Raw genomic sequence first — 55,448 nt, 5'->3', positions numbered from 1 at the left:
TATCAGACCAACACGGCTACCTACCTGAATGTTAGTTGACAAGTGACTAATAAGTTTAATATGTAAATAAATAATCCACACCAGTAATGACAATACGGGGGGGGGGGGAGACACAGTAGAAAAAAATGATTACAGATAAAATAGTTAAAACTAGATAATCTAGGGTTGCCATTTTTCAACAAGTGAAGATCTGGAAACAAAAGTTGTTGAGCTTTTCTTGAAAATCTCAAAGGAAAAAAAAATGAAGTTTTTGAGCTATTTTTAATTAAATTCTCAAAAATCTACACTTCTGACATGGGAAAATCTTCGCGGTGAACTTTAGACAATTAGCTGTACGCCAGAGGGCACTATTAGACCACAGTCAACATTGAAGGCAAGCCTTGATAGCTCAGCTGTTTTCACAGATCAAACTAGATGGACTGAAACTTAATTCCATTTCCCTTTAACGTAAGTGTATTGAGGCCCTGATTCCAAACAAACCAAGGACACTTCCAGGCTATCTATCTCTCTATGTCTATGTCTCTCTCTCTCTCGATATATCTATGTCTGTCTATCTATCTAATCGTAATTAAGTGGCATATAAATTGTAAAAATAAGTGAAATATAGAGGGAATTTAGTGCCTTGACTGTCTGTTGACCTCACAGATGTTTTCCCCTGTAGGAAGAGCACCCACAATCATGCCCTTTATCAGGACAAAAAAATGCATGGCTACGGTAGCTTGCACTGCCAGCATGATGCTTTAGCATTACTTTTATCCTTCTGTCTCTGATCAGATATTTGTGCTTTCTATCCCTTTTAAGCATTCTGCATTTATAGACAGAGGCCGATTTTTATGCCATAAGCAATGTTTAATGTTTTAATGCATTAAACAATTTTCTATTTACTTAAAGGATGAAGAATTTTGTGTTGAACAGGCTTATTCACAGTACTGCTTGGGATTCCTCTTACCATAAAGACCTTATTGTTTAACAATGTGACTTGTAGAAGAATACTAAAGGAGCTGTTTTTTGCACCTCTGAGTTGCTAATAGATATGGATAAATATATGACTTAGTGTGTAGCTCTTTATTACTACTGCAAAGAAAACAATGAAAATATATTTATTTCTTTAGAGACACCTTTTAATTGCCCACAGGAAAACTTCATATTTTGCTTTTTTTTTTTCCTGCATTGCACATTTTGCCAAGGCCTTTGACTAAAAAACCCTTAAACATTTCTAACTGGCATCAGATACACAGCCAGAAGCAAAACATCCTTTGCACAAAAGATATTTGGTGTACGTGCATGGAGCTCCTTGGATCTTTGCCCATGTTTCTAGCCATGAGATACAGTATCTTGGAAATATTTATTACCAAGTACCGCTGCTGGTGTCCACTTGGTTCTGCAAAGAACAGGGGTCCTCAGTTTTTGTCTGGCCTTAGCAATGTCAAAGCATGTAGTCGTCTCTGACCCTGATCAGGAAAAGGAAGGCTCTTGTCTGACATCTTGCTAAGCTCTGGGGGTAATAAGCAGCACAGGGAGGGAGGGTCTGCCTGCCTTCAAGGCTCAGCACAATCAAAGGGACTAGCTCCCACCTTTCTTCCAAGTTGTAGATGCAGGATAGGAATGTGTCCCTATGTTTCACCTAAGCTTTAGAATGCTTGTTGTTGTTTAGTCGTTTAGTCGCATCCAACTCTTCGTGACCCCATGGACCAGAGCACGCCAGGCACTCCTGTGTTCCACTGCCTCCCGCAGTTTGGTCAAACTCATGTTCGTAGCTTCGAGAACACTGTCCAACCATCTCGTCCTCTGTCGTCCCCTTCTCCTAGTGCCCTCAATCTTTCCCAACATCAGGGTCTTATTCCATCACAATTTTCAAGTGCATCTAACCAACACTAGGACAAGACCATCCTTAATCAGCTTTTCATGCCAGAAGCAAACTGGCAAGTCAAGTGTTGGAAGAACATTGTGGGGCAGAATCTTTTAAAAAGGGCAGTCTGACCCCAAGCACATGGTTCTTTGTGAAGCACAGGCAATTGCCAACCCAGGTTTCCAGTAGAGCACCACCATCATTCCTTTCCTGGTGCACTTTGGCCATTTCTTCCAATCCCGTAGTCCTCAACATGCACTGCAACAGAGCCCTCTTACCTATACCTCAGGTGCTGCAACCTTACATACATGGAGCACCTGAGTAGAAGCAGAAAGGACTACACCAGGCATGGCCAAACTTGGCCCTCCCGATATTTTGGGACTGTTTCATTAGGGCAGTGGTTTTCAACCAGTGTGCCATGGCACCCTGTGGTGCCTTGAATGATGGTCAGGGGTGCTGTGGAGAACACTGGCCTCTGTCCTCCTTTCCTTCCCTCCCTCCTTGGATGCCCTCTTACATTTCTGCCTCCCAAAGGCTTGCACAGCTGTTTGTTGCAGCAGCCCTGGCTACAGGCTCCCCAGGAGAATGGTGCCTCTGGGGCTGGCCAGGGAGTGCTTCCCAGGCCCCTGTGGGGCAGTGTAAGAAGGCACCTCCCTTTGGGGCAGGGGGCAGCTTAGAGACCAGGGGTGGCAGCGGCAGCTGCCCAGAGAACTCCTAAGGAGAGGGGGCTGAGGGAACACTCCGCGATGGTGTTCGAAAAGGTGTGAGGGGCTACCAGCTCTGCACGTGACATAACTGGGCTCCTGAGCCCCACAGTGGTGCCACAGAAAGAATGCAGTTGGTCAAGGGAGCCGTGGACCCAAAAAGTTGAAAACCTCTAATTAGGGGAATGAGATCTATACAGCCATTGACTTAAAAACCTTAAAAGCAGTCTGTTTGAGAAGGGATTTGAAAACGCAGTCACTACCAAGCAGTCATTCTAAGGAGTTTAAGTTTTAAATGACAGCAATGATTCAATTGTTTAAAGGTGGCAGTTAGAAGAAAATAATAGGCAGCAACGTATCAGAATTTGAGGGTAGAACAAGGGAGAGAAGGTAATGGAAAAGCGACAGCATTTTGTTTTTTCATTTAGTAATGATGTTGATGGATGATGACGACTGGTATTGATGTACTGGAAAAATAAAAAAGTGGCGCCCTATAATTGAAGATATGTACATACTACACATGAACAAGTTGTGTACAAACATAGACTTGCAATAGACAAATTTAAAGATATTTGGAATTTTTTTTTTATAAATACCATATTAGATGAAGGTGTGGTTAACTAAAAGTCCCCCCCCTACTTTTTATAACGTACACAATGTCTTTTTTGTGTTTTGTTTTCTACTTGGGTACTATTTCTTGTTTATTCTTTTTCGTGTCTTTATCTTACTCTGTGCACTTGTAATTTTGTACTTTTTATTTTTCAATAAATATAATTTTTTTAAAAAAATGTTTGTTAAATTTGTAGTGTCCTTCATCTGCAGAAGAAGTCATAGCATGTTTATTAAATTATGCATCATGTGTAGAAGTATTTTTCTTCTTTTTTCATACCACTGGGTGGCTCACCCAATGTCAGTGATTGGCATTAGTTTCACAACTTTTAAGAAGTACTTCAACCAAACCAAATTTTATAGGTACAAGATACTGTACTATGATGGCCTCCAGCTTAGATACCTTTAAAAGGAAGTCAGACCAATTCATGGTGTGTAGTCTATTCACCACAACAATTTTATAGAACTGGAGTAGCCAACATTATGTCCTCCAGATGCTGAGCACAGCTGCCATGTAAGCTCATAGGCCATGCAGACTGGAAGGAATGGCTTGTAACCTGATATAGCAGAAGACTGTTGCTTCTAGAAAGCCTAAAAGCAGAGCATGGAATTGTGTGGTTGGCCACTGTGAAAAACAGGATGCTGGATCTGATCAGGCAGGGCAGAAATATCAGGTACATGTGAGAGTGGAGAAAGAAATATGTTCTGGTAAGAGAGAGGTAGGGCTGGTTGTCATCAACATATAAATGGCATTAAAAACATGGGATCTGATAAGGTCGCCCAGCTACAGTATGTAGCGAGAGAATAACAGAAGGCTGAAAACAGATACTTAACAAGGAGGCCAGTGGAGAAAGGAAAAGGAGAGGAAGAGGTGTTGACAAGCAAAAGCAAGACTGTGCAAAACAAGAAAGCACTTAAATTATGCAAGCAAATTTGCATAATTTAGACAAATTACATCATTCAACTGGTTGGTCACAGAATTTGTTAACCTTTGAGCAACATATTGATTTTTCCACTAGCTCCATAGAGAGAACTGAAAGTAGATTAGCTAAATGCAACCAAGGCCATGTACCATGACGATGCTACATAAAAGATTCCCCAGCATAATCAAGCAAATTTTAGGACCCCGAATGACGACCAGTTACAGTTCATCCCTTAGTACTGTAGGGTGGGAAGGAGATCAAAAAATGAAATGTTCCAACAGATTTTTATCAATATACAAATGGGAACCTCAATATCAATCTGTAAAAGTCCTACAATTTCCTAAATTGCCCCCCCTCTTTTTCCATGAATGTTTGAACAGCATTGAAACCTTCAGTTTTGAAACATGACATCTATAATGGATTTAAATGGTACATGCAACTATTTGGGGAACATGACTGTTTGGGGAAACAGTCTACAGAATAATGTGGTGGTCTGAGGTTGAGTCAGCTACAGTGTGCAAAACAAGACTTGAATACAGAATCAAGAGGTTTAGTAAAGTTTATTCCTAAAACTCAAATTTCCTTCCAAGCCAACAAGACACAACCAACTCAGATGTCATGTTTTGCATCCACAAAATGGGTTTCAAACAATTTATGTGCAGTCACACGTGAAAAAAGCAGGTCAATTGTAAAATTTGTTCAAAAACTATCATGTGAACTAATTTTATTTAGGAATCCAGCAGCCTAGACTCCTTTGCACAAGGTTGTCTTTGAATAAGCTGCTTACATGACACATTCTGATGGAACAATGATAGGAACGAAGGGTTACTATGGTAAATAAAGGTTACTTACAAGTAAATTATAGGAGAATGCTACAAAAAGAAAGACATAGAAGCTTTAGGGGGACCAGTAAAAGGTGTCTGTTTCCTTTTATTAAGGAAAGAGAAAAAGGGGAGAGGACAGTAAATTAATAGTTAGAACCATGCTGAAATACATCACTAGTTCCATTCTGGTTACACAGAAAGGCTACACACCCTTGGCCAAAATATTTAACACAAATCGCAAAGCCAAGAAAATGACACATCTCACTTGATTCCCCAGTGGCATCTGTTAGTAAGGGCTAGAGCTCACCCTCAAGCCTACAGAGACCAGCATTTGTATTCATGGGCAGGATCTAAAAACTGATCATGAGCAGTCTTAAGTAGTTTCAAAGAATACGCTTCCAGAAAAGTTGTTTACAGGTAAATATCATAACTAGTGGTTTTAGCCATTACATTCTTTGTTGGTTTCATTGGTATTTGTAAATTTGCAGTATGTTATCAGACATTAAGTAGTGACAAGTGAGGTGGAGGACAGAAAAAGAATACAAATTACAGCACAAGTAAATGTTTATGTCTTTCAAGATGGCTTCACATGCACGCCTGCATACCTGGGCAATGTTGTAAAAGCAATCTCCCAAAATAATTTGTTAAACCCAATTATACATACTGCCCTTAAAGATATTTTGGCTCCTTTATATTATCTGAAATGAAGGTGTTCCTACAGTGTAAAAATGTCAAAGTTACGAGAGAGAGAGAGAGAGAGAGAGAGAGAGAGAGAGAGAGAGAGAGAGAGAGAGAGAGAGAGATGGATATGGCAAAGCTTTGTTTCCATCTTGTCACATTCCATTTACTTTCTTTGAGGTGATTTTTTTTCATACAGTAATGACCCAAGAAGTTCATCATTTCATCGTCAGATAATAAGGTAGACACCACAGCGCTAGGGAGCAACAATGGTTGGTTAGCCATTGATCTACAGGTGACATTTACAGAGCTGCTGTATTTTTAAATATCCACCAACACAAATCTATATTAGTGTCAATATTAAGGTTTTGTCTGCATCTCATCTAATGTATGCCATCAAGGGCAAATTATTTCATAACAAAGATTGGAATAACCAGTCAGACTTCAAATCAATTAAACAACTTTACTAAATGAAAAATCCTACATTTAATATGTGTTTTAAAACAAAATGGAATTAGAAAAGAGACTTAAATCCATGTAAGAACTTTTCACTTTGCCAGAAATCCCTTGCATAATACGTGTCAGTTCATTAAATGCAAGTTGCTAGAATTCTCGATTTAACATTTGCAAAGACAATATTAAAGAGTTCTACATTGTTGCACATTTAGAATAATTTAAATTGGAAGCTTCCCTACTAAGTAATCTTATAAATTTGACTGCGTTCAATAAAAAACAGTGTATTAATATCCAATCAAGTCTCTGCCTTTCAATTTTTATCCATTTACAATCTTTGCACATTTGACAGTGTTCAATAAAAAAAATGTATTAATTTCCAATCAAGTCGCTGCCTTTCAATTTTTATCCATTTACAATCTTTGCACATTTCTTTACACTTTGCCATTTGTCAATATGAACCCTTTAAGGAAAACAGGAAAAGAAATACTGCATCAACTCTTGATCATGTACAGAAATTATTGCTACTATAGTACACTACAAAGCAGAAGTTTCTACAATAGTATATGAACCTTGATCATGAAAATCCAGAGGATATAAATCTTTAGTGACATAAGCCTTACAATCATGTAGAACATTCACATGGCAATATTAGACAGTCCAACCACCACTAGCCATAGTTAACCTACTGCTCAATGATCAACAGCCATTTAAATATACCCTCCTGGAAGGTGGGGCAGAGTGCACAGTTGGGCGGGGAAGAGGAGAGGAAAAACAGAGCTAGCTTTTCCAGGCTTATCAGAGAAGGATCTTCATGTTTGGTTAGCTATGCAGAATGCACTTTAATGCAAATATGACATTATCAGGAAGCTAAGCATGCCAAAAGGTGTTTCATGCTAATAAAATCTAATGCAAGGTACCACATAATCAAGTTTTCGACTAATAAGTAATACCATTCTTGCCCTATTTAAGTTAAATGAAGTGTCATTGTGAGTGTAATGTTAGTTTAAAATGGTGCAGTGAACAAATCCATTCTGTGGCAATCTAAGATAAAAAGTAATAAGTTTTTTGTCATGAGAAATACTGACTGCTGGGTTGTCTGGATAAGGAGCACTACCGAAGTCATGAGCTTGAGATTGGTTTGTGTCTTTAAACTCCTATTATAGGGGCACACATTTAGTTAGCAAGAATACTGGGAAGAGGGAGAACAGCAGCTGCCCCAAAAATCCCTTCCACAAATCATTTTCAGCCAGGGAACATGACTAGATACTTTGCCATCATTCTAGCTACAAAATAAGAGAAATAAAGGCAATCAAGCAACAGTAAGACCACATTACACAAATGAAACATCATGCTCTCATCTGATTTAACTATTACATCAAGCTTAAATTGGGATGTTGGTCAACTTTAAAACTGTGATGTGAATATGCAACCAAAATAATTTGTTTAGATCTGATTTTACTCTATGTTGGTTATTAGAGCTTGGAGTATACTTGTTACAATACAGTGTTGCACATCTGTCAACTAGAAAATATTAAAGATCCTTTACCCGTCTCTTTAAGTTAAAGATGTGACATCATAAAGGGTGTCAAATGGCTGGATGGTTTTACAGTGCACACTTATTATATACTGTATATATGGAGTTTTGTCCTTAATAGATCTGATGGTTTTTCTATGATATTCCTTTCTTCACCTTTTCTTCGGAGGATTAGCTGTGCGAGGTGGGGTGACTGGACGTCCAGAGTTCAGTCCACCATACTGGTACTTTGCTTTCTTCTCAGATGGTTTCAGAATCTTAAGTGGATGAATTAAGAAGATGAATAAACTTCTCTTCAAACCAATACAACATATCCATTAAACCAGCCTTACAATGAATGCATAACTTGCTGTCTACATATGAAGTGGCTTCCTATTTACAACAACTGTTGAATGTGCATTTGCAAAGTACAAAAAGAATTATTTAGCAGCTAGGGCTACCCATTCTGTGGACTCATCTAACCAGATAGGGATGATAGTAAACAGTCAGAGCATAATACTTTGCATACAGATGGTCCCATATTTACCGTATTTACTCAAATGTAATGCACATCTTATGGGACGAGGGTGGCGCTGTGGGTTAAACCACAGAGCCTAGGGCTTGCCGATCAGAAGGTCGGCGGTTCGAATCCCCGTGACAGGGTGAGCTCCCATTGCTCGGTCCCTCCTCTTGCCAACCTAGCAGTTCGAAAGCATGTCAAAGTGCAAGTAGATAAATAGGTACCGCACCAGCAGGAAGGTAAACGGTGTTCCCGTGCGCTGCTCTGGTTCGCCAGAAGCGGCTTAGTCATGCTGGCCACATGACCTGGAAGCTGTACGCCGGCTCCCTTGGCCAATAACATGAGATGAGCGTCGCAACCCGAGTCGGTCACGACTGGACCTAATGGTCAGGGGTCCCTTTACCTTTAATGTGCACCTTCCTTGGCCAAATAGTATCGCAAAAATTAGGGTGCACATTAGATTCGATGGCGCATTAGATTAACAGTAATCCCCATCAACTTCCAGTTAAAAGATCTAGGGAAGACTTTAACCAGCTGCGATAGAAAATACTGGGCTAGTTGAACCAATGGTTTGACTCTGTATAAGGCAGTCTCAGAGAACCAGACACCCCATGTCAGTTCAGAGCAATCCATGATATATATTGTTTCTCAAGAGACTCCATCAACAGAGTGGCTTGATCCCATTTTATTCAGGCAAATATTCACCTTAGGCTTAGTAATACTTTGGTAATGAGGTATTAGAAAATTAGTTTTGAACTAAAGGAAGATTGTAACATTTGCTGAGAATACTAGCCTTCAACCAGAGAGATACAAGCAACCATGCACCTTAAAAGTTTAATAATAATAAATAAATAATTTTCTTATTCATACCCCACTTAATTGGCTGGGTTGCCCCAGCTAACTCTAATTTTATTCAAGCTATACTGTACAATGCTCATAACTTTTTGACCTGTCTTCTCAATATAGAGGTTCTAATCCATGTTTACCATACCTGAAAAGAGCACATCAAAGTTTCATCCACACTCATCATGCCACCAGCATTGTCAAATTCTCCACAGTAATTAGGAGCAGAAAATAGGGTAACCAGCTGTCGTTTAGCAAAGAATTCATAGCCATCTTCAACTACCTGTCAGTGAGAAAAACACATAACCAATATTGATGTAACTTAAAATATTTCTGTAATTTGAGCCAAAATGCTTATCCCATAACCTGCACTCTAAGAGTTTTCAGAGAACATGTGCCAAATGAATGCAACACAACTTAAGATTCCGTGCAGGATCCATTATCATGCAAGTTGACTTCTCCAAACACAATGGGAATTCCCTTTCTTCTCAGCTCCCCACTGCCTCCCCAAAAGCAATTTTAGAGGCATATGGAGGGCTCCCAAGAGGAGCAGCAAGGTAAATTGCACCAGTAGAAGCCTTATCTATGGTGGGAAGGAAGCTAATTTGAAGTAGGTAAAAAAGGTAATTTGAAGTACAGAAACAAGAAGGTACAGAATACAAATAAGTTTAAGTGAATTATTCTTTGTGCTGTAGACTAGTTACACAAAGACCTCCAGCTTTTCTGCAACATTTCTGAAACAAAGGACTCAAAATACAGAAATATGTGTGCAGAGAGGATGTGACAGCTAGGGCAGATTTGTGTTCAATATTATTTAAGATTATATATTAAATTTGTATACTGCCCTATACCTGTAGATTTCAGGGCGGTTCTACAGACTATAAATAGCTAAATTTGCAGCCTGATCTGCACTAGCTCACCTACTTGTCAACATATTTGTATGTGTAAATGACAGAGCCCTGGAAACTAGAAGGTAAAGATCCCAAATTAGAAAGCAGCAAATTCATACCTGATGAGCTCGACAAATCAAATCCAAATCATGACGATTCAAGAACTTGCTGACCACATCAGCTCCAAAAGTGAAGGAGACACCACGATCATTTTCACCCCAGCCCTGCACATCCTTGTCTGGATCAGACCACAGCAGGTCACAGAGCAAGCCTTGAAAGTAAGAGCACAAGTCTCAGAAACAGGACCCTAATGTGTACTTTTTTGGTACAAAATATTTACCTTTCATGATTGAGATTTTGGTGGGCGTACTTTGTACACATGGGGCTATACAAGTATAACAGTTATAGATTTGCAATGCACTCCTACTGGAGACAACAGTGCAAACTTTTTCTATGGTCAGTGGTCTGATGTGCACATCACATTAAACCATAGCTTGTTTTAAACTATGGCTTTATATGATGTGCAAACTGAGGCAGTATCTTTAACTTTCTTCCAGCAAGAAAAATCCAAGTTGTTTGGATTGAATGAAAACAAATTAATGAATGTCCATATATCCAAAAACTCCTGAAATCATAGCTCAGGCATGCCTCATGTTGATGGATTCAGTATGAGCCTCGCTCTCCAAAAAATCCTGTTTAATGCTGGAGTAGCATTACAGCTGCAACAGAAGGCCACGGTTTTCTTATATGCCAAATTTTCAGCCGCCTTGCATAAGTACTCAGGTTGAACTTCAAATCAGGAAACCCTCTGTTTGAATCTCTGCTTCTATAATGTACTATACAGATACAAGTTTATTTTTACTTTACTAAGTTTAGTTTCCAAGTTCCCAGAACCACTGTCTTACAACCAAATTGTTTCAAGTCACACTCTAGAATGTAATATGGATTTAAAAAGAGAGAACTTAAAAGTTCTAATTAACAAGCTACCTTCTTCAGCATCCAAAAATCAATTTAATATTGGTTTGGGTGAACAATGGAACAATAGTGCAACTAAGCCTGGATCTAATCCCTTATGTTCAGAACCAGGTAACTTCCACATGGCCCTTTTCAATCTGTACCTCAAATGAAGAAAACAAGGACTTTTAGCTTCCAAGCAACACAAGTATAATAGGGCTCCTCAAAACGCTTCAGATGGGAAGATTCACTACTTCTTTGAACACACTATTGATACATGCCATAATATAATTTTAAAATAATTTACAATGAGCAGCAATTTGTGCAGGTGGGCCTTACCTGTGTCAGGAACATCTGTGGGTCTCATAATTCTTCGAATCTGTTCCATTGATTGCAGATCTGGTGACAGTCCTGACAACATAAATGAGAAAACTCATTTTCATTGTTCATAGAAGATGGTCAATGAAAAGAATTTAGACAATACTAGACTCCTATATTTTCCAACATAATGCTGTCCAATTGGTAGCTATATCCATTTCACTTTTTTTTATAGTCATACCCAACCTCATGCCTCAACAGCTATTACACTGAGACAGGACCATCTCTAAGGTTTTGCAAATGGATATAACACTACTTTTTTATCAATTGGGCATGCAATTGTGTTCTAAACATTTAAGAATAAACTGCACGAAAACACCCATTCTTTATTAGCAGCATAAAGAGCTCTCCATTTCACTACTGTGGGGTTTGTTTTTATAAAATTGTTCAAGGTGTACAAGATGCCTAAGGAACGTTTTTTCTTCATAATGAAGAAACTTTTATTTTAAATAACGTGATCCTTACTTGGAATAATTTCATTGTTAAACAAATGCAAAATAATTTACTTCTGAGGACAAGACAACTATTTCATTTAAAAGAATCTAAACTAGCAGGCATACTGAGACACCTCCCTCAATGATGACATCTACTTGGATATTTCCCTCAGTCAATATAGGTTTTTAAAAATATTTTTATTCTATACCAAGCTGTAGAAGTTTACTACATCTAAACCAACTATTTTTAAGGGGTCGTTCTCCAGCTTAAGCCATGATGGAGAAAATATCTGAGCCAAGTAAATATTTACAAACCACACTTTCATAGGCAGTGTGCAAACATACACAACACTACAATAACAGCAAAAACATCAACATATCAACGAAAACTGGCTGGTAGCAAAAGTCATGTTACGAAGGCCTGTCTGAACAACAGTGTTTTCAAAAGATATGTGAAAGCAAGCAGGGGTGACTCCTTCTGAACTTCTATTGGCAAGGAGTTACACAGGCCAGGGCCTGATACACTAATAACTATTTTAACCTGCCCTGGGACCTGCTGGTGAAGGACAAATAATTACTACTAATAATAATGATAATATCAAAGGCCACTAAGAGATAAAGCAGCAGGAGTGCGCTTGCACTTCCACTGCTCCTCTCGCCATAAAGCTCATCATGATGTTCAATACTAATTTGTTTCTGAATCTAGACTAGTATCGATACAGATAAATCAGTGGGATTTATAATAACCCTTCCCACAGGCTCAATTTCACCTGCTGTAATGGGCAAGGATCCAGAGGGCACATGGTCAGGCACATCCCTGCAAGCAGTCTATCAGTATCATCATAACACAAACTAAAAAGGCTAATTTCTTTTAAGACTTTAAGCTAGTACAACTATTTTAAAAAGGTACAGAACAGAAACAACCATGTGATATATGTGTTTTGCAAATGTATTATGAAGCAAACCAAGTATTTGTGAGGCGCTTCAATAATGGCTGAGTGTTCTGATTTATCCACATTGTGATTATTTCTAAGATGGGAGTCCTGATAATTTCTTATGAATTTGGCTTCTTCAACACTTCAGCAATTTATTCCGAGAATATCGCAATTTATCCCATCTTGATCAGCACTCTTTTCAGGAAGAAAGGGCTGGGAATCTTTTTCTGGCCAGAGGGCTAGTTCTTTACGTTCCCCATGCCTGGTGGGCCAAAGTTGATAGGTGGGCAAGGCCACCCACCTATCTATCACCTGATGTCATAGTGACATCAGGTGAAGATTCCCTTTAAAGCCCCGATTCTTGGGATTTAAAGGAAGCGATCCACGGGTGAGGGGGCTGAAGGTGCACAATGATCTGCCCATCACAGCTGATGGGTGGGTGGAAGCATGCCATGCTAGGTCCAAAGAACAACTGGGACCTTTAAGCTCCTGATTTGTTCCTTTGGAGTCCCACCCTTACCCAATGCTCATGTAGGTTTGGCTTTCTGAAAATGGCCTGGTGGGCCTGACCAGAGACAGAGACCAAATGGTCAAACTCTGAATGAAATATTGGGGTTATGATTTACTCTCCAAAGTTCGTTTCTCTTTGAGCCGGCTGGCTTCCTAATTGTTCACAGCAATATATTATTGGCTCAAAGAGATGCACCTTTCCACCTAGCAGAATAGAAGCATGATCTCTTGAGGATATGGTTCTATTTTTGTGGTTAACAGACTGAAACAGGGATACCGTTTCTCTTTCAGAGATGGCTGTTGCATTCTATCCAATGGTTGAGAATCCTCTGAGGACCCATGAAGATGACCAGAGGCACTACCCATAGTAGGCTCTAATACGGTTGAGTTGGGCTAGTAAATGCACTTCCATCTTGAAGGACAGGACCACTTAGTGATGTGGTCATTGCAAATCCCTGGAATTAAGTAACTTAAAATTCCGGCTCAGCAGGAAGTTTTGCTTCCTTGAGGCTTCTCACATCCTTCATCAATTCCTCTGTAGGCTATTTTCCTATGCTGATGTCCTTAATGATAGCCAAGAGGTACGGATGTATGCTCTGTTGCCTTGAAAATGCTATCTAAGATCGCCACAATCTTTGTAATGAGCCTGAAGGCCAAATGATAAAGGATCAGTATTTAAAATTGCACACTAAAATCAGTCAAAAGACCCAGAAGTGAACATACCAATCACTTCAAATCTATAACCTCTGCCTTCTTCAGGACAATAAAAAATTAATCAAACTGCTATACCCTGCTGGCAAGCTGTATATGCTCATTCATCAAGATTTTCTCTGGCTAGATTCTTGGAAACCAATGGTATTCTAGAACAGGGGTGGCCAACTCCCAAGAGACTGTGATCTACTTACAGAGTTAAAAACTGGCAGTGATCTACACCCTTTTTTGGGGGTTAGGTCAAAGTTGTTGAGCTTTTTTAGGGAGGGGGAAAGCCCCATTTTGGGGGGATGCAGGGCAAAAAATGAGCTTTTTTTTAGGGGAGCCAAAGTTGTTGAGCTTCTGGGGGGAAAGTGATCTACCACAGATGTCCAGTGATATACTGGTAGATCAGGATCTACCTGTTGAAAGTGCCTGTTCTAGAAGATGGTTTTATAATGCATTTCAAATCCACTTTGTTTGATATTAGTTAAGAGGTATGGGGCAAGAAAACTCATTGGTTGGACTTTTGTCCAAACTTTGAAGAAATAAGTAATTTAACTGTTATGAAAGATGTGTTCTATTTACCTCCATGGCAGCAGAAAATCTTCTCATCTACAATGGCTGCAATAGGCAGGCAATTAAAACAGTCTGTAAATGTCTTCCAGAGCTTGATATTAAACCGCCGTTTACCTGATGGGATTAGAAGAGCAGCAATTTATTTATCATATTACATACGGTAGTCTGACCATTCAAAAAGAGTGCCATCTTTATTTAAGTACGGTAACTGCTGAATGCAAAAGTAATTCAGCGGTTATTTCACAAGTTTAAAGAGAAACATAAAATAGTATTAATTCAATATTGTTAGGTGAATTTTTCTACAAGTTTCAAAGCATGTCATAAAAAGGGTAACTACTAGAAACATTTATATAAAGCTTTACTTACATTCATCATAGAATCCATAGATGCGATTAATACTAGCACACTCATGGTTTCCCCTCAGGAGGAAAAAATTCTCTGGATATTTGATTTTATATGCAAGTAATAAGCAGATGGTTTCCAAGGATTGTTTGCCTCTATCCACATAATCCCCCAGAAATAGATAGTTGGCTTCAGGTGGAAATCCCCCATACTCAAACAATCGAAGCAAATCTGTATATTGACCGTGGATGTCACCTATGAAAATTAAGAGTGCAGATATATTTATAAAACAATTATTAGAAGAAGAAAAGCATCTTGAACAGCTGGTAGTAAGAACCAAAACAGATACTCTACTTTGGTGGTAAAATACTAAGGGGGTTGTTTCCTCCTCAATTCCACTTCGTTATGTCCATTAATTTCAATAGGCCTACTCTGTATGTGACTAACATTTGATACAATCTAAGTTTATTAAAATATTTCTCTTCCACCCTCTATTATATGTTCTTAGGACACAGTATATATTACATACCGTAAACCTTTTAATATAATATATCATAAAATCACCATCAACAATGAAGTAAACCACCAGGCAGATCCCACTGCAAGCTAAAATTAGTATGAGCCAAAAACCTATGTAAACTGGTCATCAAAAAGAGCCCACCACTATTACCTCCCAAGCCTCTGAGGGGAAGCTGTTCAATAACTAGGGTGCTGCAGTGAAAAGGGCCCTCTCCAACATCCCCTCACCAGCTTCCAAAGGGAAGACAGAGAGGATGAACACCAACACACACTTCTAGGCAGATTTTAATGATCAGTCAGGACAAAATGGGAAAAACATTCTCTCACATACCCTCGCCCCAAGCTTTTAGAGCTTTGCAAGATATTATTAACACTCTGAAATCCAATCAGATATGTACAGGAAGCCAGTTCAGATCCTGTAGGATCAGTGTGATACAGTTATTACAGATGTACCATTTTAACAGGCTTGCTGCCACATTTTTTGGGCGATCGCAAGCACTCTCTTAGTTTACTTTCCACCTTGAAAGTGAAAGCTTTAATACTGTTGCACTCTTTAAGAAGTTTAGCGGTTGTATCCAAGGATAGCCTACTCAGAGTAGGCCCATTGAAATTAATGGACTAATTTAGGACCATCAATTCCAATAGGTCTATTCTAAGTAGAAGTTAGTTGGATACAACCTGAAATATTTAAATAAATCACAGATACCTTCTTGGCCTCAAGGAATGCTACATTTTTCATATGCTTGTTGTAGACACTTTTTATAATAGTACCTCTCACACATTCTTATACCACTACTAACAGTCAAGGAATTGTACTGCCTTCCTACTATCTTGTAATCTCCATGTGGACAGCTGATTTTGCTTCTACAGTACAGTAGAAGTTTGACTACTACTTACGAATAACTCTACTTACGAATGTTTCTACTTACGAATGGAGCTCTGTCCGCCATCTTGGATGCGGTTTAGATAGGATTTTTTCTACTTACGAATTTTTAGTTAGGTTTTTTTCCCCAATGCATTCCTATGGGATTCTACTTAAAAAAAATTTCGACTTACGAATGTGCGTTCGGAACGCGTTAAATTCGTAAGTAGAGGTACCACTGTACATCTTTGCATACTAACTACTAGTTATTATCATGCTGCATACAAAAAGTTATTGCAACATTGCAGGCTTTAATTACCCAGATTTTGCAAAGAATAGGGCTTGATTATTATTTAAAATCATTTTCATACCACTATATATATATATATATATTAATTGCTAAGTGCTCTACAACTTAAAAGCATCAACCAAAACATTACAAAATAAAATATTACAAATTAAGATCTAATACCAAGTACACATTCCAAACAGCATAATTAACAGAACAAAATGTTCTCTTAAACATAAAAGCATTACATATTTAAAATTTTTAAATACAAAAATAGATTTATACTCCACCAAACAGCATCATAAGCAACTAAAATAAATGAAATATGAGCAGCATGCATGTGCCTTAAAAATAAATGGCAATGCCTTTTTCTAGGACTTATCTCTACAGTAAACATATCACTGGTCTGAAATGCATTTAGGAGCCAGGAATTATACATATTCTTTAAAAAGTGTTTTAGTAGTTTAACTGTAATGTTTCAATTATGTTGTGTTATTATTTTGATGACCTCTTTTGAGGAGGAAAGGCAGGATAAAAAAATCAAATAATAGTAAAAAATACTTCAATTACAAATTGGTTTGTGAGTGTTTCTAAGTGCATTCAAATGATAGGTTAAAACAGATGTTTTTAACCTATCATTTGAATGCACTTGGAAACACTCAAATGCTTTAAAACCTGCTAATAAAATACTATTTAAACTAAACTAAACCCAGATGCAACTGCATTTGCTTTTGCTTTTCTAGTCTGTACTGTCTCTCTGAAATCTTCTAGCCTCTCAAAGAGCTGAAGCTCAGCTAGTAATGGCAGAAGTCTTCCTGTTGAATGCTGATTCAGGCAAACAAAGGCATTCAGAGTGCAACTGCAGTGGCATGTTGCCATACCTCCCAAACCCTAAAGTTGTTTAGCAAGCATTCTTGAACTTCAGATCAAAAGGCAAGACACTCCCTTTTTGGGTCTTACCCAAAAAAGAATGCACAAGTAGGCTGAAAAATAACTGTGAAAATATGAAATGTTTTAGCACTTAGTCTTGTCTCCTAAATTACTTCAATAATATATGAACTAAATTAAACCCAAGATTAGTATTTACTATATATTAAATACAGGGTTTCTTTGTACAGCAGGTTTTGAATTAGCTTAAAACTTGGCAGGAGTATTTAAGGATATAAATCACTCAATGTAGTAAAAGTGTACCAAATTACCACATTTTAGTAGGGGAAGCAGGCTATCTTTTCATGTTAAATGGTTTTGCTTCTCTTTACTGTTTACATATTTTGAATACATAGCAACATTCGGTAAATATTATTTTGCAGGTTAAAAGCTTTCCTTCTTTAGTATACAACATTAATCACCACATACCACAGATCTTCAGCGGCGCCTCTAGCTCCAGAAGTATGGGCTGGCTAAGAAAGATTTCTCGTGATTTTATACACAAGCCCCGAACTTCAGCCTCTGTCATCTGCACAATCTTTCCTGGACGACATCCTCGCACTGTAAGACAAATGATAAATTCAGGTCTCTGAAAAGTTGTCAAGGAAAACAGTGTGTTTTAAATAGTAAGCCATAGCCTTCCTCAGCATTGATAAAGCATATTAAACCGGTTCCGGTTTCCGCCGGCAGGAATGGCGGACCTGTTTTCCATCCCTCTGACCTTCGTAAGGAATTTGGCGGTTGCTAGGGGAGTAAATGGCAACCCCCTACCCTCTCCGGGGGTTACGGAGAGGGGCCGCTGGCCCGCGATGCCCCCAGACCCACTCCGACTGTTTATGGAGTGGGGGGAGCTTGGGCTGAAAAGCACTTACGAGGGCCAGGACTCCCGGACGCTAATCTGCATGGCGGGGATTTCCATGGTTAAAGAAGATAATTAGGCTTAAATCTATGGACATACTTCAGAAGGAGGGGAAGAAGCGCTGTTTACTGCTGAGAAACTTATGCTGCTGAGGGAGAGGAGTCAAAGGCTGTATATCATCTGGAAGAAGGATTGATGGGGACGGAGCGATAAGGGAATTGAGTTTTCTTTTATTTTTCTTCATATGAGTTACTTCGTACCTTCCCAGACGCGATGTCCTGGCTTGTTTGGAGTGAAAGAGAAGCAAAAGACTGTGTGAGTTGAACTTTATAAACTGTTGTTACTGAGCATATTTTTTAAAGATGTGGAGTTGCCGATGAGAAAAGCCCCCCCCCCTAGTCGGACGGAAGGAGTCCTGGACGCGTTCGGAGGATTTATGAGCTGTGACGCACTTTGAATTGGAGCAGCGACCTGAAGCTAAGTTCAGCTATAGGGCAAGGAGATCCATTAATTTACCAAGAGTTTATGGTTTGATGTTTGGGTCTTCTGCCTGGAAAAGCTGTAAATTTTATAAAGATCGTTAATCTTCATGGCTATGAGAGAAAACGAAAGTGATTTGAGCTTTTTAAGATGGCGCTGCTTCGACGCAACAGGGAGCTCCAGACTAAGAAGATTTATGGGGAGGCTGGACTGATTAACCCACACAGGAGAAAGAACATTTGTGAAACCTTGTTTGATATTTATCTCAGCAGCGGGGAAACAATCGGTTGAAAGTGGAAAACATCTATGTGACTGTAAGGGGAAGATCTGGATTATTATGAACTTGGAGGACGATTTGAACTTTAGAAAAAAGACGGCAGTGGACGGTTGCGAGGAATCCCCAATTTCTTGAAGCATGGGAACCCAAATAAAAAATTCTCTAGACGATTTGGCATAACATTCGGTTTGATTGATATATATATATGTATAATTTGAAATAATGAATGTGATATAATTGGTTTTAATTGGAAAATTAATAAAATATATTAAAAAAAAAAGATAAAGCATATTAAACCAAAATGTGTTTAAGCATATGGCTGGCATTTGTCTTGTCTTGGGAGGCAATGAAGGAGTGTGCCTTTTGGGGTGAAGTCAAACTGTTCAAAGGTTACAGTGCCTGTTGTAGCTCTAAAGATTGATATGGGAGAGACATTTCTTGTTGTAGCTGGGGCAGATGAAGGCGTCCGGTTGTGCTATCTCAGATGTACCTTGCCATTTCTTCTCTCTGCACCGTTCCCAGGTTAACATTTATCCAGATATTAAGCTTATAGTAAAATGATTTGTCTGAATTGGGCCATATCCATTGATCGATAGAGTCATATTAAAGTAGGCATTAACATTTAATGCACACTATGGTTCATCATTCTGTTATTATCAGCAGAGGGTATAAAAATGTGCTCAATGTACAAGCTATATACCATCAACAACTTACTGGGTGTCCAAATAAAAGAGAATAAGCTTTAAGAGTACAGATCTGTCTTATGACCTTATTGGTTTGAAAACTGCTATACAGTACAGTACTAGTGAGCTTCCCCGATTTCATTTTGGCGACCCCATCAGAATACTGCAAGCAAAGATTGAGAGCAATGGAACAGAAACATCCTTGCCTGCTTCTCCATTCCAAGCTTGACTAGGATTGCTTGATGACCCAAGAACCAGGGGGGAAGTTCTGTTTGAGCCACCTTTATCTCACATGGAGAAAGGGGCCAACTGCTGATACTACCCTCTTTGTTGGCCCAAGTGCTTTAGGGGGTCCATAATTTTGTGTCAAGTTAGTGCTGCAGGTACTTACTTGACAAAAAAAATCATCTTCTTCATGGAGCAAGGAGGCTAAGGAGTTTCCCACCAGAAACTCATAAATGTGGAAGGGATTTGCTTGTTGAGGAAATACCAGGACCAACATCTGAAGGAGTCTGAAAGAATCCTGTTCATCACTTTGTGGGGGCTCCTCAACCCTCAGATGTCAATGAGCATGTGGATAGGGGTGATACAGTAGACATTGTAGATACAGTAGACATAGTATTCTTAGAACTTCACCAAAGAATCCTGAGTAGGCTCCCCAGGTAGTCCAGTCAAGTGTCCATTAACAGGTAACTGTGCCAGACAGGATAAAAACAACACACTCAGATTTCTGTTGTAGACCGCCTTTTCTGTGATATAGGTATGATGTATCTGGGGGTGGTATTGGGCTACACCCCTTCTGTGATGTATCTATGATGTTTCTGGGGGCGGTCTTGGACTCCAGGGCGGGCAATTTAAAATTGTCTATATAAGGGCTTGCGCACATGGCTCGGGGTCCTCCTCCTCTCTCCTGTGTGTGGGGGAGCACCCTGTTGCAACAGTTAATAAAGATCAGGCTTACTAGCTGCTTTGTTCCTCAATATTCTCTGGTTGGTCTCTGTTATTTTCTCCTACTGATAGAGAACCTACAAAAGGACTCTATATGGGCTCTTGGGTACCCCATAAGGGGAAAGGAGCAGTTTTTTTTTTTTACTTATATCAATTAATTAAAGCATTCCTAATTGATCAAAGAGTTTTTCCCCCCCCATTTCTCCAAGTGGAAAAAAAACCTCTTAGGTAACTTGCAGCTACTGTAGCTTGCAGCATTATCTCTAACATTACCAGTATACTTAAAACAGAAACACTTAGACTTTTAACTTTAATACTAAATTTAAGTTCTACATAATATATTCTTAAAGAAACTTTAAGCATTGGACATATTTCTGTTTTTTGCAACAGGAGTAAAAAAATTATATTGTACTCTGGCTTCAAGACTTTTCAGAAATTGTATATCTATCCTTTAAACTCACGGGTTTACTAGGGCACTCTGGAACACACTCACTTTGAAATATCATTGAAATCAGAAAAAAATACTTATGAAGTGTATTTTTGGACTAATGGTTGCAAGTGTAAACATTTCTCTTTTGTTGGCAGTGTAGTGTCAGTTCCAAAGACCAGCTTTCCAGCTCAGGACTTCAGACAGCTTGAAAAAAGAACTGGTAAGTCCTATGTGTATTATTCAGGAGGGAAAGAATACCCAAGTGCTTCTCCCAATGTGCTAAAAGTGATCTGATAGCAGACGACTCTCTGGACAAGACCTAAGAGCCACTAGTCATCATCCTATAGTGTTAAAAGTTTGACTTGGGGGCTGCCACCCCCAAATCAGAGTATTTAATAGCTGTAATCCAGAAGAGTTGGGGGGAAGGCACTGGAGATTGAGGAAGGGGGGATTATCTCCCCCCCCTTTCATTCCTACTAAAACATCCCTGTATAGTGCATGTTGTTGTTGTTGTTGTTGTTGTTGTTGTTGTTGTTTAAACCTCATGGCATACATCCACCCTCAACCATAGGTTCAGTCCCTTCCCTTGAATACTAACTAAGAGTTGTTAGGAGACAATTCTTATATTCTATCCTAAGTTTTCTCCTGACTAACCTTCTTTCCCCTTCCTGGATATGCTGGAAGAAATCTACAGGTCCCTGTCAGACTATTTTGTTCTTTGTTTGTTTTTCAAGTATGTGCAAAGTTATATTCTTCTACATACAGTGATACCTCAACTTACGAATGACTCGACAACCAAATTTTCAACTTACAAGTGGAGCAAATGGCCTCACGCTTACAAATTTCTCGACATCCGAACGGAAACCACGGTGGTTTTAGATAGGGTTTTCCCGACTTACGAATTTTTAGATGGGGTTGCTTCAACTTACGAATTTTTCCATTTCCAATGCATTCCTATGGCGCTTTTCAACTTATGAATTTTTCGACCTACAAAGGTGCCTTCGGAACGGATTAAATTCATAAGTCGAGGCACCACTGTATTTAACATCCTATCTGAAGCCCAGGCAGCCTATCGAGAGAATCACTCAACCACAGACCACTGCCTAATGCTGTCTTTCCTAGCCGAAAAATATACCAGGCCGCTTCAGGGCAAGCTCTTTGTGGCATTTATGGATCTGAAGTCAGCATTTGATTCTGTCCCCAGATCCCATTTGTGGACCAAATTAGATCTGATAATACAGGACAAACGTCTCCTTTTTCTTATAAAAGCCCTATATAACGGAACCAAACTGCAGGTTCGATGCGGTCAGCAGGGACAGCTATCAAATAATATCGAAATGAGTAGGGGGGTTTGACAGGGTTGTGTCCTGGCCCCAACATTGTTTTGCTTATTCCTAAATGATCTAGAAGAGTGCCTAATGGACGCAGATGGTCACCTTCCAAAAATAGGTATAAGAAGGACCCCCTTGCGGCTTTATGCTGATGACGCGGCCATAATTTCACGCACCAGACCGGGTTTGAAACACCTGTTGATGAAATTTTCTGATTATTGTCTTGGAAATGGCTTAACAATAAATTATGAAAAATCAAAAATCCTAGTATTTGAAAGCTTTTTCCGGTTAAACTGGTCGCTGGATGGCCATGAACTTGAACAAATTAAACATTTCAGCTATTTGGGACTTACATTCCACCATACAAGATCATGGAAGTACCACTGGCAAACCTCCCTTCAAAAGGCGGAGATTACAAAACTAGCCATATTTTGGTTCTTCCATACAAAGGGCGGCAAGTATGTACCAGCAGCTCTAAAAGTATTAAATGCAAAAACTGTCCCCCAAATCCTGTACGCAGCAAACGTCTAGCAGAATGGGGACCTGCCTAAGCTAGATGGCTTCCAAGCACAATTTATTCGATCCTTGCTTCAGGTGCCCAATTGTGTTCGAAATTCCATACTCCTGCTAGAAACAGGTGAATGCCCAATTTCAACAAAGGCATGGTGGGCTGCACTAAAACATTGGCTCAGGATTGCAGTATTTGAACTTGGGGAGGGACTGTATAAATACCTGAACAATGAGGAATACATCAGCCAATGGCAGAAAACCATGGCGAGAAAAGCCACTGCTTTAGGTCTGTCACCCACCCAACTCTATTGCCTGGGATATGAAGGTGCCCTAAAGACCTTAAAGCAAATACTTTGGGATAATTCACACAGTGATCTACGACATCAATCACTTGCGATCTGCAGTCCATTGGCAATAGGAGTACAATATGGGCATGTCTTTAAGCCAGCAACCTATATTCAAAACTTGACAGTGCCAAACTACCAAAGGCTGTTCACAAAAGCAAGACTGAATGTTTTCCCCTCTGCAGTGCTGGAGGGCAGGATGAGAGGAGTACCCTACCAGGAAAGACTGTGCTCGTGCACCCATGGTGTAGATTCTATAAAACACATTGTGCTGCACTGTGGGAAGTTTGAGCAAGCTAGGGCTGAAGTGATTTCACCCCTGATAGCCTTGCTCCCAGGAAAATCAGAGGATTTCTATATCAGGTTCCTATTGGAAGACCGGTCAAATGCCAGAACACTAGCAGTGGCAAAGTTTTTATCGGTGGTCACAAGAACTAATGTTTCCTACTCCGAATTTGAGTAAGATGTCTGAGTGGTTTGAGGGCGGGGTGTCCAACTGTGTATCGCTTGGTAACGAATTGATGGGTCTATGGACCTTAATAAAGATTGTTGTTGTATTTAACACCTATGTAGAAACTGCTACTTTTGGATGGCTCTTTTTCACTTCCAAACTGATAGTGAATTGGCCACCTATTGGAGAGAATTACTGCCATCAAGCAAAAGCGGACAGCTGGTTTACTTGCATATATGTGTGAAGCAGGGATCATCACTAGAAAAAAATGAAATGGAGCCACATGGACACATTCTGTGTACCATTATTTCACTTGCCAGCGTCAGGAAAGAAATCTGTGGGAGGGATGGAGGGAGGAATGAAAATAATAAGTTCCTCTTTGTATATATCTATTTGCCTCTGCAAGACCAAGCTGGAAAGTAAAATGTAGCTAGCCATTTGGGACATGGGCAGCAGATACATTGCCTACAATTAAAACAAGTCCCTGCTCCTCCCCCCACCTCCACAAAAGCTCCATGTTTGGAGGTGGCGAGGAGGCATGGGTCATGTCCATTAGGCCCATGCTGGGCAGGGAGCAGCTGGATATACTTACTCCAGGCCTTGGAGGGCCAAGCTGGCTAGGGGTCCCTGCCATGGGCCTGCCAGACGTATGCTGTTCAAGCTCCCAACCCTGGGCCTCAGACTAACTCTGCACGAACCTGAAACCCATAGTTGTGCTGGCTTCTCTCTCTCTCTCTCTCTCTCTCTCATTTTACCACAGGGGGAAAGAGAGACAAATATCCATATATATCAACACAAAACAAAAAGAAAAATAATACATCAAAAAGTTATCTCAAAACTTTGAAATAAAAATGGTCTTTTTCTATAGACCAGACTTCCCGTCTATTCCTTACTTCAGTTTCACATTTGTTTACTGCCATAACATAACAAGTTATTATTAAAATTTTAATAAACTTTAATCTTAGGTTTTACAACATACTTGGAACTGCTACTGAAATTATTTGAATGCTGCGACAGACTTTAAGCTACTATTGTTATTTTTAAAACAGATTTTAAAGACTTCCCATTTTGAAATAAATACCTGTTTTGGTTTATTTTTTATTTTCTCTGACAAGCTATCTAATTCCAAATTAGATTAGAATTAGTTGTGCTGGGTTCCAAGGTTCTCAAATGCCAAGCCCAACTGTAAGGATGTTAACAACTACTGCAGCTTCAAATCTGAAGAGGAGAGGGAGAATTATCTAACACGTTGGGAGCAAGAACCCAGTCCTATACTATAACTGCATCTAAGCATAGCAAATGTTCAAAGGATAGCACTGCAGGGGATGAATAGGGTCCTGGCTACCACAAATGTTCATTTGGCTAGCCAAAAACACAGGAAACCACCCATAGCATATTCTGAGGAGACAGAGGCAAGATAAGGGAAAAAAACTGTGTAGTAAAGGAAGCTTGTCACATTAATTTCAAAAACTACCATCAAACCAGAAATGTTAGGTCACCTAACCTTCAATATCCTAGCATGCTATCTTTGGCATGGCCCAGTGAGATGGCATCTCAAATTAAAAATCACTGATTGGGAAGACCAATGACCTCCCCCTCCACACACAAAACCTTATATACGTGAAGCCTGTCCCCATCTTAAATGGATAGCTCACTTAACCGATATACTGTAATCTCAATTGTTAAAATAATCTAATTGTCTATCACAAAGGCAGTTTTAAAATTCTATTTCTGTTTGCATCATAAGCACTTCAAAGCTGGCACAATTCAAGATTCCTGTCCTTATCATCTGAAATACAGCAGTAGTTCAGTCATATGAAGCGATCTTAAGTGATAAATTTTTGATAACTGCTTCACATATTTGACAACACTGGCAAGCAACACCACTACCAGACTGTCGTGCATGAGATTACAATTTTTCTGAAATAACTACCTCATTTCGTCTTCTGAATACTTTCTTTATTTGCCAACAGTTCTCACCTAGTCAAGAAATAACCCAAACTATAACAATGATGCTAAAAGTTCTAATAAAACATACTCCACATGAAGTCATTTGGTTGATAGAAATAAAGAAGATCAGAAACAAAAGAGAAAGGGTGAATCAGCTCAAAAAACACAAGGGTGAATAAACACAAAAACAAAACTACAACCACACCTACTCCCCCTGCCCACCAAAAGGGAATGAATTGGGAGCAAAATATAGAAATCACAACACATGCAAGGACAATACATTGGGCTATTACAATTAAAAGTGATGAACAGAATATAAATCCCATATAAGATGCTATAAAGATGCCAAAGAACACACACACACACACACACTGCTACTACTACTACTACTACTACTACTACTACTACTACTACTACAGCAGTGAGAATATCAAGATGCAACAAGATACAAAAACCAAGAGCTTATTCAGGCACACACAGTCTCTCAAAATACAAAACACCATAAGGAAATGGGTGCTCAAACAAGAGTAGAAACCAATATAAAAAAAAACTACGAAGAAGCCAATCCCCAAATGGCAACCAAGATAAAATTAAGGGCAAACCAAGGGTAAGAACAGTAATACATAGTGGAAAGCAAACTAAAGCTACTAAATTATCACATGAAGAAAAAGCTAGTATTTACTGAAAAGCTGTGTGAACATAGGCCCTCCTGTGCTCAATATTTTTAATATAAAAATCCAATACTAGGCAAAGACAACACAAGTCAAGCATGTTGGTGGGAGGCATACAGTAGTCGTTCTTTTTCTTGGCAGTGAGATAAATCATGATTTCCTCCCCACTAAGAACCACAAAGAAAACAAAAAACCTATTAAGACTATTTATTATTTTAAAGTGCTAAACATCCATTCATTAGAACAAGCTAACAAAACATTTACAGAAAAGAGGAAGCTCTGTCCTAAAATTGATTCACTTTAATTCACTTCACCAGTTTCAAATTCTTCTTTTACATAGTATGAAGAGTCACATATGTAGATTAATCTATGGAAAACAAAATAGGGTGGCTTACTCTTTAAGTTAAAAAAGTATTGGGCCTCAAGTACAAAAAGAGTTTATCAAAAAAGTAAATACTTCTGCTGTATCCCAGAAACTTACTTATTTTTGTAAAAGCTCGACACAGTAAACTAGCTGGGTTTTATAATGTCATGGCTTTTCTTCTGTCTATAAAGACTAAAGCGGAAATGTGGTGCACTTTTTGCACCTGGCAAAAGTCATGAACATGCCTTCCCAAAAGAATGTAGGCATTCCATCAGCACAAGGATTTCCAACAACAGAACTTCCTCCCTTCTCCTCACTGCAAATATGCTTCAGAGGGGTGACGTAAACCAGAGTACAGATTTTTTTTGATTTTTTTTTTGCTGGGGTGGTGGTGTTGCATTGAGCAAGGATAAATCCTTGCACTGATGGAACAAGTTGAATGCTGTTCTGTAAAACTCACTATCTACAGCAGAACATGGATGGGAAAGCATATCTCATTCATAGTAACACTGTGACATCCCAATCCCTATCAAGCTCCAACTAATCACGTGTAACTATATGTGTTCATTGCTGAACAGGGCAAAAATCTTGCCACCTGGCAATGTCAGTTAATGAAATTTCCAGTGCGGCAAGGAGCTTCAGCCTGGTTGCCTGGACAACTACAATATATTCCCTCATCCCAACCCCCTAAAGCAGCAGCAGCTGACTAGGGAATAATGGATGTGATAAGCATGAAAAATTACACAAAAGAATGGAAGGTAAGGGTTTACATAGCCATATGCACAGAACCTGAAATTGCAGCTTTTGTAGAAAAAAAAACCTGAGACTTTTCTTAAGGAGCATTACTATAGTGTGTTGTTCAGTAGTCTCCCCCTTTTCAACTATATATTTATAATTAATCAGAAAAAACATTGAGATGACTGTTAGCAAAAGCTCTGGTGGCTGTAGCTACAAAACAGTAAATAAACTGTTCTTTCAGGCTGTGAGTCTGATATGAAATTCAATCCATCTAAATACGGACCCACAAGCAGGGGCCTCTTAAGAAATTCTTACTGCTTCCAAGCAGTGAAGTAGGGCAGAAAATTTTCTCTAGAAAATTGTCAGTTTTGTAAATTTTTTAGTAACAATGAATTCCCATGAATCACAGATCAGCACTGGGGAGAAAAGAAAAAGAGCCGCATGGACCCAGGTTCAGTCTACCATTATTTCACAATAAACAGATGCCACTTGAAACAAATTCGACTGCTTTAAACGGAAATATTTCATGGCAGGGGGAATAACATATTATGTGGTTTAAATGTTAACTTCAAAATCAAAGAGTCAACTGGAAAACCGTTGTTGTAATACAGTATTTTAATGCAAATATTTTAAGATATGTCAAATCAATAGCTTATGTTTCCTTACACTGTTTGTATTTTAGGGAAGAATGAAGACACTGAAAATGCAAGTATGACATTTTGAGCACACTCATTACACACATATGGATAGACACCCTCCAAAACTTGATTACAACCATGCAACTATCCATTTTGACTAGCACTACAGTAATTTATTATAGGCATTTTTAGAAACTATTATGTTCTCAATGGGAAAAATGTACCAACAGAAAAATTTCTATCACTAGCCAATGGTAACCTGGCTAGCACACTGTAGATCTATATGTCAGTGGTTCCCAACAAGTGGTCCGGGGACCCCCAGGGGTCCGCGAGCTATGCCAGAGGGGTCCTCAAGATGCTATTAGATGCCAAGCCTCTGGCCCGCCGGAACCGGCAGAACTACCGCCGCCGGTGCGCGGGCGCCAAGCGAGCCCGGTGGATCAACCGGGGAGCCGCTGAAGACCCCCCGGCGACCCCACCGGACCGAGGCTGAGTGCGCCCGGCCGGAGACTCGGCGGAACCCCTGGGCCTAGAGGCCCGAAACCGCCTTCCAGGCCGCGGACCCCGCGGCGACCGCGTGGGCGTCGGAAACGTCCGGCGAAGCAAGCGAGGAGCCGCTGAGGGCCCCTGCAGGCCTGCCGGGCCGAAGCCGAGGGCGCCCAGCCGGCGGCCGAGCGGAGCTCCATGGCCCGAGACCTCCCACCGCGCAACGATCCTGGGGGGCCTGTCTCGCGACTGCAGTCGCCATCACCCCTAGCTGCCCAAGAGGGGGAAGGAGCCCCCCCAAGCGAAGCCCCCCGATCCCGCAGCTCCTGCGCGCCACACGGGGAGCCTCGTGGGGACCCGAAGAACAAAGGCCGCACCAAACCTGCTGGCGCTGCTACCGCCGCAAATACAGCCACCCCCAGAGGAGGAGAAAAGAAGAGGGGACGACAGGGAAGAGAGGGCCCCACCACCACCTTCAACCCAGGTGAAAGGGTAGAAACCTCCCCCCCCTCCAGAGGGAAACCCCTCGACCCCCAGACGGCCATCACACTGCCACCACCACAGCCACCACCACACCAACGCCCCCCCCCAAGAAGGATAAAGAAAAGAGGAAAACAACTGAAAAATAAATAAAACCACTTTTTAATTTTAGGATTAGGAATTAATGGGGGTCCTTGTCATAATAGCGGCTCGATGAGGGGTCCTCGAGAAAATTTTGTTGGGAATCCCTGTTTTAGTCTATAACCAGTGATGTGGGGTGGAATTTTTTCTGTACAATATATTCCATTTCTTAAATTAATCGTAGCAATGAATTCAACACCAGTTGAATAACTCAGTCAAGCATGGCAGCTCCAAAGTTTTTTGCTTTGTTTACTAAATACAAGTAAAATGCTAAACCAGAGCATCAGAAAACTTTCTGGAGCAAACTGAACATTTTCTGATGTGAATTAACAACTCTTATGCAAATTACCCTGATTTGCATAGGAACATTTTCCAGTTCTAAATGTTCTGGAAAACCCACATCACTAGCTACAACTCCATCAGCTTTGGCTAGCAGGCCGTCTTAGTAAAAAGTAATTGGAAGGCACCAAGTTGGGAAAGCCTAGTCTTTCAGATTAAATTGGGCTTCCCCACATACTTGAGCTGCCTGAGATGGCTGAAGGCAGATAAGTGCCTTTCCAGTCCTGTGTGAGATTCTAGATTTACCTGGGAACAGGCTTTACCTGGGCTTTAGAAGCAAGTAGCTCAGAAAATGCCCTCCAAGGGCCATAATCTAGCTTGTCCCATTTGCTTATAAAAGAGGATTTGCTAGGGCATTCATTTGCTAAGGGCACCTTGAAAAGCGATCATGACAAGTGCTGTTCCTGTTTCCTGATTTCCCTAAGGATGTTGTAGATTAGTGTTGTGGAATTAAAAGAGCAAAAAAGCCTTGGCCAAAGAGAAACTTGAGAATATTATTACAAGTGCCCCATGGTGTTACACATTGAAGATGGGGTTGCCAATCTGGTACCTTCTTTTAACATTTCTGGGCAGGGGCCCCAGACTCTTAGGTATCACCCATCCATTCTAGGAAGTTGTGAAGCAAAATGTACCTGTAGCTTTCTAAGCTATTTCCATGAAATAAACGAGCCTGCCTGCTCCCACCTGTCAGTGTGAAGTAAAGTGAGTAAAGTCAGAGCTGTGATTGATAAGTGAGATGTTTGGACACAAAGCAATGGGAATCCCTGATGGTCCTAAAGAGCTTCTATTTTCCTTTTTCACTTTAGTGTACTTTCCCAGCTTCTGGCTTATTTTCCAGTCCTTGGAATCTTTGTCATTTGCCCTTCTCCCCCCAGGGTTCAAGAAGCATCCTCTCTGTGGTGGGATCCTCTGAGAACAAGTAGTCAGTAGAAGTTATTTTTTTTTGCAAATGCTGCTACGTGACATGTGTAAGTGGATGTAAACTAATCCCCCTACTACCACAAAAGGCAAATATGAAAACTTGGCAAAGAGGCTTAGGCATGTTTCCTGCTGTGGCAGAGCTAAAAACCAGGGACTTAATAAGAACTCACTGTACAGTATAGTTAACATACAGTGTTGCACATGTCTACTCAGAAGTAAGTTTTTGTGTTTAATGGACTTTGGTTTATGTTTTGTATTGGGGAAACAATTCTTGTGCCTCTAATGATCATATGTCAGGCAGAAATTCAACAGACTATGTTTTTCTTGCATTGCTGCTGTGCTGGATGTTAAAAAGACTGGAGGGTGTGTGTTTTGACAGTAAATTTTAGCCCTTTCAGTTCTATTCCCGTTGTAAAATATTTTCCCATGCCCTTTCTCCTACCGTAGTACCTGCGCTCCCTTCTAAACTTACTAGTGTGCTGCTATTTCAGATCCTCATCCTGGGCTAGTATAGGAGAGAAAGAAAGAGCATTTTGCACTGCCTTTAGGCCACTGCATAGCATTGCTATGGAAGCAGGATCTGCTAGTAGCTGGGGCTCAAATGAGTATGAGAGCCTTTATGCTGTATTAAAACGTGGCAATATTAGAGCAATCTGTGTAACTGCTGTTATGTCAGTGGCAATAGAGATGAGCCTCATCATCACAAGTAGTCAGGTGAGAGATGTTTTACAAATTTAGAATATAGTTTAGCAATGAGAAGCTGATTCATTTGTGAGATTCCTTTGATGGTTCATAATAGAGTGAACAAACTGGCAAGTTTTGCCAAGACAGCAGTTTTCAATAAGTACAGGGGGAGGTTCATACAGAATCTGGAGGAAATTATGGTAATTCACAGAAACAAAAATGTACTATGTGGAGAAGTTGGTATTAGTTTCTTTTGATCTATGTATAGACTAAACAGTATTGTTTTCTGTGGGTTACTTTTATGAGATCTTTTAAATGGGATCATTTTATTAAGGAAATTTGCTTAAACTTGTACTTTTGTAACCACTTTCTTCCAGGTAAGTCCCACTGAACTCACTGGAGTTTACTGTTCAAAAGGATTTCACTGTAGATACTAGATTCATAGAACTGTAGAGTTGGAAAGACACCAAGGGTCATCTAGTCCAGTGTTTCTCAACCTTTTTTGGGCCAAGGCACACTTGTTCCATGAAAAAATTCACGAGGCACACCAGCATTTAAAAAGTTAAAAAATTTAACTCTGTGCCGCCCTATATTGACTATATAATTATGACTGTAAGAAACACTTGCCAATTGCTGTGTTGGTTGCAATCTCCTGTAATAAGGCTTCACAAGCCGCTGATTTCTCTGCCAGCACAATCCTTTGCTCAGCAAGTTTCAGGTTGAGCTCATCCAGCCAGTTTCTTTAAGTTTGTCTAAAACCACCCTCCCGTGGTGGTGGCTGTTGAGAGCTGCACTCGCCCCGCGTCGTGACCCGGCCGGCTTCCTTTCCGGCGGGTTAGTGTTGTTGATTGGCGGCCACCAGGCACGTGACAATGCAAATCGCCCTTCTCGTCGCCGCACGTCGCGGCACACCAGCCAGCGTCTCGTGGCACACTAGTGTGCCGCGGAACAGCGGTTGAGAAACGCTGATCTAGTCCACCTCTTCAATGCAGGAATCTCAACTAAAGCATCCATGACAGATGGCCATCTAACCTATGCTTCAAAATCTCCAAGGAAGGAAAGTCCACCACCTCATTGGAATCTGTTCCACTGTCAAGCAGATCATTTCTTGGGAATTGATATAATGGCCCTGAATTGCTTATATTTTGTAGTTGGTTAGTACCCCCCCCAAAAAAAAATCAGATTTAAAACTTTTGAACAAATGACATGTCCTCCAACTTTCACTGTGACTTTGTACTCAATGTGAAATGCTTTGGTTCAGTTTATGGGGCTCTTGATAGATCTTAGAAAATTGTGATAGATCACAAATACTAAACACACAGTTCTGCTACATGCTTTCTGGCTGCACACATTCTACATGCATTAATGGATTTAATTTCTACTTCCTCAGGTCAGAGCAAAAACAGAGGAAGCTGAAGAGCTTCTCTGCCCTCTCTAACAGGAGCTTATTCATTCACCTCTGAGATCCATGCTCATATAAATGTTAGCATAAAAAAAATCATAAAAACTTTTAGCAAAAATTATACATAACCTAAAGATAGATTCCTTTATCTTGCACATTGGCATAAAATTATCATAGTTCTAGATGCAAAAATAGTTGCAGTGGGACAAATAAAACCCCAAAGGAAAAAGACAGATTCTGAACTACAAGTACAAAAACCAACTTCAAAATAAGTACAGTGGTACCTTTGGTTATAGACGGGATCCGTTCCGGAGGTCCGGCCGGATCCTGAGATTTTCGCAACCAGAGGACTGCTTCTGCACATGCATGCGCGGCAAAACCCGGTAAAATACTTCCGGGTTTGCCACTTTCGTATCCTGAAGTTTACATACGTAAACGGAGGTACTACTGTATCTGGGTTTTCCCTTGCAGTAAATAACACAAAGTATCTTGTAACATCTTCAAATGTAACAAAATTTATTATGGCATAAGCTTTCTATGTCTTTTATAGAATTGAAATTTTCATCCGATACAAGGAGTGGGATTCTCAGTTATGAGGTAAAGGGAAAAAATATCAAGGTTGAAGTTAAATGGCAATTGTATACAACAGTACACTAACAATACAATGACAACTTAAAATATGCAAAATGATACTTTAAAACTCCAGTAATTGTCTTGGGAGAGGTTACCAACATTTTAAGCCTGTGGGCACATTTGGATTTTCCGGCAAGTGTCATGGGCCCTTCTTTATTCCAGACACAAAGAGATTCATGCACACACAATCTGGGTAAAAGTCAAATCCAGAGAAAGTAATCTGACTTTGAAAAGCTCATAGAGCTGAAAGAAGAAGTGGGGAAGCATCTTCCAACGCCATCCTTCAGCTTGTATTTTTAAGGAAGAAAAAGGTAACCACCCTTATCTTCTCATGACCGAAAGGGCAGAGGGGGCGGGGCTCAAGAGGATTTGTGGGCACCAGGTGATGACCTCAAGAGCACCACAGCACCCAACGGCAGCATGTTGATGACCACTGGCCTCAGTGAACCACCACTGTCCCATCTCTATTCAGAGCCCCCAAATGAACATAATGTAACTTTTTGATATGTCTGTGATTCAGCAGTTTCACAATGGAGTTTCTCTTTGAAAAACAAAATGATTCCTTCATGAAAACCAAAAATTGATCATTTGTAGCAGTTCCAAAATATTTTCTCAAAACTGAAGATTTTGTCAGAGCCAAGACAGATAAAACTGTGTAGATCCCAATCTTGAATAACTGGCTTTACAAAAGTGGCTACACATCTTGAATGAACCATCTCAAGTATGGCTGCTGATTCACAGGCTAGATGTTCGATAATTTATTATGACACAGATAATTTATGCCAGATAGAACTAAAGCAGCAGTACTTTAGGCATTTTTAAAAATAGCTGTACCTCATAATTTGGTCTGTAAGAAAACCCCAATGCCGCCAACAATCCACTTTAAAAAAACAAAAAAAACAAGCAAACAGAACACCGCTCAGCAGAAAAATAGCATATTAATCATATTATGGAACCATCAAACAAGACCTCCCTCAAATGCTCAAGAGAGCTATGTTTTCCTAACCACAGAAGGTCAACAACTGACCCAGGTATGGCATACTTTTACATGTGCAAAGAATTCCCTCCCACTCCATAATTACTTCCTCTCTTCATATTGCTACATACTTAGTATTCACAATGTGGTGTTTGTAGGTGCAACTGCACCCAAGAAGACTCCCTAGAGCTCGCAATCACTGCCTGGAAGTGAGCATAGAGGTGAAGTGCTCACTTCCTCTTTTAACTCCATGAACCATTCTAGGCTGACTTTGGTACCCAAGCAGAAAGAAAAGACATACTGAGATAAGGAGTATCTTGTAAAAGACAGAAAGCGCAAGGGAGAGCAATGAGACCAAACGGAGGTAGAATGAAGTGACGTGGGGAGGGGGAGAAAGAAGGAACATGTTTATTTCTCTGGCTGTGCATCATGGGCATAGCCACGAGGGAGGAGGGGGGCAGCTGTCCCCTAAATCCTCTTTTTCTTCCTCTGGGTCTCTGTTTTTGTTTCCTTCTCTGTGTCCTACCGGTAGGAGAGAATGATTGCTTCTAAAAGGAAATTTGTGTTTTTGCGACTGGTCACAACCATTATGGCAGTCATTTTGTGAATAGCATGCCCCACATGACAACCACTTGTAATAGCACTTACTCAAAATTCACAACATGGCCATGGATCCAAAAAAAGCTGCTGACTCATGGCAGGTACTGAAGCAGATTTTAAGAGGAAGACTATTCAAGGATGTAATTAAGCCTCAATCCTACCCAATGGCAAGGCGTGGCTGAACTTGATATGAGTAGGGCAGTTGGGAAATCTAATTACTGTACTGGGAAGAAGCCTTCTAACATTTTACTCCCCCAGCTTGTAAGAGACAGCAGCAGCAATCCACTGAAAAGGCCTGGCATGAGAGGGACTAACATCTGGCTGTTTCAACAGTCAGTTTCAGGCCAGAAGATTCAACTGTAAAATGGCACTTGTTGGAAAATTATACACATCTTTGCCTCGTTCCACTAGCTTTTGCATCACTGTCTATTTTATTGTATTGTACACACACAGAGTCCACTGAATATATAGCACAAACATATACAAATAAAATATATACAGATATACTGTGAATACTTCAGTTAGTAGACAGGGTATACATACTTCAATATAAACAAATGGCCATGAACTGGTAAAGGAGTGGCTTGCCAAAAGTTACTGGAGAGGCAATGTGTGAACAGGTGACTTCCTGGTTCACAGCTCTGCATCCAGCAGCTGCAGGTCTGTACTAGCTCTTGGGCATAACCCCTGCTAGCTTCCAACTTGGGTTGAGGAAAGAAACTTATGATTCTGTATAAAGATCTCTAGGAAAGGATACTCAGAAGTGACAGCAGAACTTCTAAACTCTTAAAGAAAAGCATTCAAAGGTTAGAACCTTGAACTTGTTTTTGTCTTCAGGAGTTCTGCCCCCTGTTCATTTATTTACCACAGAGATTGTCACAGTTCTGTTGCAGAGGATACAATTTATGGAGTAAATACTGGTAAGGACAGCTTTACAGCTTCTTAAGGATAACAAGTCTGACATAGCAGCAGGAAGGACAGCTAGGAAAAGTTGCTTGAAAACAGAATTCAAGAGATTAAGAGTGCAATCCTAACCCAGAGGAGAAAGTCCCAATGAGTGTGTGTATGCATGGTATACTTCAGTATACTGAATTGTGCTGCAAGGATTGTACTGTAAGTTGGTCAATAATGTCTGTTTTCAATGAACAAAAAAAGTGTGCATGCACACGAAAGCTCATACCAATGATAAACTTAGTTCGTCTCTAAGGTGCTGCTGGAAGGAATTTTTTTATTTTGTTTCAACTACGTCAGTCCAACATGGTTACCTACCTGTACCTGTTTTCAATGACTTCTGATAATGTTTTAACAGGAAGACTTTACTAAAAGATAGTAGTTAAAGTTATAAGCATGTCCTAGAAGTGATTCACTTTGTTATGTGTCAACACTGTTACAGTTTCAAGAATACAGTATGATTATTAAACCATGTTAGTGCATCTCAGAATGTGGAAATCCCATGTATATTCAGTATTGTACAGTATAGGCAAGTGGCTTCTTGCTGCATCATACAGATACTTGTAAGATGGTAAAATAGATACTTGTAAGAGGGTAAAAATAACTATACAACTTGAAAACTGAAAATGAGTTTTAGCTCAGCTGACAGAGAGGGAGGGAGAGAAATGTCACTATGGTAAAGGAAACGTCTGTGATTTCAAACTAAAAAAAAAGTTCTGGATATTTTACTTTGGAACATTCCCTCTAGTAACAAAAATCAGGCTGTAAAGTATTTTGGAGCCACCAGAAATAAGGTAGTAGATTCTATATCAGTGATGGCGAACCTATGACATGCGTGTCAGACGTGACACGCAGAGCCCTCACTGCTGACATGTGCCCCATCGGCCCATTCACACTGTTGTTGTTGTTTTTCCCATTTGTTCTCCTGCTCCTCCTATAGCTTTTCTCTGCTAGAGCTCGTCTCCGCTGTTAAAACCAGGATCCTTTTTTGTTGTTGCTGCTGCTGGTAGCCAGAGATTGGCTTTTAACCCTTTCTGTGCTGTTTTTTCTGGCGCTTTGGCAGACTATGATTGGGTATAACAGCGTTTGTTTTTTAACCCACTCTGTGCTGGTTTTTTGTCGCTTTGGCAGACTATGTCAGTGCTGCGTGTTAGTTCCAGCGAAGGTATTATTTGTCATTTATTTCTGTTCTCTTTCCCCCCAAAAGCGCAGCAGCTTTGGGGCACCCCCCAAAAAAGCAAAGCAACTTTTGCACCCCCCAAAAAACCCTCCAAAACTTTGGTCAGCAGCTCCCCCCAAAAAAGCTCAATAACTCTGGGCACTTTGTGATAAATAAGGGTTTTTTGGTTTGGTTTGGTTAAATAATTAGTTTTTGGTTTATTAAATACAGTTATATATTACAATTATACATTTTTGTTATTTAAACTACTGTATAAATATCACAAAAATATGGTTATTTTCTCAAAGTGACACACCACCCGAGTTATGCTCGGTTTTTTGGCGAATTTTGACACACCAAGCCCAAAAGGTTGCTCATCACTGTTCTATATCAATCGGGGCTTTCTAGGGATGCAGATGGCACATAAATTGGTAAATTGTATCCAATGTTAGCCATGCTCAGAGTAGACCAACTGAAGTTAATTGAGTATGTCAAACTTTGGTTTACTCTAAGTAGAACTTAGATTAACACAACCATGTGTGTTAAACACTCTAAAACAGAGAAAGTCAAGTTACTTAATTCAGGAAAAAAGGGAAACTGGGTGTTGGGGGTGGGAGGTTAGACAGTTAATTGGCACCTCAAGCTGAAACAGCTTTATATTTCAAACCACATTCAAATCATGTACTACAAATTATCTAGGTCTCCTATTCCTAGTCCATTTTCTCCTTAAGGTCTATTGCCTCACTTTTCTGACTCTTTTTTTATATAATAAATGTTTATTCATTCGCATGATATAAGCTGAACCAATCTCCATGTTTCTGCCAACAGCATTTGAGCTCTTAACATATGGATCACTAATGGGTCATATTCACTTGCTTTCCCTTCAAAACATCTCCAGTACAATTAAATGATCCAATTAAAGCTTAAAGCCAACAATAATATTTTTAAATACGGTAGTATTTTCCATTCATTTTTAAGATACCTACATTCCTATGTAAGCCATGGTTATTATAATGCAGCCTACCCCAACTAGGTGCACTCTGGTTATTTTGGACTACATTTCTCAGCATTCCTCATGGCTGCCCATGCAGACTGGGGCTGACAGGAACTGTAGTACAACACTGTTCTGGAAAACACCAGGTTAGGGAAGGCTGTTCTAATATTTCCACATTCCCAGCATGGATTTGACACATTTGTATGCATTAGGGGTAGGGAACCTCAAGCCCATGGGCAGAACATACCCCCCCCCCGACCTCACTACCACCCCACTATTCTCTCCAGCCCACACCCCTCATTGGCCCTGCTTTGCACCCTCATTGAGTATTTTTCTTATGAACTCTGGCTTTTCTGGATGGATGATGAAGAAGAGATAGGTGTGTGAGTGTCAATGTTAGAAACTGAGATATGAAAGTTAAGAGCTAAATAGCATCTTAAATCTAGGTTATGCACACAACATCGGAATGTCTAGGTGCACTTTTTATAACAAGAATACAAAGCTGAAAATGAATGAATTGCAGCTAAAAATCTTATGTTCACTTTTCACAAAGCTATGCTTCCCATGTCCGCCCCACATATTCTTATGAGGGTCCCTTCTGATGTCTTCAGAGAGTGGCTAGAAGTGGAGATAGAAAAAGATCTTCCTTTCCTTCCACTCTGCAAACAGGCCCTGGATTTTCCCTACATCCGCTTTATTCATATAAATGTCCGGAGGCCCATCCGTAACACGAAACTGATGCAAACCAAAGTGCTGCATCTGTGCACGAGGCGTGATTTAGCGCTTCTGCTCATGCATGAGCGACGAAACCCAGAAGTAACCCATTCCGGTACTTCCTGGTTGCTGCAGGACACACGAAAACACATAACCTGAAGCGGACGCAACATGAGGTATGACTGTATCTTGTTGGCACCACAATTAACACGTATTAAAGGCCTACATAAAGAAGGCTGATCGCCAAAGAATTGATGCTTTTGAATTATGGTGCTGGAGGAGACTCTTGAGAGTCCCATGGACTGCTAGAAGATCAAACCTATCCATTCTTAAGGAAATCAGCCCTGAGTGCTCCCTGGAAGGACAGATTGTGAAGCTGAGGCTCCAATACTTTGGCCACCTCATGAGAAGAGAAGAATCCTTGGAAAAGACCCTGATGTTGGGAAAGATGGAGGGCACTAGGAGAAGGGGACGTCAGAGGACAAGATGGTTGGACAGTGTTCTCGAAGCTACGAACATGAGTTTGACCAAACTGCGGGAGGCAGTGCAAGACAGGAGTGCCTGGCGTGCTATGGTCCATGGGGTCACAAAGAGTCGGACACGACTAAACGACTAAACAACAACAACAAAGGCCTACACAACTGAGATACACAACTGAGATACACAACAGAGATACCCAACTTGAGTTTCCAGTTTGCAAACCTAACATTTAAGGCTCCTTCAATGATCCTACTCCAAAATTTGTTTTGATTTTAAGCATCACTGTGAGTCTGAGGTAGATAACACTTTAACACCCACTACTTAAACCATCATAACTAACTGGCTAGTATTTTTCGAATTAAAAGCGCATCATACATTAAAATTACATTAAACAAGGCAACTAAAACTAACAAAACAAGTTGGGTTTAAAGGGGGGGGAGTTCAGGTACCCAATCCATGCATGTTTTACTTGGGAAGAAGTCCCATTGAACTTGGATGGTATTTACTTCTGAGTAACAGTGGGAATTCCTGCCCACCTAGCAGTTCGAAAGCATGTCAAAGTGCAAGTAGATAAATAGCCTTCTCTGACGGGAAGGTAAACAGCATTTCCGTGCACTGCTCTGCTTCGCCAGAAGCGGCTTAGTCATGCTGGCCACATGACCTGGAAGCTGTACGCCGGCTTCCTCGTCCAATAGAGCGAGATGAGCGCCGCAAGCCCAGAGTCGGTCACAACTGGATCTAATGGTCAGGGGTCCCTTTACCTTTAACAATGGGAATATTAATCTGAAATCTTAGGTGCAGTACTGCTCCCAGAGCTCAGAAACTGCCCATGTTTATGAAATTCCCTGTCGCAAAACGTGCCTAGAACAGTGGGAGTTTCAAATGTTGGCAAGTGTGTGCAGAAACTAGTCTATAGTACAAAAGATAAAATTTACATTGAAATCACTGCCTACTGGCATGTGATGCGCAGAAGGTTGCTAAGATGGGAATGCAGCCCTCAGGCTGAAGAAAGGTTCCGTGTGCCTGGCATAAAGTGACAGTTTTATCAGAATGCAATACTTTTCATCCTGTGCTTGCCCTGCAAGAGGTCTGTAGGGCAACAACAGGAGAATGGGCCTTTTCAGCTGTGCCTCCCCACTTGCAGAATGCTCTCTCCTAAGGAGGCTCACCTGGTACCTTTGTTTACATACCTTTAGATGTCAGTCCTCCTCTCCCAGGCCTTTATTTACTTAGCCAATTGATGGCCTTTTAAACAGTAAGGAGGGTATTATTTTTGTTTGTTGCTATGGTATATATTTCTGTGTTTTTATATTATAAACTGCTCTATGGTTGAAGGGCAGTATATGTAATTAATAGTAACAATTACAATACTACATTGGGAAAGAGCTTTATTGATACTTCTTTATTATTATTAAAATAATTTATATTCTGCTCTTCATTTTGAGAAGAAATGCTACAGCAATTTCTTTATAGAAATGACAAGAAAGCTTGTATAGCAATATAAAATCCTAGGAATTTAGGTATATACCTATAAATTTATGTACAGTATATAAATTGCAGGTATATAAACCTACAACAGTTACTAGGCTGCACAAACTTTTAGGGGGGAAGGCAGAGAATGAATAAGGAATTCCGCTGCTACAATAGCAGTCCACCATGTTGCTAATGTTGGGTGCTGAAGAGGGAGATCCTTCCCTGACCCAGCATTAGAAGCCTCCTTGGTTTCAACACTGGGTGAAGAAGAAGAAGAAGAAGAAGAAGAAGAAGAAGAAGAAGAAGAAGAAGAAGAAGAAGAAGAAGAAGAAGTGTGTTCCATTCCTCCTTCACCTGCCTGCCTGCACACCTGCATGAAATGTTTTGTCACCCATGGCTACCAGGCTAGTATTTAAACACAAGGCTATATAACATTTAAAAACTCAAAATAATATGTAAAAGAAAAGCCCCTCCTTTAACTTTTATAAGTAGTGATCACTGGGCGGGGGAAGGGAGGAAGAATGTTTGCCTTGAGGTTAAGAACTCTTCTTCCTGTGTTATGCAGCTTCCCCCCTCCCCCCCAGGAATAAACCATTTACCTATTCCAATTCTCTAGAACTGAATCAATAACAAATTCTCCCTCACATGCACATACACATCCCTCCAATATAATGAAATATTCAGTTTCAGGTCTGGATGCTGGTCAAGAATCAAGTCATATCCTGCTCAGTTGTTTTCCTAAACTAAGAAGCCCCACTTCAGTTTTTCCTCACAGATGATGCTCCAACCAACTTCTCAAAACGTTTTGGCCGGCCTTTTCTTGCACTTTTTCCTGCTCTACAATATCTTTTCTAAGATATGGTAGTTTACAGTTCTGGTTGCCACAAACCATGCCTCAGAAATACTGAAAATGCATTTTCCAGCTAATAATCAACAGTATCGTCTTACTTTGAAGCTCATCTCACCATAACAGCATTGTCAAACAACATGAATTAAAATGCCATCACCAGTCTGAATTACATAAAGAAAATCCTTAAAACTAAAAATCTTCTTTATCCAGGCTGCTCCTCACAGTATAGTATACCAGTAGAACAGGAAGTTAAATGTGAAAAGTAAACTAAATTCAGACAAAGGAAGCCCATCCAGTATTTTGAAAACTCAGAAATGGTTCTATCAAAACCAGGCTTTGAAACAGCAGTATCTATGTCGAAGCAAGGCTGCACTGTCTACAGTTTGCAGTTATAGCTCACAAGTAAATCCAAAACCTGAAATGTCAGTATAGTCATCCTCCAGTTTATCTGATACATACAACTGGCAACCAAATCGTAAGTATACTGGCATCAATCCAGAAAATTCCAAGTGTTCAGAACACTGTCTGTCTGGTAGTATAGTCACAGAGCTGAAGAGCAGAAACCCTTTGCAACCCCACTAAGTTCTCAGGCAAGAGTTGTCAAGATGATATGCCTTTATTTACTCCCGGATCTGGCTGCTTCTCTCTACTCCCCTTTCCCATTATAGTTAATTATTATTAAAATGTCTCACCTCAGAGAGCCTTACCCCTGCTTGCACACCAAGCAGTTGTGACGGGCTTCTTGGCGGAGCCCCTAGTAATAATAAAAAAATATGGGTGGTGCCAATACAGTGATGCTGCCCACTGCTAAACACTCATTGCAGATTACAAAGATTTTGCTCCTGTACAGCAGGCACTCTACCATTAGAGTAGATACATGTGTGAAAAACTATTTTCACATGGAGATAACCATCAGTGGATGTGAGACAAAGCTTGCTGTACAAAAGTGACATTACATTTCACAATCCTATAGTTACACTACCGTATATTTTCAACAGTTCTGTTTTGCTGTATCAGTAACATTAGCACAATATAGTGTCAGCTTATCTGTATTAAAACTAAACTACAAGACTGACTTACTGTACAAATGACTTCATAAATATTTCAAAAAGGATTCAGATTACTAATACGGTATGTATTAAATTTGTATATTGCCTTCCATCCGAAGATCACAGGGAGGTTCACAACATAAAAATACAAAATGAATTGGATGTCTGCAGGTTCCTTCACTATATGTTTTTAAAACTATTTTAAATAATGTAACAGTCTTGAAAAGATACCCACAAAAGTTACTACACTGGTGAGGCCTGGCACAAGGAAGACAGGCAATTCCTTTTTCCCTGCAGCAGTCTAATGCATTTCTATGCTAGGCACTTAGGAGGGGCTGAGTCCCTCCCCGACTAGCCTGCTCACTGTCCTGCACACAATTCCTTCTCACCTACAGAAACCAAACTTGTGCTTTCACACATTGTGAAAACCACCAAGTTTTACAGACATCTTTATAACCACGGAAACAATAAGCAAGATTTTAAGGGGGGGGGAGAGACCAGAACTAGGTATGTTCATCAGTGTTTGGGGGGGGGGAGTAGGAAAGGCACATGGATTTGATTTCTAAATATATTTCAACAGCTGCAGGAGAAAGAAAAAAGTTTAGAGTCAAGCCCACATTTAATATCACAAAGCACTGACAAAGCACAAACAAACAAACCCATACTAACACTATGACAAGAAAGCAGTCGCAGGACACTGGATTATCAAGCAGTAAAGTCAGGTGGAATTTTTAAACAAAAAACAGCCTCAGAAAGAGAATTCCGGGTTCTGGGTTAACCTGTAGTTTATAAATATGAAGTTACAGTATGTACATATATATCCACAAGGGCAGAGGAGTGCTAAGAGACTGACAGGGACTGAAGCGATGGGGGTGGGAGGGATGAGACTGCAAAGGGAAACCTCGTACTTCTACCTACGCTTTTCTACCTCACCCGCCGTAGTAAGTTATGGGAGCGAGAGGTACTGGCGGCGAGAGCGTTTATTCCTCCGGAGACCCGGGGGGGGGGGTATGGAGGAAAAAGATAAAGACACCCAACTTTAATTAAAGTACCCAGCGATTACCACCGCTTGCTTCCACGCCCCCAATTAGGGCAAGGATAACAAACGCCTAAATGAGCTTATTAAATGAGGTTATTAGGCGGGGGGGGGGAGGCAGGCGGCTGTTCTCACGGCACGGGATTCACACGACCAAGGACAGCCCCAATACACTCTTTTCTCAGGCGCCCGCGGAGTCCGCCCCACCAACCCGGCAAGACTCCCGTTTAGGAGGAAGAACTTTGCTCGCCCCGGTTTAGAAATGCCCCTCTCCCCGGTCTCCCCGCTCGGGCCTCCGCGCCCCGCTGCCTCCGAGGAGGAGGAGGGTTGAGCGCTCACCTTCCAGCAGCCTGGTGATAAGACTATCCACATTCAGCTCCCCGTCCGCCATTTTGTAGCTAATGGACTCAGTCCCGGGCGGGGACGGAGAGAGACGGCGCTTCGGCGAGGAGGCGGTGGCGGCAACGAAAGCAACAGCGTCTCGTCAAGGACCCTCCTCCCGCCGCCGCCGGCAACTCGCCCGAGCTCGGGACCTCAAAGCGCCCGGCCCAGCGTTGCAGGGAGGGAGGGGGGGTCTTCCCTCAACGCTCACTCGCTTTCCGGCTCCGGTGAAGAGGGAGGGAGAGAAAGAGGCACGAAACCGAGTCCGCCAATCCTCCTTCTCCTCCCCACCCTCCTGCCTGCCTTAGGCCCCGCCGCGCATGCGCCGCGAATTCTTTTCCACGATCCTTCCTCCCGCGCCTCTTGCCGCTGTTGCTTATACTCCAACAACAACTGCGCGGGAGTATCGGGTTCGGCTTTCAGAGAGGGCTGCGGAGCGGCGCCGGCCGAGGCAACAAGCGCGCAGGCGCGACGGTCTCGCGGAGCCTCTCGCCCGGACGCTCACGTGGGCGCGCACGCGCTTCACCCTGCGTGCCTGCTTGCCTTTCTTTTTCTTCTCTCTCTACCCCCCTTCCCCCCTCCCTTTTTCCACCCCGCTTGTGTCTCCTGGTAACCGGGCTGGGGCCTAGTGCTTAAATGCAAAGTGCAGCCTCTACGCCTGCTGCGCGCAGAACACCGCGCAGCTTTCCTCGAGCGCCGCGTATAATAGGAAAGAGAATCAGAATCATTGCTGCTCTTTCCTCATCTACTGTTGCAGTTCGCGCGGAAAGGCAGCCGTGTGTGTGTGTGTAAACCCTACCAAATTCACAGAACAATAAGCAAGGGCCACACATTTAAAGAACACAACTTCCCCGAAAAGAATCCTGGGAACTGTAGTCGTCCCCACAGAACTGTGCCCCTTTAACAGGCTACTACAGCATGGGTGGTGCTGTGGGTTAAACCACAGAGCCTAGGGCTTGCCGATCAGGTCGGCGGTTCGAATCCCCATGAAAGGGTGAGCTCCCGTTGCTCGGTCCCTGCTCCTGACAACCTAGCAGTTCAAAAGCACGTCAAAGTGCAAGTAGATAAATAGGTACCGCTCCAAGCGGGAAGGTAAACGGCATTTCCGTGCGCTGCTCTGGTTCGCCAGAAGCAACTTAGTCATGCTGGCCACATGACCCGGAAGCTGTACGCCGGCTCCCTCGGCCAATAATGCGAGATGAGCGCCACAACCCCAGAGTCGGTCACGACTGGACCTAATGGTCAGGGGTCCCTTTACCTTTTAAGTTGACCATCGCTGCATTCTGTGGGAGGGAGTTCCATAGGTTTGAAATCCTGAATGTTCTAGCACGCAGCTTCATTGGAACTGGACCTAATGGTCAGGGGTCCCTTTACCTTTACCTTTACAGCATGGGTAGGCAAACTAAGACCCGGGGGCAGCATCTGGCCCAATTGTCTTCTAAATTGGGCCAGCAGACAGTCCAGGGAATCAGCGTGTTTTGACATGAGTAGAATGTGTGCTTTTATTTAAAATGCATCTCTGGGTTATTTGTGGGGCATAGGAATTCGTTCTATATTTTTTCCAAAATATAGTCCGTCCCCCCACAAATTCGGAGGGACAGTGGACCAGTCCCCTGCTGAAAAAGTTTGCCGACACCTGGGCTACAGAGACCAGTATCCTTTGGGGGAATTGAACGTGCACTGAATCTGGTTTAAATGTATGGTGTTGCCCTGTCCCGAGTTTCCCAGTTCTCATTTCCAAAACTTGCTTACTATTTTTATGACAAGTTTTATTGGTACCAATAAAGGTATTCCCCAACCTGGATTTGGCAATTCTGCTTAGGGTCCCCATGGGTTCACTGTATTTGTGCAGCCTGCTGTCGGAATGGAAGGTGATCGACAAGTGTGAAAAAGGGTGTGCGGTCAATGTGCATACTGTTTTCTACCTTCTACAGATAATTTCTGTAGAAGAATAAAAGTGGGAGCCCTTTATGCAAGACACACTTGCTTGGCTTGGAGGAATATACATATTTTAAAGTTCATTTTGAGTGTTCTTTTGGGTAAGTCTGGTATATCAGAAAGCCTATAGATACCGTGTTTCTCCGAAAATAAGACACCGTTTTATATTTATTTTTCCTCAATAAAACACACTATGGCTTATTTACAGGGGATGTCTTATTTTTTTCCTCCTCCTGCCGCGGCCCGCATTGCTGCTACGCCTATCACTATGTCTTATTTTCTGGGTATGGCTTATATTCCTTGAATGCTTAAAATCCTGCTATGGCTTATTTTATGACTATGTCTTAAAATAGGGGAAACGGTGATATGCTGCAGTCCTGGGTGAGGTTTTTAAACCCTTTCACCACCATCCAAAGTGTGGTGGTGACTAGGTTTGCCCCTGTCAACAGTGCCCCCCCCCCAAAAAAATTGCATGGCTTTCAGCGCCTTGGCTGTGACAGCAGCCCTGCAGAACCCCGTCTCCTCCCCAGTCAGCCGGCAGGGGGGCTGGCAGTTATTTTTGTGCAGCAGGTCTCTCTGTGAGGTCACTGCTACTTGGCCCTCCATTCCTCTGCTCCCCCTGTGTGCCCTAAGAGTGGCCTTTCAGCTGCTGTGACTGAGAAACGTCACGTGAGGCTCTTAATTTAGCACAGCCACAGCCAAGTTGCTTTCCCCTGGTTTCTTTCCCACCTTGACCAATTTCCAAGGCATGATGCATGTTTACCCCAGAGAGCAAGGGCCATTGACTTAAGGAGGGTTTACTTCTGAGTAAGGTGTGCACTGGGTGCAACCTTCAAGTTAGTGCCTTCCTGCTCATGCAGCTGTTCCCCCATAAAAAATAAAACTGAAGACATAATTCAACAGAACCATAGATTAACCAACTGATACAAATAAGATGCTGTTGTTATTTAGTTGTTTAGTCGTGTCCGACTCTTCATGATGACCAGAGCATAAAGCAGATACAAAAAAATGAGAATAGACTGTGTCGTCTGCAAAACATATAACCAAGATTCAGGGTTACAAATATTTCCAAATGAAATGATATCTTGAAGAAATAAAATTCTGTTTCACAACTGTTTAATTTTTATTTATTTGTAATTGATGCATTTTGTTTTATTGTTTGTTGATATTTTGTTGGTACTATGTTGCAATGCTTTGTGTGAAATAAATGTTTGAATTTTGTTAATTAATTTTGGTTGAATTGTTACAGGATGACAATGTGATTTCTTCTGTATATTTTGACATTTCTGTGGGTTGTAAACCATCCTGAGTACTTCTCTTTTGTCACAAGTAGCAGCAGTGTCTTCCACAGAGGAGATACCTGGCAAATATGCAAACTAGATTGTAACCTGGGTGGCTATAAGCTCCCAATTTCAGATAAATTCCAATTATAACCAGGGAAGGCAATGAGAAGCATGGCCATTATTTTTTATGAATACAAATGCTCCAGTTCACTTATTGCCACTGCAAGCCAAACATTATGATTTATTATTCCTTGCAGAACCAATGCCAGGGCACATAGAACAGGCGAATAGAAACTGCAATGTAGAGAGAGGCTTCCTATGTTTGCATTGTCCTAATGACCACATGTCATGGGCTGGAAGAGTACAGTGGCCCCATTCTTAATCTGTGTTCTGACTGCTCCTGCAGTAGTGCAGTGAGGCAGGGACTATGGGGACAAAGCACCACCATCATTTATCTCTCGGAAGGGGCACTGACCATCTCCAGAGGTACTATTTGCCAATCATCTGCCTACCGAATAAATAAGCTTTTCTCCAAGAAAAGTAGCAAATAAACTAAGCTGAGGAAGAGGCAGGTTGAAGAAGAAAATGAAATGGGGCAGTGATCACAAGGTATACCTGAGGAAAGGTGTGCCTGAGATGGTTGATTTACCATATTTTGTTCCTTGAATTGCAGGCTTTCACTTATACAAAAGTATTGCTCTCCATGTTAAGCAGCTAAAATCTGAACTCCCCCCACCCTGCTCAGCTCAGCTCTGCTCTACCAGCCCCAGTAGCTCCTGTAATATATTTGGTCTGTTGCTGTGTGCTGTCTGTTTCTCTTGCTGCGAGTGCTGCTGACGCATTTGGCCATCTGACCATAATTTAGCATCCCCCCAGCTGTCTCTGCTTTTCCTTATTTCTTTTCCTTCTGCATCTTTGTTCTTTTCCCCAATATCATCCTTTCCCTTTCTCTTAAGCCTGGCTTGTCATGGATGAAAGCAAAGGTTCCAGGTTACCGCTTAGGCCAGGACATTGCAGTTCTGCTGCTGCATCCTACGGTATATGCTGCCATTTTTGATAAAACATTGCTGGCATATCACTAATAGGATGACCAAGAAGACAGGGTTTCTGGACTTGAAATAATTGGGTAGCAGGGAGGGCTTTCAGACAGCACAGCTTTCCTCACCTCTGCGTGATAAGCTGCACCTAATTAAGTTCCATCTTCTACACAACTGTTAAGTTACAAAGCAAAGGGGGATGTGGTTCTCTACTTCTTTATCCATCACAAGGGTTGGCAAAGAAATGACCCCATGAATCACTTGTTGAAGCTATTCTACACTGATTATCAGCATCTGAGGACTGGTGCTGACTTATACGCTTCTTTATTCCTCCAGTGCCTCTTGCGTCTGCTGTTAGAGCCAGAAGCTACAAGACACAGCAATTGTAGTCAGGGTTTTTTTCAGCTGGAACTCGCTGCAACTCCATTCTAGCACCTCTCAGGTGGGCACCATTGGCATTTTAAGAGAACGAGGGAGGCGTTCATGGTGGGTTCTGGCACCTCTAGAAAAACAGTACTGGCTGTAGTAGCCCAGGGCCATCTACCACAAACTGTTAGATGGTAAAAACAATTATAAATAGTAAATAATAATAATATATTTGTACCCCCCCCCCTCCCCAGCCAGAGCTGGGCTCAGGGCGGCTAACATCATAAAACTAACACAGTATACAAAGAACTAAGAACATAAAAACAGGTGATCAATTAATTAAAATACATCTTTAAATTAGTTCAGAGCAAATTAAAATCTGGACAGATTATCAGTTTTAATGTGTTTTTAATTCCCTCTTGTCTTTGTTCCCCATTTCTTTCATTTTCTAATTACCAGCTCACCCTTTCACTCAGGACAAGAAGGGTCCTGTGAAATGAATAGACTAAATATGAAATAATAACCATGGTAAAAGGTAAAAAACCATGAAACACTTGGGAAGCCTTAAACTCTCTGCATGATAAAATTTGAGACCCTAACTCAGAGCCTCACTGTTCCTAACAAAATGGATGATACCTCTTGTTTCTGACTGTCACTAGTTTCCAAAGCCTCATTTGTTTGTCAGACTTTTGTTGTCACAACCTTACTCTCTAGTTTCTGTGTTTCTGTGTTACCTGAGCATAACAAGTAGTACTAATTTCACAGGATTTTTTTTTTAAAAAAAACATCTCCAGGAGACCACATCATAAACAATGAAAAGCTCAGGTAAGTTGTGTACACTTGTGAAAATCACTGACTTCTCAATTTGCCATAACTAAGCTGTTTTAAAGTGTGATGAGGGTTTTTTAATAGAGAATGATACAATCTCTTGCCCAACAACCTTCCCCAAGTAAGGAGGGGGGGGTGCACTTTTGAAGAGCCAGTGAGATGTGGTTTGAGTGGGCAAGGAAGACCCAGGTTCAAATCCCAACTTAGCCTTTGAAGGTCACTGAGTGACCTTGGGCTGGTCATATCCTTCCAGCTTAGCCAAAACACTTCACTCCCACCTGATTTTCTCAAATACTTTGAGAACCAAGGTTTGCATTTAAAAACAACAACACTGAACTGAATATATGCTTGAGAGAGAGAAAAAAAGCCCACTATGAATACATAGGAAGCATTAACAAATTAGACTATGAATATTGGAATATGGAATTATTATGCATTTTAATAACATAATCACTCCACAGGCCCAAGTCATTTGAAACTCTGAGATGATTTGCAAGCATGATTAGTTAAATATGACTTACAGTCAAAAGAGGCAAGTTTTTTCATACATATCACACTGAACAAGAGATGTTGAAATGACTTGTCCATTACCCAAGGATGCACAGTGATTAACACCAGCAGTGCTACTGCAGATGCAACTATTGAGCATCAACTGTTTGTGACACAGCAATTTAGCCTGTTAATCCTAAAATCAGTGACTTGTCAAAGAGCAGTATGTAAGGCTTAAAATTAGGAAAAGCAAAATGCACATATATTCGTAAAATACCAAAGAAAAACTATTTTGTCTGAAAACAAATGAGGCTATCAATTAGTATGCAGGTGACACTGCCACAAGCTTTGAAACTGGAAAATCACAATGTTTATAACTTAATGCTTTTATAGAGCAAATTAAACGCTTCGTTAAGATTCAACAATTGAAACAAAACACACAAAAAGCGGGATAAAGGGTGAATGTAGATAAAGAAGATGAATCATTGGAATAAAGTAGGTGACACACTATAATGTTTTTATACCATGTTTTGGTTTTTAATTCTGACAAACGTGTTCTGTCTCCATAAACTTAAAATCTTAAGTTACACTTTGAAATAAAATCAAAAGGATTTTGAAGAGGCAAACATGAAAGCAACAAATTAATCAAATAACTCGACTCTTGCAGAGATGTAAGTGAATGCTAACACATTCTGGTTATCTCACTTTTGTGTTCTTTAACCCAGGGGATTTGGTTATGCTATCCTTTTGTTTAATTCTGCATGCAAGAGGGCATTTACAGCATACAAAACTGCAAAGTTGAAGGCAGTGGCGGAGCTTCATACTCTGGCACCGGGGGGCGGAGAGCAGGCGGGGGCGTGGCGCGCCACCTGCAGGGGCGGGGCACGTGTCCTGGGGCGTGGCATGCCGCCTGCAGGGGCGCGGCGCCCAGCACGGGCGGGGGAGCAGCCGCGATGGCACCCTACTGGGATCGCGCTGCCGGGGGCGGTGCGCTTTCCCCGCATTCATCTTCCTCCGCCAGTGGTTCAAGGTCTCCTTGTTAAAAAAACACACACCAACAACACCAGAGTGTGTTGTGTGTGGATCTGTACCAGCCTGCCCACTGACATACAGGAGGGTTTAAGGACCGTACACAAAAACTAGGAAATGTCTGGTATACTTCATAACAATATGTATTCTACCAAGTGTGGCCTAACATCTGTCTCTACAGTAAATTCATATTTGGCATTGGTAAATATACCATTATGCATGCTCCGATATCCAAATGGTGAGAGGCTTCAGCATGTACCATATCTTGGGTTCTGTTTCCTTGGGAATGACAGCCACTGATGGTGCTTCTGTGGTTCAAGGTTTCATTTCCAGGTATGTACAGGCAGAGGCAGATTTAGGGGAGCACTTCAGGGGGTGCTGCAACAGTGACAAACAATGGAAGGTGGCAGGGGGCGGAGTTTTAGCATCACACAGGGTGCCGCTGATATTTGAAAGCCCAAAGTTCACCAATAGTACAGGCTGAACATCGGATGGAAGGTCCAAAGAATTAGCACTAGCAGATCCTGTTCCCCATCAGATTTCTCAGGCATCGGTTCCTCCCTACTCCTACTAAAGCGAATGCAGTGGCATTGCACTTGTGTGCTTGGGGAATCATATTGATGGTTTTATAGCCAAAGCTGCTTCTCATACAAACCCAAATTATTCTGGTTGCCTTGGGGCAGGCATCCCCAAACTGCGGCCCTCCAGATGTTTTGGCCTACAATTCCCATGATCCCTAGCTAACAGGACCAGTGGTCGGGGAAGATGGGAATTGTAGTCCAAAACATCTGGAGGGCCGAAGTTTGGGGATGCCTGCCTTGGGGTGACAGGTGAGAAATGAAGGAGAGAGATCTCTTTGGCTGTGTACACAAGATACCTTTAAAGCACATTCAATGCACATTCTTCCCCTGAAAGAATTATTTAAGGGAAAGCATGTGCTTCAGATAAGCTTCAGTGGTGTCTGCTTGCCACGCAAGGATCAGGCAGTTGAGCCAAAGGGGGAGCCAGTGTGACTAGTTGTTAAAGTGTCAGGCTAGGACCTGGGAGACCAGGGTTCAAATCCCTGCTCAGCCATCAAACTCACTGGGTGTTCTTGGGCCTACCTACCTCACAGGATTGTTGGGAAATAAAATGGTGGTGTGTGTGTGTGTGTGTGTGTGTGTGTGTGTGTGTGCCACCTTGAGTTCCTTGAAGGATAGGTGGGATATAAATAGGATGAGAGAGAAACTGGAATGACAGCAGATTCTCCCATCCCAGCCTTTTTATTAATCTCATTTGCTCATTCAATTCTTATCCTGTTTCTTTGCCAAAACCTCTTGAAGTGGCTCCCAGTAAAACTTAATATGCAATCTGCAAAACAATATACAATAAAATGTTATAATACAACAGTTAAAAACAGTGATAAAACAAAAGTCTAGCAGTAAAAACCAGTGAACAACACAAGGCATTCATTCGGTCCAATTCAGGAGCAGCAAATGCTCTCTCTGGAGGGAGCTATATATCTAAACTGGAAGCCCCAGGAGTAGAGGGAAGACCCTCAGCTAGAAACAGCAATTATCATGTGTTTTATTGGCCCTGTTTAGGGTGACCATGTGTCCAGCTTTGCAGATGATATTCCTCGAATAGAAGGACTGCCAGAGGACAGTTCTTTGTTTGTTTGAAGGGCTGCCCAGTCCAAACCTATTTCAAAAATGAAGAACCCTGAAAAGGAAGAACAGGGGCTTTAAAGTTAGCATCTGAGCAACAAACCGAGCAGGGACACAGTTCACCTGGTCAGTCTCCTCCACTGTGATGAGACATATTTTTTATTTAACTATAGTAACTATTCCTTTAAAAAAAATACATTGTTTGTGTGTATATAATTTTATGCCAATATTTTCTTCTTTTGACAATGTTTAAGAGGCCAACCTAGTTTAGAATGCCCCCCATGAATCTTCCCATTGCTGTCCTCTGTACTACCAGGGATCAACACAGGGATAGTCAGAATAAAACACTGAAGAATGTGTGGCAGCCAGGGCATTTGACATTCAAGAAACTCTCCATCCAAAAGTGCCCCAATTATGGCACACTTCATGCACACATAATTTCATTTGCACAGACTCTTCAGAGATATTGTGGCTCCCATACTGAGATCCTACATTGCTGAGGACTATGAATGAAGTGATCTCATAGATGGGATACATTGCCCTGTCTCCCGGCTGGGCAATGATTGGATGTGAAAGATCCCATTAACTCAGTCCTGCCCATGTGATGGACATTATCACAAACCTGCTCCACTGGCGGAGATTGACCCCTCTCCTTCTGGGTCTTCTGAGGTCAGGCAAAAGCCTCTGCCTCTGAGGATTTATCATGGATTTGTGTCACTGTATCAGATCCCTATTGACTGTCTCTACTTCAAAGTAGGTATTCCACTTGGAAGCAATCTTAGGACGGTGCATGCTGGGTGCAGAGTTATGATACAAAGTTCAATTCAACGTGTTAGTGCTAGCACACAATGCCCTAAGTGGTTTGGGGCCCAAGTACTTAAGGGAGTGGCTCCCACAATATCAACCATCTTGTGAAAAGTGTGCTGGAGGTGCCACCTCTATATACCCCCCAGTTAACACTGCCCCATAAAGAGCCTTTTTGGTGGTGGCTCACTTTTTTGTGAAATGCCCCCCTGATGAGGTATATCTGTCGTCCTCATTATTAACTTTCATGAGAAATTTAAAGACATTCTTGTTTAGCCAGGGATTCAATGGCTGGTAGATTCTGATCATGCCAACCTTGAAATTAGTAATTGTGAGTGTATACGATTACTTTGAAATGTTGTTAGGTGTTCAAAATGGTTTTAGATGGTTTTTAATTGTTCTTAAAGATTTTAACCCAGGCTTCCTCAACCTTGACCCTCCAGATGTTTTTGGTCTACAACTCCCATGATCCCTAGCTAGCAGGACCAGTGGTCAGGGATGATGGGAATTGTAGTCTCAAAACATCTGGAGGGCCGAGGTTGAGGAAGCCTGTTTTAACCCCTTCATGGATCACTGCCTTGTTGTGGCGAAGGGGCTTGAATAATTCCAAGAAGCTATGAGCTATGCCATGCAGGGCCACCCAAGACGAACAGGTAATAGTTGAGAATTTAGATTAAATGTGATCCACCTGGAGAAGGAACTGGCAAACCAGTATTTTGCCAAGAAAACTCCATGGACATAAAAAAGGAGAGGTTTTGAGAAGAAAGTGAGAATTTCCAAGGCATGCTCTGGTTCATGGGGTCACGGAGAGTCAAACACGACTAACACTAAACAACAAATATTTTAAACATGTTCTTATTTTATTTTAAATTGTGTTGGTTTAACATTTTGATATTTACCACCTTGGACTCCTTTGGGAGGAAGGGCAAATTTATTTATTTATTTAAAAATAAATCAAAAAATGAATACAATACCTCAACTCCTAGAAAAGGCTATGTCTGGTTGGCTAAAGCCTGGTTGGCTAAAGTACTGAACTCTACACTGAATATTTTGTTGCAGGTGCCACTCCTCAGTGTGCTCTCTTGGTAATTTGTCAGCTTCCTTGGTAGCAACGCTGATTTTTAAAGGTGTGCTATTTTAACAGGCTCTCACATGGTGGGACCCCGTGGTGGTGTTTCTGGAAACAGTGACAACAAGAATGGAATAAGATGAAGGCAATAAGAAAGGGATATGGTCTGGAGGTGCATTTGCAGTGGAGCTGCGCAAAATGGGCCTCCCAAGATCATCCACCCTATTTGTAGGCAGAAAAATTGGAGGTGGTCATTTCCCAAAATGTTGTACTATTGGAAGGAGAAATTCTCTGCATTGCACAGGGTTGGACTAGATGACTCTCATGGCCCCTTCCAACTCTACACTTCTATGATTCTAACAGTGTCTCGGAAGTAGGACCACCATTAACATGGACAGTTGCTTATCTTCTTTTCTTTTATACAAATTGTTTCTTTTAGTTGCTGCAGCAGCATATGGAGGCACCCACAACTGCGTTGACAGACTTGCCGCCATGTCATACATCTCGCGGTGATCTGGACCAAACATCTTTCAGGGGCATCGTGGGTTGTACATGGTAGACACACACATGTTGTGGAAGAAAAGAACACAAGAAGCACAAAATATATAAACATTAAATGGTGGCTATACTAAACGAGTTCAGATTTCCTTTGGAATTCATGAAATGGGTTGATACATTATACAATTCGCCCACATCTAGAGTAAAAGTAAATGGCACGTTTCTGCCACTTTCTCACTGTTTGGAAAAACCAGACAAGGATGTCTACTTGCTGTTCCACAGTGGAATTTGCTGCCAAGGAGTGTGGTGGAGTCTCCTTCTTTGGAGGTCTTTAAGCAAAGGCTTGACAGCCATATGTCAGGAATGCTTTGATGGTGTTTCCTTCTTGGCAGGGGGTTGGACTGGATGGCCCCCATGGTCTCTTCCAACTCTATGATTCTATGCTTTTCAATACTTGTGTGGAACCCTTGGCTTGCACTATTAAACAACATATGGAGTAGTACATAATTCAGTTGAATATAAACTGGTTTTATTTGCCAATGATATTCTTTTGTTTCTTTCTAAACCTCTTATTACTATTCCTGTGTTGATGCAAAAAATAGATGCTTTACTAAAATACCAGGATACTCTACTAATTGGTCCAAATCAGAATTGATGCCAGTAGGTGAAAATACGGAACAATTCCATATTTGTTCCAAATCCATTAAATATTTAGATATATCTATACCAAAAGACCATTAGAAGGGCGACACTGGATCAGACTAAAGGCCCATCTAGTTCAGGCCCATCCTGTTATCAAAGTAGTGGTAC

The 55,448-nt window shown here is 41.2% G+C and overlaps 1 protein-coding gene across 1 annotated transcript; it reads right to left on the bottom strand.

Annotated features, from left to right (window-relative positions):
• Nucleotides 1–6,030: 6,030 nt before the first annotated feature.
• On the bottom strand, nucleotides 6,031–44,056 carry PPP1CB (protein phosphatase 1 catalytic subunit beta). The gene is made up of 8 exons (XM_035111498.2): nucleotides 43,610–44,056; nucleotides 17,658–17,789; nucleotides 14,656–14,886; nucleotides 14,299–14,403; nucleotides 11,103–11,174; nucleotides 9,929–10,080; nucleotides 9,068–9,202; nucleotides 6,031–7,834 (listed from the first exon to the last, which is right to left on the bottom strand). The coding sequence occupies exons 1-8, from the start codon at nucleotides 43,659–43,661 to the stop codon at nucleotides 7,730–7,732; spliced, it is 984 nt and encodes a 327-aa protein (XP_034967389.1). The 5' UTR covers nucleotides 43,662–44,056; the 3' UTR covers nucleotides 6,031–7,729.
• Between the last annotated feature and the right edge of the window lie 11,392 nt (nucleotides 44,057–55,448).

This window comes from Zootoca vivipara, chromosome 3, assembly GCF_963506605.1.
Source record: "Zootoca vivipara chromosome 3, rZooViv1.1, whole genome shotgun sequence".
Taxonomy (NCBI): domain Eukaryota; kingdom Metazoa; phylum Chordata; class Lepidosauria; order Squamata; family Lacertidae; genus Zootoca; species Zootoca vivipara.
The sequence above is the reverse complement of the archived record's forward strand: the minus strand, read 5'-3'. Positions and strand labels throughout refer to the sequence as shown.

Coding starts and splice junctions, on each gene's coding strand:
- PPP1CB (XM_035111498.2), bottom strand. CDS start 43,661: ATGGCGGACGGGGAGCTGAATGTGGATAGTCTTATCACCAGGCTGCTG. Junction 14,404..14,655: donor CTATGGATTCTATGATGAAT/GTAAGTAAAGCT, acceptor TAATCCCATCAG/GTAAACGGCGGTTTAATATC. Junction 7,835..9,067: donor CTTTGATGTGCTCTTTTCAG/GTATGGTAAACA, acceptor CATCCACTTAAG/ATTCTGAAACCATCTGAGAA.